The following is a 67,829-nucleotide window of genomic DNA, read 5'->3' on the forward strand; positions in this document are numbered from 1 at the left end:
TTTCTTTGTCCTATTCAACCGACTCCTCTTGCTGTTTGATCCCGTGTAAGATGTATGCCCTCTGTAGTGCCTGTTGGTGGAGTGTACATTAAAGACAAGTACAGTGTAACTTTCACCACACAATTTCTAATTACAATTCAAATGTCGATGTCTGGACTCTTTGCGATAGCCTGAAAGCCACCATATACAGCAAATGGTGGGGGAAGATTATGAGGCTATTTCCCGCAGAACTGTTCCTCATTAATCCAAAGAAGATGGATACGGATTGTTAAAATGCTAATGTGCAATAAAAATGTCCCAAATTACATTTTACAGAGGAAGTTCATAAGGTGTAGTGTTTGCCATCATCTGTCTGTGGAATACGGTTTTTTTTAAGCATTTCTCCCCACACACTAAGAAAGAGAGGCCTCAGCTGCACTGACATTCAGAGGGCAACAGTGGAGGCTCCTCAGAGGAGGAAGGGGTTGACCATCCTCCTCAGTGAATTTCATAAAAATGTAAATTGTAAAACATCTAAAAAAAAGTTATCCTTTTTAGATAAAACTATATTAAATATAATCACGTCACCAAATAACTGATTAAAACACATTATTTTGCAATGGTCTACATGGAAAAATGGCACCGGAAGAAATGGCAGCAGTTTTACAGGCGCCCAACCAAGTGCTATTATGTGGGGGTTTTTCGCGTTATTTGTAACTTATTTTGTACATAATATTTCTGCAACCATATCTTACGGCAAAAAAAGACATTCTGGATATCAGGACAGCGATCACTCACCTCGGATTAGACAAAGATTTTTTCTTCAACAAGCAAGATGCACAGGACATTCTGCAAACACCCGACAGGGCCAACATCCCCATTATTTGCAAGAGGAAGAAATGCAGGTACAGGGGACACAGAGCGGGATGACTTGTGAGGACCCGCAGAAGGTGAGTTGGAAAGCTACCTTTACCGTCAATATTACTCGCCAACGTGCAATCATTGGACAATAAATTAGACGAGGTACGATCACGAATTATCCCAGAAACCCTAGACCCACTCCAATTTGCATACCGCCCAAACAGATCCACAGATGATGCAATCTCTATTGCACTCCACACTGCCCTTTCTCACCTGGACAAAAGGAACACTTATGTGAGAATGCTATTCATTGACAACAGCTCATTCAACACCATAGTACCCTCAAAGCTCATCACTAAGCTAAGGGTCCTGGGACTAAACACCTCCCTCTGTAACTGGATCCTGGACCTCCTGACGGGCTGCCCCCAGGTGGTGAGGGTAGGTAGCAACACATCTGCCACGCTGATCCTCAACACTGGAGCCCCCCAGGGGTGCATGCTCAGTCCCCTCCTGTACTCCCTTTTCACCCACGATTGCATGGACAGGCACAACTCCAACACCATCATTAAGTTTGCAGATGACACAACAGCCTGATCAGCGACAACGACGAGGCAGCCTATAGGGAGGTCAGAGACCAGGCCGGGTGGTGCCAGAATAACAACCTATCCCTCAACTTAACCAAGACTAAGGAGATGATTGTGGACTACAGGAAAAAGAGGACCGAGTACGCCCCCATTCTCATTGACGGGGCTGTAGTGGAGCAGGTTGAGAGCTTCAAGTTCCTTGGTGTCCACATCACCAACAAACTAGAATGGTCCAAACACACCAAGACAGTTGTGAAGAGGGCACGACAAAGCCTATTCCCCCTCAGGAAACTAAAAAGATTTGGCCTGTGTCCTGAGATCCTCAAAAGGTTCTACAGTTGCAACATTGAGAACATCCTGACTGGTTGCATCACTACCTGGTACGGCAATTACTCGGCCTCCGACCACAAGGCACTACAGAGGGTAGTGTGTACGGCCCAGTACATCACTGGGGCTAAGCTGCAAGCCATCCAGGACCTCTACCCCAGGCGGTGTCAGAGGAAGGCCCTAAAAACTGTCAAAGACCCCAGCCACCCCAGTCATTGACTGTTCTCTCTACTACCGCATGGCAAGCTGTACCGGAGTGCCAAGTCTAGGACAAAAAGGCTTCTCAACAGTTTTCACCCCTAAGCCATAAGACTCCTGAACAGGTAATCAAATGGCTACCCGGACTATTTGCATCGTGTGTCCCCCCCCCCAACCCCTCTTTTATGCTGCTGCTACTCTCTGTTTATCATATATGCAGTCACTTTAACTATACATTCATATACATATGTACATACTACCTCAATTGGCCCGACCAACCAGTGCTCCCGCACATTAGCTAACCGGACAGTCTGCATTGTGTCCCGCTACCCATCAACCCCTCTTTACGCTACTGCTACTCTCTGTTCATCATATATGCATAGTCACTTGAACCATATCTACATGTACATACTACCTCAATCAGCCTGACTAACCGGTGTCTGTATGTAGCCTCGCTACTTTTAGAGCCTCACTACTGTATATAGCCTCGCTACTGTTTTTCACTGTCTTTTTACTGTTGTTTTTATTTATTTACTTATTCTTTACTTACTTTATTGTTCACCTAATACCTTTTTTGCACGATTGGTTAGAGCCTGTAAGTAAGCATTTCACTATAAGGTCTAAACCTGTTGTATTCAGAGCAAGTAACAAATAAACTTTGATTTGACATTAGCCTCAACAGCACTCTGTAGGGTAGCACCATGGTGTAGCCGGAGGACAGCTAGCTTCCGTCTGGGTACACTGACTTCAATACACAACCTAGGAGGCTCATGGTTCTCACCCCTTTCCATAGACTTACACAGTAATTATGACAATTTCCAGAGGATGTCCTCCAGCTTATCAAAGCTTTTGCAGCATGAACTGACATGTTGTCCACCCAATCAAAGAAGCTGAGAATTAATATAGTACTGAAAGCATAAGATACAGCTAGCTAGCACTACAATACAATGAGGTGAGTAATTGACTGAAACGGAGAGAAAGACAGTAGTTGAACAGTTTTGAACAAATTAATTTCTTCCAAAATGATGGAGAAGCAAGAGATTTCGTAATTTATTTTCGCTTTCAGTTTCACTTACTTAGCTAGCAAATGCAGCTAGATAGTTTAGCCTACTGAAACACCTGCTCAAACAGAGGGACACTATGTTAGCTAGCTGGCTATGACTTTCCAATACAACACTGGAACTCTTCCAAGTCAAGGTAAGCTTTTGGATTTCACTCATTTATTGTCACAGGGCCCGTCTGTGTAACTGCTTAATGACTGTACACTGTAACGTAACTGCATAATTGTAGCGGGTTTACTAAGGCATTTGTTGTATTAGCTATGCTGACTATGATGTTACTTTAACTAATACGGTGACAACGATGTCGGCTGTGTGTAGCGTTTATGGTTTCGCCTGGTCACATACAGCTGTTTGAAGTCCACAAACGAAGGAAAGAGAAGGAATACAACGTGGCTGTTATGAGAGTGTACTCTGTTGACACGTGATCAGGGCTGAATTCTTTCTGCCGATTCTGTTGAAAAACATTTCTTAAACGGACGCAAACGGAATAAAACGAGGATAAACATTCCTGAATTTGTCCAATAGAAACTCAGCTAGATGCAGGCAAGAGGGTACAATGCTATATTGAATGTCACTGTCTGTCACCTCAAATCTGTCTCTCGACCTGTGTGCACCTACATTGTAAACTTTAATTCATTGGCTAAGTTGTAGCAACCTCATGATGGCTATAGGGAAAAGTATCATGCGGTTGTCTAAACCTATCGCTGTTACATTGAACTGGGTGAATGGAATATGAATAAGAGTCATCCAATATGCTGTAATAGAAATAAGGCCAGGTTCATGAAAAAATAATTGTCCTCCCTCATCTTAAACGGGACTGACCGCCACTGGTGAGAATTGTCTCTACAGTGCCTTCAGAAAGCATTCACACAGCCTTTTCCACATTTTGTTGTGTTACAGCCCGAACAAAACATTTCTGAAATTTAGATTTTGTGGTCGCCGGCCTACACACAATACCCCATAATGTCAAAGAGTACAAATGAATAAAAAATGTAAAACTGACATGTCTTGAGTCTATAAGTATTCAACCCCTTTGTTATGTTGCCCGGAGAGGAAGGAAACCGCTCAGGGATTTCACCATGAGGCCAATGGTGACTTTTTAAATTAACTTTATGTCCTGAATATAAAGCGTTATGTTTCAGGCAAATCCAACACAACACTGATTACTACACTTCATATGTTCAAGCATGGTGGTGGCTGCATCATGTTATTGGCATACTTGCCATCTGCAAGGACAAGGGAGTTCTTTTTTTTTTTATAAAGAAAACTGAATAAAGCTAAGCACAGGCAAAACCCAAGAGGAACACCTGGTTCCGTCAGCTTTCCAACAGACACTGGAGATGCTTACCAAGATGACATTGAACGTTCTTAAGTGCCCTAGTATAGTGTTGACTTAAATTGGCTTGAAAATCTATGTCAAGAATTAAATGACTGTCTAGCAATGATGAACAACCAATTTGACAGAGCTTGAATAATTTTCAAAAGACGGATCTGCAAATATTGTGTTATCTAAGTATGCGAAACTCTTGAGATTTAGGGACAATTCAGGCTTAATCCAAAGATGTGGCCGGAGGCGCAGTATGGCTTGTGTGACGCAATTGCGGAGGCAAAATCAATACGGAGGGCTCCGTATAGCTCTGCATTTACATGATTGGTTGACAGTAGGTGAGAGCAGGAGGTCCTGTATAAACACAAACTCACTTCCTTGACAACAGCTCGGAGCTGCTCGGCGAAGCACAAGTATGAAATCCCTGATTCTGCAGAGTCCACATCACCATAAATTCTGCACGGCCAATGCAGATTGAACATGCAGCGTCTTTCACCCAGAAAGACTCACAGCTGTCATCGCTGGCAAAGGTCATTCTAATATGTATTGACTCAAAGGATTAATAAATACATATGTAGTGTTTTATTTTTCATATTTTTACACATTTTAATCCTACTTTGTAACACAACAAAATTTGGAAAAAGTCAAAGGGTGTGTATACTTTCAGAAGGCACTGGATATGAAGGTCTTGAGAAGTAACATCACTTGTCCAACTTGTTCAAGAAATGATTTGCTCATCTGTTGGATGAAGGAATGATGCTAACATGGACTAATTCATGCTTTCATACCGTCTTCAGGGAATACTGTGTCTGTTTAACGTAAATTGGGTATTAACTGAGCACTTTGTAGAATTTGTTTTTGAAACATCTTTGTCAATTCATAAATGCTATTGCAATAATAATCAAGGCTCAATATCATATTATTCATAATAATCAAATATTTATTTCAACTTATTCAGTACTGTACAATAAAATCTATTTACAGTGAACTCCCAGTTCAGTTACATGGCAGAGTAGAGGGGTGGACAGTCCCCCTTGGAAACCTGTTCCCACCTTTCAGTCTTGAAATAAGTTTTACAGGCATCATATACCCTACATAAACACCAAACTTTGGAACCTCTCTAAAAGGATGACAAAAATATATATTTGGGCCACATTTATCAATGTCCAAAAGGAAACCTCTCCATCATATTCTTTAGTTATAGCATTAGAGTCCACAAAAGTGTGCCATAAAAACATATAATTTATTATATCCTTTGATTTATTTAAATGATAGAGAGAAAGACCTCTGAATATTTCCCTTCAGGAGGTAATTTCATACCATTTTTGACACAGTCATTCTGCTGAGTGCAGTGGTAGGTTGCCCAGCTTTCTGCAAGGATCCTCACAATAGCACCCATGGAAATTCAATTCAAATTCATTTGTGCATGTAATAACACATTAAAGGTTTGCGTAATACCGATCTCGGTTCTCAAAATCTCTGTAGGCAAAATTGGCATCCTTCTTGTCATGTGGGATGCGGCCAAAGGGGGCGTGGTCATTGAAGCAGGTATCGAATACCTCGTCCACCACTTTCTCTGCCTCCTCTCGGCTCACCTTCCTAACAGCAAGGATGGAGCGCAAGGCACGTCCCCGAACACATTCCTGATAGGTAGTAGTGTATGGGTTAGGTAGGGAGTTCTTCATGTGAATATTGGCCATCATAAGCACTTCTTGTTAATCGCTAAGCACTGAAAAAGGCAGTGCTATACTTGCCATTACATTCAACTACAGTTTCAACTAAACCAGTTGTCAATTCAGACATACCAATTCACACGATGGGAAAATCATGTTATGCTATACCATGAAGGATACTAGTTGACTGAAATACATACAAGTAAGAATGTAATTGTGTATGCAGTGAATTGACATTATCGCCAGATATTACCTGATGGTGCTTCTTGAGGCCAAAGTTGAACCTGGATACTTCATTGTGGAAGGAGCAATCCCCACTGAGATTGGCTGCTCGAATCTGAAAAATAAGAGCATAACTTCCTTTAAAACACAATTAAAACTGAGCACAAACACAATGCCCATAACATGCACGTTTATCTCTTGGTCTCACCTCTGAGCAGGCCAAGTGCTTGAAGTTGTTAAACCAATCCACATGCGCCCGGCAGTGGTCAAAGGCATGGATGAGCTCATGTGTAACCACCCGGTTCATGTGGGACTGCTGGTGAATATTATTCTGACACAAAACAATCTAGAATTGAGAGGGGGGGGGGGTAAATGGTATCTTACAGATGTGATACAAAGTACACAGTGTAGCATGTGAACCTGTACACAAAGGTAATGGTTCTAGCTGTCTTACTTGTGATGATGTTGCATCAAAACCACCACTGACAGTCCCATCACAGTCTTCACAGGAGAAATGTCTATCTTTGTACACCGCACTGAAGAGACAGGATAATACTTCACAAAGGGGTGGCATAATGATGTCAAATGTACATTAGCATGAAAAAAAACCCTAACATTATAACGGCATGATATGGCTATTACATCACATGTCAAACTCATTCCACGGAGGGCCGAGTGTCTGTGGGTTTCCGCTCAACCCCTGTACTTGACTGATGAATTAAAGGTCAGTAATTAGTAAGGAACTCTCCTCACCTGATTGTGTTTTTCCTTTCATTTCAAATCTAGACAGACACTCGGCCCTCCATAGAATGAGTTTGACACCCGCGTTACATAGTGAGTACACAAAATATTAGGAACACCTGCTCTTTCCATTACAAATTGACCAAGTGAAAGCTATGATCCTTTTTTGATGTCACTTGTTAAATCCACATCAGTGTAGATCAGTGGTATTCAAAGTCGGGGTCGCGACCCCACTAGGGAACTGCAGTGTGGTCGCCAATTAAAAATTAATACATAAATAATGAATACAAATATTAAGAGGACAGATTATTGTATGGGACAATTTACAAACATTTTGGAGAGTAGATCATTTGAAAGATAACATTTTAGGTAAATGTATTTATTGGTTTCTCCACCATAAGCTGTCTTCTTAGAGAATTTGGCATTACGTCCAACTGGCCTCAGAACCGCAGACCATGTGTAACCACGCCAGCCCAGGACCTCCACATCCGGCATCTTCACCTGCGGGATCGTCAGAGACCAGCCACCTGAACAGCTGACAAAACTGGGGTTTTGCACAACCAAAGAATTTCTGCACAAACTGTCATAAACCATCTCAGGGAAACTCATCTGCCTGCAGATGGCAGACAGCGTGTATAGCGCCGTGTGGGCGAGCGGTTTGCTGATGTCAACGTTGTGAACAGAGTGCCCCATGGTGGTGATGGGGTTATGGTATGGGCAGGGATAAACTACGGACAACGAACCCAATTGCATTTTATCGATGGCAATTTGAATGCACAGAGATACCGTGACAAGATCCTGACACCCAATGTTATGCCATTTATCCGCTGCCATCACCTCATGTTTAAGCATGATAATGCATGGCCCCATGTCGCAAGGATCTGTACACAATTCCTGGAAGCTGAAAATGTCCCAGTTCTTCCATGGCCTGTATACTCACCAAAACATGACGCCCATTGAGCATGTTTGGATGCTCTGGATCGACGTGCACAACAGAGTGCTCCAGTTCTCGCAAATACCCAGCAACTTCGCACAGCCATTGAAGAGGAGTGGGACAACATACCACAATCTACAGCCTGATCAACTCTATGCAAAGGAGCTGCATGAGGAAAATGGTGGTCACACCAGATACTGACTAGTATTCTGAACCACGCCCCTACTTTTTTTAAATATATTTTTTATGTATCTGTGACCAACAGATGCATGCATATCTGTATTCCCAGTCATGTGAAATTTATAGATTAGGGCCTAATGAATGCATTGACTGTGTTCCTTAAATGAACTGTAACTCAGTAAAATCGTTACATGTTGTGTTTATACATTGCTCAAAAAAATAAAGGGAACACTAAAATAACACATCCTAGATCTGAATGAATGAAATATTCTTACTAAATACTTTTTTCTTTACATAGTTGAATGTGCTGACAACAAAATCACACAAATTATCAATGGAAATCAAATTTATCAACTCATGGAGTCTGTTTCTGACAGTTTGAGCAGACACATGCACATTTGTGGCCTGCTGGAGGTCATTTTGCAGGGCTCTGGCAGTGTTCCTCCTGCTCCTCCTTCCACAAAGGCGGAGGTAGCGGTCCTGCTGCTGGGTTGTTGCCCTCCTACGGCCTCCTCCACGTCTCCTGATGTACTGGCCTGTCTCCTGGTAGCGCCTCCATGCTCTGGACACTACGCTGACAGATACAGCAAACCTTCTTGCCACAGCTCGCATTGATGTGCCATCCTGGATGAGCTGCACTACCTAAGCCACTTGTGTGGGTTGTAGACTCCCGTCTCATGCTACCACTAGAGTGAAAGCACCGCCAGCATTCAAAAGTGACCAAAACATCATGCAGGAAGCATAGGAACTGAGAAGTGGTCTGTGGTCACCACCTGCAGAACCACTCCTTTATTGGGTGTGTCTTGCTAAATGCCTATCATTTCCACCTGTTGTCTATTCAATTTGCACAACAGCATGTGAAATTTATTGTCAATCAGTGTTGCTTCCTCAGTTTGATTTCACAGAAGTGTGATTGACTTGGAGTTACATTGTGTTGTTTAAGTGTTCCCTTTATTTTTTTGAGCAGTGTATTTTTGTTCAGTGTACAATAAATCAGTGTCATGGCAGCTATCGAAGCATTATGGCAGCTACACCCGAACAATGTGTTGTTTTGTTTTTTACAATGAATGACCTGCGCCGGGTGATACAAGGAGGGGACACAGCCCCAGGAATGGACGGGCTATGCTACGAGCAACTTAAACACCTGGATGATTTGGTACTGGAGGAGGTACTGGCATTAATGGATACAGTATGGGAAGAGGGGGCATTACCAGCAATGTGGAAACATGCCATAGTGGTGCCAATTGTAAAACCGGGAAAATAAGCATCACACCCGGGTTCATTCAGACCCATAGCATTGACCTCTGTACTATGTTAACTAATGGAAAGAATGGTCACAGACAGATTAGTACATATGTTTGAGAGTACATTTATGTTTTCCTCATACCAGAGCGGATTTAGGTTAGGACGTTGTGCTATGGACTCAGTGCTAGCACTGGACTGTGATATAAAGAAGGTGCTGGCCAACAAGGAGGGAGAGGTGGCGGTGTTTCTGGACATTGAAAAGGCATACGACATGCTCTGGTAAGTGGGACTGGTGCTGGAGCTGTATTCTGCTGGGGTGAGGGGTTGTTGTTAAATTGGATCCAGGATTTCTTGAAGAACCGGACCACACAGGTCAGAGTTGGTGGAGCTTATTCTGAGTTAGTGGGGATAGAGAAAGGGACACCGCAGGTAAGTGTAATTAGTCCAGTTTTGTTTAACATAAAATGGTGAATTTCATGTTCCAGGATGTTGGGCTTTTCCTGTTTTCCGATTATGGGGTGCTCTGGAAAAGAGGAAGGAATATCCTGTTTGGGGTCCAGAAGGTGTAAGCGGCTTTGGAAAAGGTGGTGGACTGGGTAGATAGGTGAGGATTTAGAATTTAAGCAGCAAAGACCCCGTTTGTAATTTTGGAATATAAAAGAAAGAAGGTGGTGCAAGGGTTTTAAATGTATGGTTCACCGCTGGAACGGGTCAAGACAAAATCCCTGGTTTGGTTGAAAGAGAATGACCTAGAGGATCCCTGTGGGGGGAAAAAAAGTTGAAAGGTGCGGTAAAGTTATGAATATAATATGGTGCCTGTCCAGGATATCTTGGGGAGCAGACAGACGCTCCATGCAAATGATTTACCAAGCAATGATCCGCTCAGTGCTGGACTATGGGAGCATGGAATTTGGTTTAGCGGGAGCTACAACACTACAGATGTTGGATGTGGTACAGGCAATTGCGCTGCGGTTGTGCTGTGGGGCATTTCAAACTACCTCGATCCCTGCATTGTTGATTGAAATGGGGGAGGTTGCAACAAGCTAAGCTGGCCATGCACTATAGGATGAAAGTGCAGGGGCATGTATCATCTCACCCTGCAAGGTGTCTGTTAGGAGAGGCATGGGAACGGGGAGGAGAGGGAACTGGAGTGAGAAGAGGTAGGCCAAGCTATGTGACCCAAGTGCAGGAATTGGGGGTGGAGTCGGGAATGGGAGGTCTGGAAGTGGGGGTCCCTGTCTGCTGGCCGTGTGTTCCTCTGTGGCTGTTCCCAGAGCCTGATGTTGACATGACCATTCTTGATGTAATTAGGGATAAGGCCTGTAGAGAGCCTTCTCTGGTGGTTGAGGCCCATCTGCCGTTGGCCTGGGGTCCCTACTTGCACATCTTCACAGATGGATCAAAGGATCCAGGCAGTGGGAGAGCAGAGTTTGGGATACATGTTCCCCGGTTTCGGATACATCAGGGGAGGCAGCTGTCTGATGGAGTTTGTCTTCTCTGCTGAAATGCTAGCACTATTGTAGGCATTGGGATGGGTGGAAGAAGTGGGGCATAAACTGTAATTTTGTGTTCAGACTCTGCAGCTATCCTGGTTGCACTGAGAGAAGGGAATTCAAAGGCACGCCCAGAAATTATAATAGAGCTGATGATGGCACTTTATAAAGTGGGACAGAAAGGGTGTAACGGTAGGTTTTCTGTGGGTCCCAACTCATGTTGTGGTAGGAGGAAATGAGGCAGCCAATATGGTGGCAAAGGCCGCTTTGAGGAGGGAGGAGGTAGATGTGGTGGTCCCATTAGGGGGGATGGAATGTAAGAGCATCATAGCAGAGGGGTTGACCCTGGAGTGGCAACGTGAGTGGGAGAGGAGCGGGGTAAGCAGTTTTTCTCTATCCAGAATTCTTTGAGGAAAGGCAGTAGGTATCTGGGGAGGGAAAGGAGGGATAGGGTTCTGTTGACAAGGCTGAGGCATTGTGGATTGGGAAGTGGGTTATTGTTAGTGGAGAAACACCAGATGGCAAGTGTGAGGAATGTGGGGAGGTATAGACTGTACTACTGTGAAGCATGTTCTGTTATAGCAGACAGTATGCTGAGGATAGGGTGATATTTTTCTGTGAGCTGACTGAGTTAGGTGTAACCACATTTTCGCTTGTAATTATTTTGGGCAGGCAGAGCAAAACAGCGGTTGTGGTTTCTTTATTCCACTGGCTTCTACCTAGGCTATTTAGATCATTGTGTTTTTCACACTCCAGCCTGAGAAAGGCAGCAATATGCATTACAGTGTCTAGTCTGCCAAAACTGATAGGAGGAAGAAAAATTATGGCAGCTGACAGCTGTGTTGAGTTGTGATTGATGATGATTGTGGCTGGCTGACACTTACCATCCTGAGCTTTTCATGGCTCCAAGGAGAAGCTTTGCATATGGACCTGAAAGGGAGATAGAATGAGATTAGGCCTAATCGGTCCTGCACCATGACAGCAATCAGGTCATTCAACAGTTAGCGTATAGCTAACTAGCTTACTCATGACAGTCTCTTTACTGTTCAACGATAGCTAGCTAAGCTTGCTAGAAACATGGCTATGACGTATATGACAAACGTAAACACGGCATCAATGGTTACACGGCCATCTAGCTAACTATTGCCATGCGATATATTTTGGAGGATGACAGACATATCAGCTTACTAGCCTGTTAGCTTACTTGTTTCCATTGCGAATTGTAGCATGACCTGACATTTGTGATTGAAAGTGAACAAGCTTTCTGCTATCGATCCCTTTTGGAACTTTCCCGAATTCCTCTCCGGGAATAGGTTATATCCATAGTCCTCTTCTTGCGGTTTATTTTGATCCATTACATGGAAAGTGTTTCTAAAATAGCCACTTTTGCTTCTAGGAACAAGCACAGTCTAGCTACGAGAGGTCATTCTTTGTTTTTCAAATCACGTGGTAAACCAGGCCGAGCTCAAATTAGTTTAATATTGGATATTCGTACTTCAATCTTCAAGAGCTCTTACACAGTGTGCCATGACTATGATATACTATATATATATATATATAGTATATCAGTATATATATATATATATGGAGAAAAACACACACCTTTTTTTATATCCACCCATGCCGATTCAGAATATACCATTTTCATAGTCACGGCATGCTTGGATCAATAGCTATTGACAAGAGAAAACAGAATATCCAGTATAAAACTAATTTTACCTTGTAAGCCAGAGGTGAACGATTCAATTAATATATGCAACAACATTGCTGCTAGCTAGTTAACAGAAAATACCTTCGCTTTTCCTAATATAATTACAAACAAGGTTTATTGATACACATTACTCCTTGCATTGGCAAGTGACATTGAGTGTGTGCACGTTCGGTATAGAAGAAAACGCAATGGCTGCTGGGAGATGTTGTCAAAGGGGGAGTCGGATGAAGTGAGACTGTCGATGGTGTTTGGAAGAGCGCGTTTATTTGAAATGGAAAAGCGCCGCGGTAACTTTTGATAAAGAAGAACATCAAGTTGAAGCAGCTGCTTTATAAGATGAGTGCTACATCCCGAAGAGTTCGTGCTGATTGTATGGAGCTGTGACATTCGGTTAAATGGCTTCCTTTGTGAAGGCAAAAACAATATTGTCATGAAACAGGCAGGGAGCAGGTCTCGAACCCTCGACCTTCTAGGCCGAAGTCCATCGTGCTATCGACTGTGCCGCAAAAGCACACTCGAGCGGCAGAGTCGATAACGCGCTTAAAAACCAAGGGTCGTTACAATATGTATGTCAGGAGAAGTGTAGTATAAGGAGATGTATACTTAGAGAAAGCATGAGTCTGTTAAAAATGGTGGGGAAAGGGAGATGGTTTGTTAAAGAAGAATGGTAGAAAGCGTAAGTTGAGGAGAAATGGAAGTGAATGAGGTTGAAGTATTGGATGTGTTAGGTGTGGGGAAGTTCTCGGAGCCGAGGCTTGCACCGAAGGTCAGGATAAAGATGAGTCTGACAGTAGGAGTGAAGTATTTGGAAAAAGGGGACCCTTTCCTTTTGGCTGATCCATTTGTTGTTTCAGGGTGGATGAAAACAGAGTTGGGTGCTGTGGAATCCGTGAAGGTAACCAGAAGTGGTCTTGTGATAATTATTTGTTTCTGCTGGTCAGAGGGAGAAGGCGCTCCGCGTTAAAACGAATTGGGGCAAGAAATGTAAATTGTTTTGCTCTCAAGAAAAGGGTGCCATTGAAAGGAGTGATTACTGGGGTAGCAGTAAAGGTTGACCAACTGAAGTGGAAGATTCCCGGTGTTTGTGACGCTCGTCGTTTGGTGTGACACATACAGGGCGGCGTGAGTGGTGAAACAGAAGAGTCATTGTCTGTTGTTTTGATGTTGAGTCTTTGCCCGACAAAGTGATGTTAGGATATATACAGTGGGACAAAGAAGTATTTAGTCAGCCACAAATTGTGCAAGTTCTCCCACTTAAAGATGAGAGGCCTGTAATTTATCATATGTACACTTCAACTAGGACAGACAAAATGAGAAAAAAAAAATCCAGAAAGTCACATTGTAGGATTTTTAATGAATTTATTTGCAAATTATGGTGGAAAATAAGTATTTGGTCAATAACAAGTTTCTCAATACTTTTATATACCCTTTGTTGGCAATGACAGAGGTCAAAAGTTTTCTGTAAGTCTTCACTAGGTTTTCACACACTGTTGCTGGTATTTTGGCCCATTCCTCCATGCAGATCTCCTCTAGAGCAGTGATGTTTTGGGGCTGTTGCTGGGCAACACGGACCTTCAACTCCCTCCAAAGATTTTCTATGGGGTTGAGATCTGGAGACTGGCTAGGCCACTCCAGGACCTTGAAATGCTTCTTACGAAGCCACTCCTTCGTTGCCCGGGCGGTGTGTTTGGGATCATTGTCATGCTGAAAGACCCAGCCACGTTTCATCTTCAATGCCCTTGCTGATGGAAGGAGGTTTTCACTCAAAATCTCACGATACATGGCCCCATTCATTCTTTCCTTTACACGGATCAGTCGTCCTGGTCCCTTTGCAGAAAAACAGCCCCAAAGCAGGATGTTTCCACCCCCATGCTTCACAGTAGGTATTGTGTTCTTTGGATGCAACTCAACATTATTTGTCCTCCAAACACAACGAGTTGAGTTTTTACCAAAAAGTTATATTTTGGTTTCATCTGACCATGTGACAGTCTCCCAATCTTCTTCTGGATCATCCAAATGCTCTCTAGCAAACTTCAGACGGGCCTGGACATGTACTGGCTTAAGCAGGGGGACACGTCTGGCACTGCAGGATTTGAGTCCCTGGCGGCGTAGTGTGTTACTGATGGTAGGCTTTGTTACTTTGGTCCCAGCTCTCTGCAGGTCATTTACTAGGTCCCCCCGTGTGGTTCTGCGATTTTTGCTCACTGTTCTTGTGATCATTTTGAACCCACTGGGTGAGATCTTGCATGGAGCCCCAGATCGAGGGAGATTATCAGTGGTCTTGTATGTCTTCCATGTCTTCCATTTCCTAATACCGTAATTTCTGGACTATTAAGCGCTACTGAATATAAGCCGCACCCACTGAATTTTTTTTTAAATATGTATTTTGTACATAAGCCGCACATGTCTATAAGCCGCAGGTGCCTGCCGGTACATTGAAACAAATTAACTTTACACAGCCTTTAAACGAAACACGGCTTGTAACAAAAATATTTTTAAAAAATAGCAGTAAACAGTTACCTACCAAGAAAGTCATTGGTCACTATCTTCCTCCTCCTGTGCACTGAAACCACTGAAGTCATCTCCTTCGGTGTCGGAGTTGAATAGCCTCAGAATTGCTTCATCCGATGTTGGATCGCCACCCTCTTCAACACGCAGCAGTCCAGCCTTTCGAAACCTGTTGATGATAGTGGATTTTTTGACAATGCTCCACGCTGTCAGCAGCTCTATTTCCTTTCCCAACAGCCAGATCGATCGCCTTCAACTTGAAAGCTGCATCATATGCATTTCTCTGTGTCTTTGCCATGATGAGGGTGACAAAATGACTACCGTAATCAGAATGATGGGAAGTTTGAGCGCGCTCGATTTACGTCACATTATGTGACGGTGCTCAGTTTTTTGGCGGCATGAATCTTGTGAAAGCGGGAAAAATCCATAAATTAGCTGCGTCATTGTATAAACCGCGAGGTTCAAAGCGTGGGAATATAGTAGCGGCTTATAGTCCGGAAATTACGGTAATTGCTCCCACAGTTGATTTCTTCAAACCAAGCTGCTTACCTATTGCAGATTAGGTCTTCCCAGCCTGGTGCAGGTCTACAATTTTGTTTCTGGTGTCCTTTGACAGCTCTTTGGTCTTGGCCATAGTAGAGTTTGGAGTGTGACTGTTTGAGGTTGTGGACAGGTGTCTTTTATATTGATAACAAGTTCAAACAGGTGACATTAATACAGGTAACGAGTGGAGGACAGAGGAGCCTCTTAAAGAAGAAGTTACAGGTCTGTGAGAGCCAGAAATCTTGCTTGTTTGTTATTGACCAAATACTTATTTTCCACCATAATTTGCAAATAAATTCATAAAAAATCCTACAATGTGATTTTCTGGATTGTTTTTTTCTCATTTTGTCTGTCATAGTTTAAGTTTACCTATGATGAAAATTACAGGCCTAATCTTTTTAAGTGGGAGAACTTGCACAATTGCTGATTGACTAAATACTTTTTTGCCCCACTGTAAGTTATCCTGTACTAGCTTCTGTTCCAAATACATTACGTTGTTACAGGTGTCAAGCTTGTGGGCATGTGGCAGCAGTGTGTAGGAGGGAGGTTCCTATGTGTGAGAAGTGTGCTGAAGGGCATGAGACAAAGGAATGTGTAGCATTGGGAAAAATAGTGGTATGTGTTAATTGTAAGGGTGCCCATGGGGCTGGGGATTAGAAATGTCCCATGCGAGAAAGACAGGTTTAGGTTTCCATATTTAGGGTAGTGGAAAAGTTGTCATAAGCTGAGGCAGTAAAGAAAGTAGAGGAAGATGGGTCAAGGGGGACAGATCCTGAGAGGAGTGGTGTGAGTAGTAGATCTGTACCAGTACAGATGGATAGGCCAACAAGTGATATATTTTTCAGTAAGATTAGATTTGTTTGCATATATAGCAATGGTTATCAACTGTACTGCAGGGATGGAATGTAAATTGAAGAAAATGGAGGTTGTGGTGGCAGCTGTAGAGAGGTATTTGGGTGTGCGAGACATCAGAAGAGTTACAGGGTGGTTTCCAATCCTTTCAGGTTTTTGGCCTGAGGAAGGACTAAATATGTGTGGTGGAGTGGTGTTTTTGTTTATATTTTTTTAAAGCACGGTATGAGTACTCCAGTCTAGTAGGTGGCAGTAATGTAACATTTATTGTATGCCAACCGCCGTTAAACCTCATCGACGAAGAAGTAGAAGACATGCTGTCATGGCGCCGAACACAAACAGAAAAAGACAGTATGGTGATAGTTTGTAGCTAATATTAAATGGTAGTAAGCCTCGTTTAAAATTCAACGGATAAATTACAATCAACTTGGGACGCAAGGGACAGGTACTCAAATATTATAATGTCATCAGCTCTTATTGGCAGGTCGAAACTCGTTAAACGCGTTGCGTTAGTTTAGGCCGCTAGCTAGTTACCATTTATAAATTGCTGCTTTTGCGAGATAGCCGTGACTCGCTAACTAGCACATTTCTCAACTGTAGCCAGCTACTTGGTGTTATAGTAGTTAGTTAACAGTAGCGTAACGTTACTAGCGCCATCGTTTTTGAGTAACGTCAAAGAACTGACTGTTAACTAAGTTAGTGTTTCTATTGAATATCTGTCCCCGTTGACTAGATAATCAGCTAGCTATCTAACATCTTAAATTAAAGTGATCCTATCTCCTGTTTTGTCAACCTAGTATATTCAATGTATTTGACAGGTAGGCATGTCTGAAAACAAAGCCATTGAACTCCAACTGCAAATGCGACAAAATGCAGAGGACCTGCATAACTTCATGAAAGATCTTGACAGCTGGGAAACTGACATAAAGAAGAAGGATGAACAACTAAGAAGTGGGAGTGTTGGCGAGTCTCAAGTATGTAACACTTGAAAATGTGTATGTTTTATGTTTAGCTATAGAGTTGAGATTGTGCTATGTTAGAAAGATCCTGACCTATGTATTCCTGCCTTAGAAAAGCCTCCCACCAGTGCGAAACAAGGACTACAAAAAGAAGAGAGAGAAAAAGAAGGCATCAGACAACAATGCAAAGACTGAAACAAAACAAGCACCCAGGATAAAGTCTTATGACTATCAGTCATGGGACAAATTTGATGTGGTAATGGATTAGGTGGATCTTGCCTGTTTCTCCTTTGATTTCAATAGTGAGTTTAAACTAAGTCTCTGGTTTTAAGCTGAATGGCAGCAGTGCACCCTGTTAAACAGTATGTACTGCTTGCTGTTACACTAAACATTTTTGGGATGTTTTTGTCTTCTGGTAGGACAAGGTTTTGGAGTCCATGGATAAAGAGGACAGCGCTGCTGAGTCCAATGACTCTGAATCTGAGGATTCTGGGGTTCCTGCTACTGACCAAGACACAGCTCTTGCTGAGAAGGAGAAAGTATGGCTTCACACTTATAGTATTGAAGTCAGACTCAGCAACACCAAACCTGACAGACATGCAGAAATATGAATTTGCGTGTGAATGTTGTCATTTTAAAATATTATTTATTATTATGATGACACAATGACCACCATTGAAGGGCATTTGTTTGCAGTATGCTGTGATTTCGATCCTAGACAATTACCCAAACAATATACCACCATCGGGTCCTCGTTAGCAACTATCACCAGTCATTGGTGGTAGTAGTTAATAATACTCTGTCAGTAGTCACCTGTAGTCAGTAGATGTTACTACTTTCTTGTATGTATAGATTGCTAAATCTTATATATGCTGTACTGAATTTGACAATTGTTTTTCAGGGTAATCAGCTGTTTAAAGAAGGGAAGTATGATGATGCCATTGAGTGTTACACCAGAGGCATGGGCGCAGACCCTTATAACCCCGTTCTGCCTACAAACCGAGCTGCCTGCTTCTTCAGACTCAAAAAGTAAGCAACATGTAAGGAAATAAGCAACATATGTAACATTTGAATTGACAACATTAATGTGTGAACCTATGTCTGTGTCAGGTTTGCTGTTGCAGAGTCTGACTGCAACTTGTCCATCGCTCTGGACAGTAACTACTTCAAAGCATTTGCACGAAGAGGAGCGGCTCGATTCGCCCAGCAACATTATGAATCTGCCCTAGAAGGTGAGGAATAATAGCACAACAAAACACGTTTTCAAATGGGTAGAATGCCAGCAGAGTTAGTTTTTATATGCTGTATTATCTTAGAATAATTGGTCACTTAAAACAATTTCTGCTTCCTTCCTCTACATAACTAGATTATGTAATGGTGCTCAAGCTGGATCCTGGGAACCTGGAGGCACAGAATGAAGTGATGAAATGCAAAGAGGTGAGACATTATCTGGTGTTGGATCTATTACTGTACCTCTGTATCCCCCTCCCTGATCCACTCTAACCTCTCCTCTATCGGTAGGTCATTGCTAAACTGGGTGGAAAGGCAGAAAGCCCAGAGGCTGCAGTGGTGACGCCACCTGTGGTGGACGTCAAGCAACAGCAGCTCATGGAGGAACAGCAGAGGAGACAGGAGGCGGTGGTGCAGAAAGACAGGGTAGAGCCACCAGCTACACTTATCTTTCAATGTTAGTATAGGCCCCTTACATATCAGGTACCAGTTTCCCAGACTCTGAGACACTGCAGCGCTGAAGACCTACCACAGGTGTACTACAGCATGCTATTTGCCTGTGTTTGAGTGCATTGCTTTCTAAATGGTTACCATTGCACTAAACCTTGACTCTTTCAGGGGAACGCATACTTCAAAGAGGGGAAGTATGAGGCTGCAGTAGAGTACTACACCAAGGGCATGGAAGCGGACAGCACCAATGTCCTCCTGCCTGCCAACCGGGCCATGGCTTACTTAAAGCTGCAGAGGTAAGCAGCAGGGAAGGCAGGATAAGCGAGTATTGGATAAGTATAAATTCTGTCAAAGCTGTGCATTGATTAAGCTTGATTCTCTCCCTAGATATAAAGAGGCTGAGGAGGACTGCAGTAAAGCTATAGCCCTGGATGGCACCTACTCAAAGGCCTTTGCCCGCAGAGGGACAGCTAGGGCTGCTCTGGGACTGCTAAAACAAGCTATAGAAGGTACAGTAGACAGGCATCCAAGAGGCTATATCTTATTAGTAGGTCACATGTCATTAGCAACCATTTTGTGTAGGCTAGGCATGTTTCTATGTAACTACCTTGAGCAGGTTGAATTCTTTATGTGAATGGTAGCAGTAGTCATGGAACTGTTTATTATGTCATGTTTTTTTTTAGATTTTGAGGAGGTCCTGAAGCTAGAACCAGGAAACAAGCAGGCATTTCATGAGATGAAGAAGATTGCAATTGTACGTATGTGGTTCCGTGCTCACTAAGGTTTTTGTGTTAATGTTCTTACACCTGTTGTCTTTGTTGACAAATCCTTGACATAGCATCTCTCTGCACTTGTGTAGGACATGGGCACCAGTGGTTTGCTGGCAACAGAGGAGCATGCACAGCGGAGAACAGTACTGCCAGTTAACAAACCACCTCACCTGCAGTCAACCGTGAGTCTCTCAGATAAAAACAGGAAAAATACTCTCGGTAGGTTGTTTCTGAACTTTGCTTGAAAGATTCACACAACAATGTTCCTATTGGATTTCTTTGTATCTCAGAAACCATTGAGGAGAGTGGACATTGAGGAGGTTGGTGGAAAGATCCTTGTCCAGAAGGAGCCCTCTGCTGTGTTCACTTCAACCACAGCCCCCTGTTTTAGGCCCCAGAAGACCACCTCCATCGCAGACACTGTGAGAGAGGGTCAGGGTGAGGCCTCACCTCCCTCTACCTCCCCCAGTGCTAAGATCCTGAAGATTGAAGAAATATCAAACATCCCCTCACATTCCCCTGTCAAGTAAGAGATCTTGTTTAATTGCTTAATCTCAAGCCAAATGGCTTGAGGATTTTGATACATGCTTTGAATATAACTTTTGTCACCAGTTAGGCTTTTGACAATAGCACCACTGAGGCTGTTTTCTTATTTCAGAGGGCCTGGGGGGGATGCTGTGAGAGCACAGACACAGAAGCACAGGGAGGCAACTGTCAGTGAACCAACAGAACCGCCTGCTACACCCTCAACTGAGGTCGTACCTCCTGCCCCCACCAACAGCTTCCAGCTAGAGGCAGACCTAAGGAAGATTGGAAATGGCCCTGAAGTTATCTACAAGTATTTGAAGGTGGGTGTGGAATTAAAATATGATGAAAAACGCAATATTACACATCCAAAAGAATAAAGACATTTCAAATGTCATATTATGTGCAAATGAAGTACAAAGGGGAAAATAAGCAATATGGGTTGTTACTGTCCTCTTTTTTTTTTTTTATGTAACCTTTTATTTATAGCCTATACAAAATGGTTGCTAATGACATGTGACCTACTAATAAGATATAGCCTATATTTGGATGCCTGTCTTGGGATGCCTGTCTTGTTGTGATCATCTATTCTTCAACAGAGACCTGATCTCTTGTTTGGGGTTCTATTTGTACACAAGCAAATCACCATACAATGAGATTTGTCTTTTCTGCTGAGAAAAACATGTAGATGCCACCAAGGACGGATGTTTATTTGTTGTGTGTCTGTGTTCTGTTTTAGCAAATCCAGCCTCAGGCGTACGCAAAGATCTTCCAGAGCTCTCTTGAGCCAGACATACTCAATCAGATTTTGAGGACGTTACAAAGCTTCTACATCAAGTAAGTACTGTGAAAATACCATGCTATTACGAATGTTATAGCTCATACAAGAAATGTGACTGTTGTCACATTGTCCTTATCAAAATGAAGGAAGGAAGAGCCACCTGTCATACTGGAGATCCTCAGGAATCTGGCCGGTGTGAGGCGGTTCGACATGGCTGTCATGTTCATGTCCATCCCCGAGAAGAAAGGTACCGATTTGGTTGTTGATCTGGCACAGTTTGTGATACATTATTTAACCCCAATGCAAAATGATTAACAGATATTGATAACTGCAAACGTTTTTGTTGTTGTTGTAGTTCTACAAGAATTGTTTGACTTTCTTCGTCAAGCTGGACTTGAGGACGTTTCAGTAGGAGCCCTGCAAAAGAAGTATGGAGTGTGACGTGAATGCAGAACCCTAAAAAATGGACATCGCCACGGAGAGCAAAATTGCTTTTTACTTCAGCAAGCAGTCGATTGAACAAGTTTTTCAATGCTCTAGTACATGTTGCTAATCCAAACATTGCTATATGTACGCAACAAGGATTCACTTAACTTTGGCTGCCATATTGGAAGGTCTGTAACATTTGATTTAATGCTATACTGCTTTTTTCTATAGCTCAAAACATGTATAAGTTTCATCCTCGTATGAGAACAGTAGTTACTATGCATGGCCAAAACAAGAATGTTCTATCTGACTGCGGCCCACAGAACCATAGGGTTAATAGTTCAAATATGCATCTGGCGCCAATACATTTGTTATTTTCAATTATTCTGTCCAGGACTGTACATCTCATGTTCAAGATGTTAATTGCAGTGAATGAGTGTGAATACCTAATAAATTGACAATCTTTATTGATGATCACTGAAAGTGCAGATACGGAGACGATACTTTTCAGCAAATAGCATTTTCACACGTTAACTGTAAAATATAGGTTTTGGTGTCCTCTACACATGGACTAAGGTTGGCACCAAAGTATAGACAATATGTGGAAAGTAAACCAATTACAGGAAGTCTGTCAAACTTCATTAACAAAGCACACATTTTCCAGACAGCAGCACAAGATAATAAAGAAACTGTTAGATTGCATGGTTATCCCACCGCCATTGAATGGAATTCTTCTCTTGACTTTTCTCAACATCCACACCAGTGAGAATCTTTGGGGGAAAAGGGAAGAAATGTTAATAGCTGGCTAAACTTTGTGACATGTCTACTACACATGATGTAGGGCTGGCACAATAATTGTATTAGCGTTTAACTAACAATAATGGAGAATAACCGTGAACAAAAAAAAATAGTGTCATAATTGTCTTAATACCTAGATTTTAGCATGGGTGGGATTCAACATTTTTCTGAAGGAATAGTTTACCCAACGGCAGTTTTTAATTTTTACATGAAGTGGGTGAAGTTTTACGGCTAGAACGGCACGGTGCTTCATTTCCAAAAGTTCCAAGGAGTCAACTATTAGTTATTGAGATGCGGGTTTCACCAAAGCTGTGTTGTATTCATTAGGTTTGTTGTAGCTAATTTTCAAACATGCATTAGGATACATTACAAGCTCAACATTTTTCTACTAAAATAACAATTGTGGCTGTAACTGGCCAGCTGCATGACAATTGTTACCCCAGATGCTGTCCCCAGTTGAACAGAGTAGTAGAAAGTGTTATAAGACCAACAATTAAATTGATGGATCAGAGTAGTTTGACCATACCTGTGACACTGAGTGTCTCATTGGCTGTTGCTGTCTTCCCGGTGATCGTGTTGTGTGCCTCGCAGCTGAAAGACTCAGTGGCCACGTAACGGTTGACGGTTATATCAACCACACTGCCGTGCATGGTCCGACCATACACACTCCAGGTGTAGCTGCAAGAGGGAGAGCACTGGGCAATACACTTGAAGCTGGCCTTGACCCCTACCTCTAGGGAACCTGGTCCTGAGATGGTCACGTTAGATGGTCCATCTGAAAGAAAGGTCAACATTAGACCTAAACTCAGCAGAAAAAGAAACGTCCTCTCACTGTCAACTGCGTTTATTTTCATCAAACTTAACATGTAAATATTTGTATGAACATAAGAATCAACAACTGAGACAAACTGAACATGAACTGACTAACAGACATGGAATAATGTGTCCCTGAACAAAGGGGGTCAAAATCAAAAGTAACAGCCAGTATCTGGTGTGGCAACCAGTTGCATTAAGTACTGCAGTGCATCTCCTCATGGACTGCACCAGATTTGCCCGTTCTTGCTGTGAGATGTTACCCCACTCTTCCACCAAGGCACCTGCAAGTTCCCTGACATTTCTGGGGGGAATGGCCAAAGCTCAGTCCGATGATGCTGTGACACCCCAGACCATGACGGACCCTCCACCTCCAAATCGATCCCGCTCCAGAGTACAGGCCTCGATGTAACGCTCATCCCTTCGACGATAAACGTGAATCCGACCATCACCCCTGGTGAGACAAAACCGCGACTTGTCAGTGAAGAGCACTTTTTGCCAGTACTGTCTGATCCAGCGATGGTGGGTTTGTGCCCATAGGTGACGTTGTTGCCGGTGATGTCTGGTGAGGACCTGCCTTACGACATGCCTACAAACCATCAGTCCAGCCTCTCTCAGCCTATTGCGGACAGTCTGAGCACCGATGGAGGGATTGTGCGTTCCTGGTATAACTCGGGCAGTTGTTGTTGCCATCCTTTACCTGTCCCGCAGATGTGAGGTTCAGATGTAACAACACCTGCACAGGATCGATACATGTGGACTGCCACTGTGAGGACGATCAGCTGTCCGTCCTGTCTCCCTGTAGAGCTGTCTTAGGCGTCTCACAGTACGGACTATGCAATTTATTCCCCTGGCCACATCTGCAGTCCTCATGCCTCCTTGCAGCATGCCTAAGACACGTTCATACAGATGAGCAGGGACCCTGGGCGTCTACCTTTTGGTGTTTTTCAGACAGTAGAAAGGCCTCTTTAGTGTCCTAAGTTTACATAACTGTAGCCTTAATTGCCTACCGTCCGTAAGCTGTTAGTGTCTTAACGACCATTCCACAGGTGCACGTTCATTAATTGTTTATGGTTCATTGAACAAGCATGGGAAACAGTGTTTAAACCCTTTACAATGAAGATCTGTGAAGTAATTTGGATTTTTCCGAATTATCTTTGAAAGACAGGGTCCTGAAAATAGTTTAGAATGGCTCATTTGTTCTGCACTACCTCTTTTCATGCTTCATACAACAGCGACAAGACCACTCATTTTCAAGGTCTGAACAGAAATATTTTTTTGATAATACAATCTAACTGCTGCTCACCAATTAACACAACTGAGGTATTGGCAGTGCTGTTGTCATTGGTCACTGAGTTGTAAGCCACACAGCTGAGGGGTCCTCCGTCCATGGTGGTCTCAGGTGTAAGGGAGAAGGAGGCATTCATCTCTGCCAGCCTCCCCTTGTATATCCAGGTGTAGGTACAGGTGGGGTAGCACAGGGCCGAACACTGAAGGGCTGTCTTTGATCCAGGCAGGAGATACAAGACTTTACCTACTGGGCCTTTGCCAGATTGGATGATAACAGCTTGAAGTGGTCCATCTGGAAAATGTCATGAAATATCTTTATGATTACCTTGTAAACACACACACACACACACACACACACACACACACACACACACACACACACACACACACACACACACACACATAGGGGTGGCAGGTAGCCTAGGGGTTAACAATTATGTTGTGCCCTTGAGCAAAGCACTTAACCCCTAATTGCTCCTGTAAACAGTTACTGGATCTCTTTTATGATCTTTCTTGAAATACTGGTGTATGGTGAGCAAAAATGGCTGTATAAATATAATTTATCTCTGCATATTCATACTCACAATTTACATTAAGTTGGTACCCAACCCCTTTGATGGCTGCTCCCCCCTGAGAAACGATGCATTGGTACAGCCCACCATCCGACTGCAGCAGAGGACTAAAAGACATAGTGATGTTGTTGGGGGAGAGACTGACCCTGCCAGACACAGCTATAGGGAGGCCATTTTTTAACCACAAAATGGAGGCTGGATTCTGAGAGCCCACACACTGCAGTGAGAAGGGCTGGTGTGCCAAGGGCTTGTCCTGGGACACCGGCTGTACAGAGATAGGATCTGGAAGACAGGGGAGTGGAAAAGAGGTGAGGAGGACAGAAGTTAAACAGAGAGATACCAAGTGAAATACTTTTGAGTTGGCTTTTACAAAATGGTGGGTTTCACCTTCAAACATCTGATTGTAAATATTGACTTGTGACAATTCTTTTGTCACAAAAACTCTGACTTACCAGTGACGCTCAGGATCTTGGTGCTAACAGCAGTGACCCCCGAGGCAACATTCTTGGCCTCACATGTCAGTGCCTCATTGTGCCTGTACTCATCAACAGTAACCACCAGTTTACTGCTAACCACGGGTTTATGGCCCTTATGGAAGATGGGCAACTGGATCTCGTCGCCATTGAAGATCTTTCCATTGAATGTCCAGGTAAAGTTACAGGAGGGGGTGCAGTCAACAAAGCACACAAAGTTGTAAGTGTCTCCTAATGTCACCGAGCTGGCACCCGTGATCGAAATATCCTCCGGTCCGCCTGGGAAGAGGTAGAAGTAAACACTTGATTGTGTGTTTAATTGTAAACTCTTAGAACCTTCTAAAAATACAGTTTACACAGAATATATGACTAACATAATAAAGTAATAATTATCCAATGTGACTTCAATGGACCACTCCAAAGTTGAAAAGAATGACAAATTCCACTCACGGGCCACATAAGGTGTAACATAGGTTGAGATGTAGAGGAGTGAGACAGTGTCCTGAGCCTCACAGATCAATTCCTCTGCAATCTCCCAGGAGTCAGGTGTGACGGAGATGGTTTGACCGTGTTTGGTGGTCACTGTGCTTTGTGCTTCAGAACTAATTGTCCAGGTGTAGGAGCAGGACGGGTAGCAATCAGCAGAGCAGGAAAAGTTGGACGTCACTCCACTGGACAGTGTATCAGGACCTGTGATCTTTATATTGGACGGTCCAGCTAGAAAATAAATCATTGTCGTGGGTTGAATTAGGTTGGAGAGTGTAGAACAGAGCTCCGCAAACTTTGCATGTGCATTACAGAGGCTCAAAAGCATAACATCTGTTGGCATAGTATGATTTCTAAATATTCGTTTAGATTGATAAAAACGGATTATAAGTAGCCTACCTGTCACGTTGACAGTTTTGCTGACCCGTACTGACTTCCCAGTGGTGGGGTTTGTAGCCATACAGATCAGGACCTGTGGAGGAACCTGCTCCTTCAGCTGGAGGTTGAGCTCTGGGCCCTGGGTAGTGAGCCCTCCTCTGGTCCAGGTGAAGGTGCAGGCTGGGAAGCAATTGGCTGAGCACTGGAAGCCATAGGGAACCTCCACCGTCACTGTGTTCACCCCATTGATCTCCACAGAGGATGGCCCATCTGACAGAACGGAAAACAAGCCCCTGGGTCATACACATAATGTGAAAAAAATTAAGACGAAGTGGATTTGAATGTTTTATTGTTGTTATAATGTTAGCGTAAGGATAAACAATTGGTGATGAATGCATATGGATTTTTGGCATATATTTATTTTGTATACTTCGAAATGATGCCAGAAACCTATTGTATCTTACATGGTGTGGTTTTCTCCGATGTCCTGCCCTGCTCTCTCTCACTGGCAAGTGTTCCTACAGAAACACAGAAAGAAAAAGAATCCCATGCCATCACAATGGTTCACTATACATGAACTATCTTAAAAAGCATTAATAACACATTTAAATGGCCTAGGCCCTAGATACACATTACATGCAGCCACTTCTCTGTTTAAAACATTTTGATTTTCATTACAAAACAATTTCTTATTGGCTACTTTGACAATTCAGAAAAAAATCCGAATTTGTTTTACAATAGAAATTGCATGAGCAAATGTCATTCCTGACTTGAAGAAGATTTGACCTCAACACTAACAGGTTCAGTTGAATGTGGTATCTTACCTGCCAGGCAGGTGAGCAGCAGAGGCAGACGAAATGTGCAGAGGAGAACCATGGTTCTGCTGCCGAGATCCTGGTGACTAAGTGGCTGAAATGTCCACACAACAGCTGTTCTACCCTTATACCTCAGAAAAAAAACTGTCTGACAATCTTATCAGGAACCAATTCAAAAACAAGACATTGTCCGACAGTGCCGGGAAAGCGCCGCTAGCGTTTGGACCTTTATGTGGGTAATCAGCTTGACGGCATTGTGTTCTGGTTAGGGCGTGCGCGCTAGTTCCTTGTGTTCGTAGGCGTTGCTCTACTGCGACTGAGCCTTTTGATACTGCCAAGTGACATGTCTCTGAGCGAGGGAGCGTTCACTTTGTTTTCTTCTCGTCCATTCAGACAGGTGAAGGTTACAGACAAAAGAAAGTGTGTAAATATGTTTTAATCTGTTCATCCTATTATGTCGAATAGCTCTGATGTAGATGCAGAGGTTGTTGGTGTAATAATCATATGGATAAAGGATACTTGTTTTTCCATTTAAAATGCATTCATTAACTTAACCAACTGAACTATGATTCAAGATGATAAAAGGGTTATGCATTAGAAAAGCTTGAAAAGATAGAGAGGGTGTGTGTGTAGGTGAGACCATTGCCTCTCTGGAACATTGATTGTTCTTATGTACCATAAAAGAAACTCCTGATACATAATCAGTGATAATCAAAAGCGGACTAATCGCACTCCGTGATCAAGTGTGTTTTAATATTTACTCGTGTTGATTACATTCAAGAGCAAAATGTAGATGTAGATGCAGGGTGGGTCCCTCATCTGTTGTGAAGTTAATGCTACTCATCAGTCAGACCACATGTGAACATAGCACTTCAACTAACAATACGGAACTATTTCACATTTCTAATATTTAATTCACTATGATGGTAATTGATCTAAAGTACTTGTTTCAGAACTTACTTGAGAGAAAATATTTTCAAAAACAGTTTGTCATGTAGTTTATTGCAGTAATGCAGTTTGTAGACAAATACTAGGAGTGTAAATGATTTGGGCAAACAAGATCTACATAAATGTTTTATTTTTTTTCCAAAGGCACAGACTTTGAAGTAATGTATTTTAAAGGGCGTGTTGAGCTGGACCTGCCCTGCCTTGAGCCTGTCCACCTCAACACGCCATTTAAAATACATTACTTGAAAGTCTGTGCCTTCCATGAAGATGGCATGCTTGCAGGTTTCAACTCCATCTCAAGTATGGAAACAGTTACACATTGCAAAAAAGACATGTTACTAAATTAATGTATATGTGTCTTTATTAAATATTTAATCCAAATAGGCTATACATGATACTTGCACAAACACACGTAGTGCTTTGATAGTGAAAGATTCAGCCAAGCCTTTCCACTTCACTTATCATCAGCAAATATCGTTAACATCCTGATATGAGAGGCACTGTTTGTTCTTTGTTCTTTACCAATAAACCACATGTTCCATCACTGTCTGTAATAATGATGACATGTTTTCAAATTATGTTTATGTTATGTTTATGATTATGTTGATATTACGGTGTAGAGTGAGAGTGTGAATGTGAACAGAAGCAGGTCTATAGTCTGTTCAGCCTGTGTGGCCATGGATTTTCCATCATCTGTAACACACACAAAAAATACATTACAAAAGGAACACCAAAAAGCCAACTGACATTTACTCCTGAGGTGCTGACCTGCTTCACCCTCTACGACCACTGTGATTATTATTTGAACTTGCTGGTGATCTATGAATGAACATCTTGAAGACCAATCTAGCCTTAATGGCCATGTACTCTTATAATCTCCACCCGGCACAGCCAGAAGAGGACTGGCCGCCCCTCAGAGCCTGGTTCCTCCCTAGGTTTCTTCCTAGGTTACTGCCTTTCGAGGGAGTTTTTCCTAGCCACCGTGCTTCTACATCTGTATTGCTTGTTGTTTGGGGTTTAAGGCTGGGTTTCTGTATAAACACTTTGTGACACTAATCCAGTAATCCAGACATAATGTCCATAAAAGGCATTGAATTATCACTCCATTCCAAAAACCACAAAGACCATGCACCACTAACTTCAGGTTAAGTGTCCTAAAAACAAACCAACAAACCCCCCACCCACCTAAAACCTGCAGTATCTTTGATACTGTAGAGGACCTCCCAGAGTCATCATTCCTTGCGGTGCATGTGAGGTTTAGGGACTCTTCCCATTGGCGAGCTGTGAAGAACAGCTCGTTGCCTTGTCCAATCTGCCCGTCGATACTCATTCTGTAGCTACAGGAAGGAGAGCACTGGGCGGTACAGTCAAAACTGCATGGCACGCCCACAGTCACAAAGTCTGGTCCCACAATGGTTAGTTCCAAGGGACCATCTGAAAAATACAGTGCATAATCAGGTAATGTCGGCCTACCGGAATAATGCAGGGGCTTACCTGGGCCAAAGCCCCTGGGCCCAAGCCTCTATGGGGTTCGAGAGGACCCCCCAAAAAATCCTACCAGGGGCCTATTAAAACAAAACACCAGGGCCTATGATTTCTTAATCCGGCCCTGGATGTGGAGATGGACAACTGCATTACACTAACAACAAGAGGGAAACTACAATTGTTAGAGGAAGCTCTAAATCTCCCAAAAACCTACATGTCACAGGTATTGTCCTTGTTGCCATGTCATAGAGCCCAGACACACTGTTGATGGCCTTGCAGTTCAGGGTAACAGAGGTGGCCAATTCTTCGGGAGTTACAGTAATCTCGTTCCCCTGTCCCCCGAGCCATCGGCCATTTATCCCCCATGTATAGTTGCAGGACTGACGGCAGTCGGCGTAACACTGGAAGCTTTGTGGGGCCCCTTGGGTCATCAAGTCAGGGCCTGTGATCGATACGTTGGTTGGTCCAGCTAATTGGAGGAACACATACACATTTAGATAATAGTCTAGACCCTACGACCAATGTGAAAAACATGAGCAAATTAATTTAATCTAGCACTAATCCAGTAATCCAAACATCATGCCCGTAAATTATAAAGCATTGAATTATCACTCCATTCCAAAAACCACAAAGACCATGCACCACTAACTTCAGGTTAAGTGTCATAAAAACAAACCAACAAACCCCCACCCACCTAAAACCTGCAGTATCTTAGATACTGTAGAGGACCTCCCAGAGTCATCATTCCTTGCGATGCATGTGAGGTTTAGGGACTCTTCCCATTGGCGAGCTGTGAAGAACAGCTCGTTGCCTTGTCCAATCTGCCCGTCGATACTCATTCTGTAGCTACAGGAAGGAGAGCACTGGGCGGCACAGTCAAAACTGCATGGCACGCCCACAGTCACAAAGTCTGGTCCCACAATGGTTAGTTCCAAGGGACCACCTGAAAAATACAGTGCATAATCAGGTAATTTAGGCCTACCGGAATAATGCAGGGGCTTACCTGGGCCGAAGCCCCTGGGCCCAAGCCTCTATGGGGTTCGAGAGGACCCCCCAAAAAATCCTACCAGGGGCCTATTAAAACAAAACACCAGGGCCTATGATTTCTTAATCCGGCCCTGGATGTGGAGATGGACAACTGCATTACACTAACAACAAGAGGGAAACTACAATTGTTAGAGGAAGCTCTAAATCTCCCAAAAACCTACATGTCACAGGTATTGTCCTTGTTGCCATGTCATAGAGCCCAGACACACTGTTGATGGCCTTGCAGTTCAGGGTAACAGAGGTGGCCAATTCTTCGGGAGTTACAGTAATCTCGTTCCCCTGTCCCCCGAGCCATCGGCCATTTATCCCCCATGTGTAGTTGCAGGACTGACGGCAGTCGGCGTTACACTGGAAACTTTGAGGGGCCCCTGGGGTCATCAGGGCAGGGCCTGTGATTGATACGTTGGTTGGTCCAGCTAATTGGAGGAACACATACACATTTAGATAATAGTCTAGACCCTAAGACCAATGTGAAAAACATGAGCAAATTAATTTAATCTAGCACTAATCCAGTAATCCAAACATCATGCCCGTAAATTATAAAGCATTGAATTATCACTCCATTCCAAAAACCACAAAGACCATGCACCACTAACTTCAGGATGTGTCATAAAAACAAACCAACAAACCCCCCACCCACCTAAAACCTGCAGTATCTTAGATACTGTAGAGGACCTCCCAGAGTCATCATTCCTTGCGGTGCATGTGAGGTTTAGGGACTCTTCCCATTGGCGAGCTGTGAAGAACAGCTCGTTCCCCTGTCCAATCTGCCCGTCGATACTCATTCTGTAGCTACAGGAAGGAGAGCACTGGGCGGTACAGTCAAAACTGCATGGCACGCCCACAGTCACAAAGTCTGGTCCCAAAATGGTTAGTTCCAAGGGACCACCTGAAAATTACAGTGCACAATCAGGTAATTTAGGCCTACCAGATTTTCGGCACACAGGGTGCAAATGTACTTGTAATAGGGATAAATTACTACAACGATAATAAAATAAAAAGTCATGGCATTTCAAATTGACCCCTCATTTCTGTACAGTAGTTAGCTGCTAGCTGCTAGCACCACCGCCCTACCACAGGTACAATCCAGAGGACCCAACATTCCAGATAATGATGTTGCCATACTGTAATGCGTTGACTAGTATGTGTCTGTGGTTTACTCACCGGTACTGTCCTTCCCTCCATCAGTGGTCACAGCTGATCCTGGAAGTTCATTAAAACAGCCGCACAGTCTATCATCAAGACGTTATAATGTATATGTAACACTAAAACTATCATTATGCTTAGACCCAAATATGTTAGCCAATTGTCCAAACAAAAGTTTAACCTCAGCAGACACTGAACATATACACAGTTATAGAGCTTAACAGGCAATGTCAAGAACATGTAGACCTACTGACTGATGTCAAACCCGAGTTTGGCATCCTCAAAAATACATGATCTCAAAACAATGTTGTTTGTTCACATCATATTACCTGCCAGGTACACTAGCAGCAGAAGCAGATTGAGCAGGGTGTGTGTATCCTTCATTGTCTCGCAGCGATGGAGTGAATGGAATGGACACCAGGAAATATGGGACTGTTACAGAGTCAAGTAGTAGAGTGAGAAGGTAAACAAACACATCTTATCAGAGAGAACAGACTGAGAGCAAACCTGCCCTGCCTTGAGCCTGTCCACTTCAACACGCCATTTAAAATACATTATTTCTGTAGTGACCATTAAATAGGGCGCAACAGAACTGGCAGCTTTTACTGTGAACTAACATGTAGAGGGCAATGTACCGATTTATAAAATAAGTGGTCTCCAACTCTCCTTCCCTGGTCCTTGGGAGCTGAAGTCAATTCATTCACTATTTGTAATAGACATCCAATTGGAGGAAAGATTAGAGACCATATGTGTAATACATGAGTGTATGACGAATATAGGAGTGTCGAGAACTTGGTTTCAGGGCGTGGCTTGTACCAGAATCTGTCAGTGAAAGTCAAATACAGTGCAATGATGTCATACTTTTGGTTCTTTTAATGTAATTGCATTTAACCTCACACAGTTGTGTATACAATAGACTTTGACTTGGTTGTGTCAACAGTGTCAGAAACTCTGGTTTGAACCTAATTTCGCATAAACATTTCACACAACCATTTCTTGCAGTTGTATTCCATCATCCATGTAATGCTTTTCACATTGTAGAGCCCATCACAAGTTATACTAGTTGTCTAGTTGGAAGTGGACTCTGGATACAATAACCCTGAATCCTTGGAGCTCCACAGTATTCAAAAAAGGTAAATGTCAACGTGTCTTCATGCATCTACACTCTATGTCAACATATTTCATCACTAGACTCCTTTATTTTGTGTGTTTAAAACCATTATATATTTTTTACAAAAATGTCATTTTAATCCCAGTGCTAATGTTTTTGGGTATCTGTACTTTACTTTACTATTTATATTTTGGACAACTTTTACTTTTAGTCCACTACATTTCCAAGTAAAATGATGTACTTTTTACTCCATTCATTTTCTCTGACACCCCAAAGTACTCGTTACATTTTGAATGCTAAGCCAGACAGGGAACTGGTCCAATTCATGCACTTATCAAGAGAAAATCCCTGGTCATCCCTAAAACAAGAAGATCCTGCAGCCTGGTTTGCTTAATGTAAGGAATTTGAAATTATTTATACTTTTACTTTTGATACTAAAGGATATTTTAGCAAATACATTTACTTTCGATGCTTAAGCATATTAAAACCAGATGTTTAAGTAGTATTTTCCTGGGATACTTTCACTTTTTCTATTAACGTAACTTTACTTTTCCTCAAGTATGAAAATTGAGTACTTTTTCCACCACTGTCCTTGAGGGAAATTTGTTCAGCGTAAGGAAAGACGCCTACATACAAAGTTTCAAGTCTCTAAGTCAAACGGCTGGTGGATATGAGGGTTTAAGTGGGACCACTTTTAACAACACCACCTATAGGCCAACATAGCTCTTGTGTGTCAAATTAGACAAGTTACCAATCTATGCTTGAGATATTTGAATAAAATCTAGGAATAACAATAGATAGCTTCACTGTGAACCCCTAATAAGGAAACTATTAATAATTGGGTGTGTGACATCACTCTGAGCTCTTACCAAAATACAGGACATAATAGTTTCTCTTACACTGGATTTGAACCAGTAGTAACCACTTACTTCAATTACATTTAACTCAGAATTAAAAGACTAATCCAACATTGTTGCTGAGCAGGTCTTGCTAGTGTCTGGGGGAATCATCTAACCCAAGGTCTTCAACCTTTTCATGCCCAGGGACCAGGCAAACCGGCGACCAAGGGAACCCCATCATCTGTTAGCAAAAAAGTGTTTTATTGTAAACCAGCTCAACTAGCTAGAAAATGCTAAATGCTAATTTGCGACACTAGCTCATTAGCTAGACTGCTTCTCGACTCGGGAACTCATGGGGGCTTCAGAAGCCAGCGGGTTAGATCAGGGGTATTCATCCTGGGTTGCTGCATCAGTGTCTGCGAAAATAGAAAGGTATGTTATTATTTCAATGTTTTTATGAACATCGATAGAATAAACAAATTTGGATTTACATACCTACAGTAGAAAAGAGGAGAATATCTAATTTCTAATGATTTTTTATTTTACTTTATTTCTGAACAAATTACACTAATTGGAGCTAATTAAACTCACTGGAGTATAGTGTATATTTACAAAAATATATATTTATGGGGGATTGGAAAGGATGCAGACAATTACATTGATGGACGCTTTCATATTTTACTAAACAATTTTTTGTTCTGTACTTTGTCTTTCAGCAGAAAGACCAGAGTGAACACTTTGTGAGAGATTTCTGGCGTGATGAAGGACAGCACTGTGACAGGGGTAGACCAATGAATTTTATATACAGTAAATTCCATTCATTCCTATGGAGGACTGCTCCTACTGGGGAGTGCCAATATGGCCGACCGATGTCTTCATAGCCTCTCAATGGTCAATACATAGCATCAGCAATCCAGGGTTTATAGAAATCATTGGGGTCAACATCCCACAGCTGGTTGGACCAGAGGATGGTACAGTGAGGTACAGTGCTGGTGGAAAGCAGTGGTGTAAAGTACTTAAGTAAAAAATACTTCAAAGTACTACTTAAGTAGTTTTGGGGGGTATCTGTACTTTACTATTCATATTTTGACAACTTTGACTTTACTACATTCCTAATGAAAATTATGCTCTTTTAACTCCATACATTTTCCCTGACACCCAAAAGCCCTCGTTACATTTTCAATGCTTAGCAAGACAGAAAATGGTCAAATTCGCACCCTTATCAAGAGACCATCCCTGGTCATCCCTACTGCCTCTGATCTGGCGGACTCACTAAACACAAATGCTTTGTTTTTAAATTATGTCCGAGTGTTGGAGTGTGACCCTGGCTATCCAATAAAAAAAATGAAAATTGTGCCGTTTGGTTTGCTTAATATAAGGATTTTTTTATTATTAGTACTTTTACCTTTGATGCTTAAGTATATTTTATCAACTACATTTACTTTTGATACTGAAGTATATTTAAACTTTTAGTCAAGTAGTATTTTACTGGGTGACTTTCACTTGAGTCATTTTCTATTAAGGCTGTAAAGGTTTTCCTCCTCTTCCTCTGAAGAGGAGAGGCGAGAAGGATCAGAGGACCAATATGCGGCGTGGTAAGTGTCCATGGTTCTTTTAATAAGAAATACTCAGCATGAACACAACTGATACAAAAACAATAAACGTGAAACGAACACCCACAAACAAACAGTGAAACCCAGGCTACCTAAGTATGATTCCCAATCAGAGACAACTAATGACACCTGCCTCTGATTGAGAACCATACTAGGCCGAAACATAGAAATCCCAAAATCATAGAAAATCAAACATAGACTGCCCACCCCAACTCACGCCCTGACCATACTAAAAAATGACAAAACAAAGGAAATAAAGGTCAGAACGTGACAAAGGTATCTTTACTTTTACTCAAGTATAAGAATGAGTACTTTTTCCACCACTTTTTCCACCCTTTTTCCACCACATGATTGGCAACAACTGACTCCATACTTCAGGCCGATGCCACAGACCAAGCAGGACCAGTCATTTTCATTGTCATTGCATTGTATGAGCTTATTCATATCAAATTAACTTCACTTTTTCAACGTTTTGTTGTGTTACAAAGTGGGATTAAAATTGATTTAACTGTACTTTTTTGTCAACGATCTACACAAAATGCTCTATAATGTCAAAGTTGGAAAAAAATGGTAAAATATGAAAATAAAACACACATATTTTGATTAGATAAGTATTCAATACAATATAATCACCTTTGGCAGCGATTACAGCTGTGAGTCTTTCTGGGTAAATCTCTAAGAGCTTTCCACACCTGGACTGTGCAACAAAATTCTTCAAGCTCTGTCAAATTTGTTGTTGATCATTGCTAGACAACCCTTTTTAGGTCTTGCCATAGATTTTCAAGCAGATTTAACTCAGGAATATTCCATGTCCTCTTGGTAAGCAACTCTTGTTTAGATTTGTTTTAGGTTATTGTCTTGCTGAAAGGTGAATTCATCTCCCAGTGTCTGGTGGAAAGCAGACTGAACCAGGTTTTCCCTCTAGGATTTTGCCTGTGCTTAGCTCCATTCCGTGACTTTATTTAGCTGCAAAAACTCCACAGTTCTTGACGATTACATGCATACCCATAACATGATGCAGCCACCACTATGTTTGAAAATATGGAGAGTGGTACTCAGTAATGTGCTGTATTGGATTTGACCTGACGCAGATCCGTTTCGGATCGAAACGTTGTCAATAAAGCTGTGAATTGGGAGCTTCAACAGTGTGTGTGCCGTCTTATTCATTACTTGTATTGGATTTGCCCCAACATAAGACGTTGTATTCAGGACAAAAAAGTGAATTGCAGTATTACTGTAGTATTCCAGTATTCCTGTTTCAAACAGGATGCATGTTTTGGAATATTTTTTATTTTGTACAGGCATCCTTCTTTTCACTCTTTCTTTCCATCCTCAGTTTTTTCCTATCACAGATATTCAACTCTGTAACTGTTTTAACGTCACCATTGGCCTCATGGTGAAATCTCTGAGTGGTTTCCCTCCTCTCCATCAACTGAGTTAGAAAGGTCACATGTATCTTTGTAGTGACTGGGTGTATTGATACACCATCCAAAGTGTAATCAATAACTTCACCATGCTCAAAAGGGATATTCAATGCCTGCTTTTTTATTCATTTATACCCATCTACCAATAGGTTGCCCTTCTTTGGCGTTGGAAAACCTTTGTGGTCTTTGTGGTTGAATCTTTGTTTGAAATGCTCTCCTGAGGGACCTTACAGATAATTGTATTTGTGAGGTAGTCATTCTAAAAGTCATGTTAAACACTATTGTGACTTGGTACGCACATGTTTACTCCTGAACTTATTTAGGCTTGCCATAACAAAGGGTTTGAATACTTATTGACTCAAGACTTATAATATTTTCATTTTTAAATAATTAGTTTAAAAAAAATACAAATAATAATAATTCCACATTGACATTATTGGGTAGTGTTTAGGCCAGTGACAAAACAATGGAAATGTATCAAATTTAAAATTCTGACTCACACAACAAAATGTGGAAAAAGTCAAGGGGTGTGAATACTTTCTGAAGGCACTGTAGCGGGTATGCAAGGTTATAATGTCTTGTCTATTTTCAGTCTGTTTTCCTGTTTTACAGCTTTAATGCTTTGGAGCCTGGTGTTGTTGTCAGCAAGGAGTGTTCGTACTCAATCGAGACCCGGTTTCAGCTGCTGTCCAATGCTGACGCTTCCTCCCAGAGATGGTCTGCTTGTACGAACACAACCTGGACATAGCTTGACAAGCATATTGTTTTGAGAGATCTTTTTTTTGTCATTGTCTGTCACACGCACAAAAACATTCCAAAAGGAACACAAAAAAAACATGATATTAGGTCAAATAATGTTTATGACAGCATCATAAAGACCATATACATCAGTTAAAGATTTAGTCTCCTAAAATTAAGATAGTGGCTAAAATGTGTGATCATGAGATTCCACTCGTACGGTCTTGGTGACCACCTCAAAATTAGTTGAGAACGTATTCTGAGCGTGGCACATAATCTTCTCTGGCTTCACATGTTGCTCGACCGTCATCTCCAGCTCACTGCCATGGACAGTGTGACCATCAATGGTCCAGTGGTAGTCACAAGCGGGAGAGCATTTGGCAATGCACTGAAACATGGACTTGAAGCCGACTGCAACAGATTCTGGGCCTATGATGTGGACCTCTGATGGACCAGCTGGTAGGAGACAAAATTTAAAGGAAGAAACTGGTTCAAATATCACTTCCACCAAAGCCCCAACATCCCTCTTGAATCATCAAATATACACTGTATACTTTGTAAGGGAACGTGTGTATATTGATAGATGAAGCTATTGATGTGGAGATGGACAATTGCGTTACACTAACAACAAGAGGGAAACTACAATTGTTAGAGGAAGCTCTAAATCTTCCAAAAACCTACATGTCACAGGTATTTTCCTGGTTGCCATGGCATAGAGCCCAGACACACTGTTGATGGCCTTGCAGTTCAGGGTAACAGAGGTGGCCAACTCTTCGGGAGTTACGGTAATCTCGCTCCCCTGTCCCCCGAGCCATCGGCCCTTTATCTTCCAGGTGTACTTGCAGGAGGGACGGCAGTCGGCGTTACACTGGAAGCTTTGAGGGGCCCCTGGGGTCATCAGGGCAGGGCCTGTGATCGATACGTTGGTTGGTCCAGCTAAAAGGAGGAACACATACACATTTAGATAATAGTCTAGATCCTACAACCAATGTGAATAACGTGAGCAAAATAATTTCATCTAGTACTAATCATGTAATCCAGACATCTTGTCAGTAAATTACAACACATTGAATTATCGATCCATTCCTAATATCAGGTGAAGTGGCATAAAAACCAACAAACCACCTACCCACCTAAAACCTGGAGTATCTTTGATACTGTAGAGGACCTCCCAGAGTCATCATTCCTTGCAGTGCATGTAAGGTTTAGGGACTCCTCCCATTGGCGAGCTGTGAACAACAGCTTGTTGCCCTGCCAAATCTGCCCGTAGATACTCATTCTGTAGCTGCAGGAGGGAGAGCACTGGGCGGCACAGTCAAAGCTGCGTGGCACGCCCACTTTAACAAAGTCAGGTCCCACTATGGTTAGTTCCAAGGGACCATCTGAAAATTACAGTGCACAATCAGGTAATGTAGGCCTCCCGGTTTTAGAATGAAGGATTTTTTTGAAACAGGGAGTAAATGTATTCTTGTAACAGTTATAAATTACTTAAACGATAATCCAACAAAAGGCCTTCACTTCTGTAGTTAGCTGATAGGTGATAGTACTACCCTACCACCACAGTCATTATTCAAAGTACCCAACATTCCCATCAATGCAGCGATGTGTTCCATACTGTAATAATTTGGCTTGGCTATTATGCGATGTGGTTTACTTACTGGTACTGCCACTCCCTCCATCTGTGGTCAAAGCTGATCCTGGAAGTTCATAAAAACAGCCACAGTCTATCATCAACACATTATATTGTTTTTCACCATTTTCACCCAAACAAAAGCTGGACCTCTGTGGACATTGAAGGTATATATATAGTTACAAAGCTTAACAGGAAGTGTCCAGACCTACTGACTAATATCAAACCAACTTTTGCATCCTCAAAAAGAAATCAATTATCATAAAACAATGTTGTTATGTATTTTTAAAATCATATTACCTGCTAGGTACACTAGCAGCAGAAGCAGATTGAGCAGGGTGTGCGTATCCTTCATTGTCTCGCAGCGATGGAGTGAATGGAATGGACACCAGGAAATATGGGACTGTTACAGAGTCAAGTAGTAGAGTGAGAAGGTAAACAAACACATCTTATCAGAGAGAACAGACTGAGAGCAAACCTGCCCTGCCTTGAGCCTGTCCACTTCAACACGCCATTTAAAATACATTATTTCTGTAGTGACCATTAAATAGGGCGCGACAGAACTGGCAGCTTTTACTGTGAACTAACATGTAGAGGGCAATGTACCGATTTATAAAATAAGTGGTCTCCAACTCTCCTTCCCTGGTCCTTGGGAGCTGAAGTCAATTCATTCACCATTTGTAATAGACAGAACCAATTGGAGGAAAGATTAGAGACCATATATTTAGTACATGAGTGTGACAAATATAGGAGTGTCATGAACTTGGTTTCAGGGCATGGCTTTTACCAGAATCTCTTATCGAAAGTCAAATAGAGTGCAATGATGTCATACCTTTTGTTATTTTAATGCAATTACATTTGACCCCAAAAAGTATTTTACTTTAGCTTTAGGAAGCAGACTGAACCACTAGGATTTTCCTCTCGGATTTTGCCTGTGCTTGGGTCAATTCCGTTCCTTTTTCATCCGTAACGATTACAAGCATACCTATAACATGATGCAGCCACCAGTGGTACTCTGTAATTGTATTGGATTTGCCCCAACCCTAACACTTTGTATTCAGGACCAAAAGTTAATTGCTATGCCACATTTATTGCAGTTTTGGAATATTTGTATTCTGTACAGGCTTCCTTCTTTTCACTCTATCAATTAGGTTAGTTTTGTGGAGTGACTATAATGTTGTTGATTCATCCTTAGCGTTCTCCTATCACAGCCACTAAACTCTATAACTGTTTTAAAGTCACCATTGGGCTCATGGTGAAATCCCTGAGCGTCCTTCCTCTCCAGCAACTAGGTTAGGAAGGATGCCTGTATCTTTGTAGTGACTGGGTGTATTGATACACCATCCAAAATATAATCAAGGGTATATTCAAATCTACTAAGGGATGTGAATACTTATGTAAATTAGATATTTCTGTTTTTCCTTTTTTTATAGATTTTTGTTATTTTTTTAAACATAATTCCACTATGGGATATTGTGTGTAGTTTGGTGAGAAAAAATATATATGAATACATTTTGAAGTCTAACACAGTCTGTAACACAACAAAATGTGGAATAATGAGACCGTTGGTGTCATGGATTCCCCCAGTACTGCTGCTCATTCTGTTCACCAGCTCCGGAGTTCTACGTCACTGGCCTTCTAGGTGTCACTGAACTGGATTATCACCACCAACCCTGGACTGTCTTGTCTCATTACGCACACCTGGTTCCCATTCCCCCTGATTAGTATGTGCATATATGTGCCCTCTGTTATATTAAAGGTCAGAGCGTGACAGTACCCCCCCCCCCCCCCGCCCCAAAGGTGCGGACCATGGAGACCATCGCTGGAGACCCCGGGCTGGGGACCCTCGCTGGAGGCTCCGGGACTGGGGATCGTCGCTGGAGGCATCGGACTGTGGCCCGTCGCTGGAGGCGTCGACCTCTGGCCCGTCGCTGGAGGCTCCGGGACTGTGGCCCGTCGCTGGAGGCATCGGACTTCGGCCCGTCGCTGGAGGCATCGGACTTCGGCCCGTCGCTGGAGGCATCGGACTTCGGCCCGTCGCTTGAGGTTCCTGACTGTGGCCCGTCGTTGGAGGTTCCTGACTGTGGCCCGTCGTTGGAGGTTCCGGACTGTGGCCCGTCGTTGGAGGTTCCGGACTGTGGCCCGTCGTTGGAGGTTCCGGACTGTGGCCCGTCGTTGGAGGTTCCGGACTGTGGCCCGTCGTTGGAGGTTCCGGACTGTGGCCCGTCGTTGGAGGTTCCGGACTGTGGCCCGTCGTTGGAGGTTCCGGACTGTGGCCCGTCGTTGGAGGTTCCGGACTGTGGCCCGTCGTTGGAGGTTCCGGACTGTGGCCCGTCGTTGGAGGTTCCGGACTGTGGCCCGTCGTTGGAGGTTCCGGACTGTGGCCCGTCGTTGGAGGTTCCGGACTGTGAAACGTCGCCGGAAGCTCTGGATTGGGTACTGTCGCCGGAAGCTCTGGACTGGGTACTGTCGCCGGAAGCTCTGGACTGCAGAGGCGCACTGGATACCTGGTGTGTGGTGCCGGCACTGGTGGTACCGGGCTGAAGACACACACCTCAGGGCGAGTGGAGGAGGAACAGGACGTACTGGACTGTGTAGGCGCACTGGAGATCTGGAGCGTAGAGCTGGCACAATGCGTCCTGGGTGGATGCTCACTTGAGCCCGGCAAGTGCGCGGCGCTAGCACAGGACGCACTGGGATGTGCAGACGCACCGGAGACACAGTACGCAGAGCCGGCGCAGGATATCCTGGTCCAAGGAGGTGTACTGGAGACCAGGAGCGCTGAGCCGGCACCATCCATCCTGGCTGGATGCCCATTCTAGCCCGGCAAATGCGAGGAGCTGGAATAGAGCACACCGGGCTGTGAATGCGAACTGGAGACACCATGCGCATTTCTGCATAACACTAACACGGTGCCTGACCAGTCACATGCTCCCCACGGTAAGCACAAGGAGTTGGCTCAGGTCTCCAACCTGACTCAGCCAATCTCCTCGTGTGACCCCCTTAAAACATTTCTTGGGGCTGCCTCTCGTTCTTACCTCGTTTGTATTTCTCCTCGTAATATCACCGTTCCGCTTTCGCTGCCTCTATTTCTTCCTTCAGACTGCGATACTCCCCCGCCTGCATCCAGGGTCTTGCTCCATCCAGAATCTCTTCCCATGTCCATTCCTCCTGAACACGATGCTTGGTCCTTTTGTAGTGGGTTCTTCTGTCACGTTCGTCATACGAATGAGACCAAGGCGCAGCGTGGTAAGCGTACATTCTTCTCTATTATCAGAACGAAAACTGAACAAACAAACAAAATAACAAAACGGACCGTGAAGCTAATATTAGTGCAGACAGGCAACTAAACATAGAATAAGAACCCACAAACACAAAAGGGAAATGGCTACCTAAATATGATCCCCAATCAGAGACAACGATAATCAGCTGCCTCTGATTGGGAACCATATCAGGCCACCCTAGACATACAAAAACCCTAGACAATACAAAACTAGCATACCCACCGTGTTCACACCCTGACCTAACCAAAATATAAAGAAAACAGAGATATTAAAGGTCAGAGCATGACACCTACAGTATGTCCACTGGTCTTTATTCAGTTTTTGGTGCTATGTATATTTTTGTGCACTTGTTATTTTTTTAACCTTTATTTAACTAGGCAAGTCAGTTAAGAACAAATTCTTATTTACAATGATGGCCTACCCCGGCCAAACCCAGACGACGCTGGGCCAATTGTGCGCCACCCTATGGGACTCCCAATCACAGCCGGATGTGATGCAGCCTGGATTTCAAGCAGGGACGGCTGTGACACCTCTTGCACTTAGATGCAGTGCCTTAGACCACTGCGCCACTCAGGTTTCATCCCGTTAATTATATTTGAGGTTTACACCTCTCTCTTTTGATTTGGGTCAAGAATGTAAAAACCCTATTACATATTCCTGCGCCTGTCTCCCATCCTTATGCAACGTGACACTTGGCACCGGTGGCTTTGTAGATGAATGCCTCAACCCAGTAGTGTACTTCAGTTGACCCAGGGTGTAACATGGAGGTCAAAGGTACAAATCCTAAGAACACCACAGAGGTAAAAACTCCATCTGAAAAGGGACAGAAAATATATCCATATTAATGCTGGTTAATTGACTATTTTCTCCCTTCATTCAAAATCTATTTTGGCAGTTAAGTACTGGAGAGTGGCAAAATCTGTCTTTGCAGTAACATGAGGGCACTGATCTTGTTGGTAGTTGATCAGGATTGTCATACATTTGTAACTGAGGATAATAGTGGAAATGAGTAAAGAAGGTAGTGTTTCTTAGGCCTCATCTGACTTATTACAATGTAAATTGTTCCTCAGCCTTGCTCAAATTGAAATTTGTGTTCCTAAGAAATTCACTAAATGCCTGAATCTGAATGTGATTATTTTAAATACTGAAAAAGAAGAGGTCCACCTCCTGTCCTCGTGGTGGTTACTGTGGTAACTGAAACAAAACAATATCAGATGGTATAAGTCAGCAAACATCACTATGAAACAAAAGATATGGCCGATACTGATTAAGCATCTCTTCAGCACAACAGTTACAATTTGGGGCAAAATAATGTTTTCCATAACACATGAAAAACACATATTTCCTACCAGTCTCCCCTTTTACCTTAACAACTACTGAGATTGGGAAGGACATAAACGGTGCATCAAAGTCATTATCCCACCCTGCAACTCTATATCCTGCTGAGAAAGACCAATTTGTTTGCACCAGAGCTCTGTTCCAAAACTCACACTATCACACTACTTAGAATGCATGTCAAATGAATTTGTTTCTTCTAAGTGGTCTAGTATGGACATTGGAACATAACCATTGGGAATGTTATCCATACACTACAGTAAATGGATCGAGATGACTGCTCTTACCTGTCATAAGGATGAGAAGCGGAGAGATGTGAAGCCTGATGAAGGGATTCTCTACGTTTGGCCCTCTGCAGGGAATGTTGTCTCCTCAGACAAGTGATGGTATTTTCTACCCTTACACTAGGTAATAATCACATATGTGATTAAATCTACTTACCCAATCATCTGACAGATCAGATATCTCTGGTAAAAGGCAAGACGGCATTGCTACATACCTGTGACAACATTTTGAAGAATGCGAAGTAGCATCTGTTGCATAATAAACATTGAATGAGCCATCTTATCAAGCCAGTCATTTACCACACAAAGTGGCTCACTTTTTGTTGTTGTTGATTCCGTCTATGCAAACTTTCTGAAGCCATTCTACATGACTCTAATAAACATTAAATGTACAATGATAAAATAATATACCCAGTGCACATACAGTATCTTTATTGTCAATTGAAAATATGAACTATGAAATCGAATGTTTTCTGTCACCTCAAAAACAATCGAACAATATTTCAGGGTGCATTCTATATGATCTGCATATTCAAATAGCACTTAATGTAAGATAATACAGCTGAAGTCGGAAGTCTACATACACTTAGGTTGGAGTCATTAAAACTCATTTTCAACCACTCCACAAATTTCTTGTTAGCAAACTATAGTTTTTGGCATGTCGGTTAGGACATCTACTTTATGCATGACACAAGTAATTTTTCCAACAATTGTTTACAGAAAGATTATTTCACTTATAATTCACTGTATCACAATTCCAATCTATCAGAAGGTCACATACACTAAGTTGACTGTGCCTTTAAACAGCTTGGAAATTTCCAGAAAATTATGTCATGGCTTTAAAAGCTTCTGTTAGGCTAATTGACATAATTGACATAATTTGAGTCGATTGAAGGTGTACCTGTGGATGTATTTCAAGGCCTACCTTCAAACTCAGTGCCTCTTTGATTGACATCAAAATCAAAAGAAATCAGCTAAGACCTCAGAAAACAATTGTAGACCTCCACAAGTCTGGTTCATCCTTGGGAGCAATTTCCAAATGCCTGAAGGTACCACATTCATCTGTACAAACATTAGTACGCAAGTATAAACACCATGGGACCACGCAGCTGTCATACCACTCAGGAGGAGACGCGTTCTGACTCCTAGAGATGAACGTACTTTGGTGCAAAAAGTGCAAATCAATCGCAGAACAACAGCAAAGGATCCTGTAAAGATGCTGGAGGAAACAGGTACAAAAGTATCTATATCAACAGTAAAACGAGTCCTATATCGACATAACCTAAAAGGCCGCTCAGCAAGGAAGAAGCCACTGCTCCAAAACCACCACAAAAAAGCAAGACTACGGTTTGCAACTGCACATGGGGACAAAGATCCTACTTTTTTGAGAAATGTCCTCTGGTCTGATGAAACAAAAATATAACTGTTTGGCCATAATGACCATCATTATGTTTGGAGGGAAAAGGAGGCTTGCAAGCCGAAGAACACCATCCCAACCGTGAAGTATGGGGGTGGCAGCATCATGTTGTGAGAGTGCTTTGCCGCAATAGGGACTGGTGCACTTCACAAAATAGATGGCATCACGAGGAAGGAAAGTTCAGTGGATATATTGAAGCAACATCTCAAGACATCAGTCAGGAAGTTAAAGCTTGGTCGCAAATGGTTCTTCCAAATGGACAATGACTCCAAGCATACTTCCAAAGTTGTGGCAAAATGGCTTCAGGACAACAAAGTCAAGGTATTGGAGTTGCCATCACAAAGCCCTGACCTCAATCCTATAGAAAATGTGTGGGCAGCACTGAAAACCTGTGTGCGAGCAAGGAGGCCTACAAACCTGACTCAGTTACACCAGCTCTGTCAGGAGGAATGGGCCACAATTCACCCAACTTATTGTGGGAAGCTTGTGGAAGGCTACCCAAAACGTTTGACCCAAGTTAAACAATATAAAGGCAATGCTACCAAATACTAATTAAGTGTAAACTTCTGCCCACTGGGAATGTGATGAAAAAAGAACATCTGAAATAAATCATTATCTCTACTATTATTCTGACATTTCACATTCTTCAAATAAAGTGGTGATCCTAACTGACCTAAAACAGGGAATTTTTACTAGGATTAAATGTTAGGAATCATGAAAAACTGTGTTTAAATGTATTTGGCTAAGGTGTATGTAAACTTCCGACATCAACTGTATATCTAGTGGTCAATGAATTACATTGCATAAGATAAACATTATTTGTTAAATATCACAGAGCTATATTGTTTGTGTCTTAACAAACCAATCATTCCAGTTTGGATTAAAACGTCTGTTTAGCATACTGATCGGCTGGCTTTGGTATCATGCGGAGAATCGCTCAGATAGAAGCTGCTAGAATGTGCCCTTGAGCGATATTCCAGGGTGCATTCCCAGAACATGCGCAGATCAGCTGGCAGGCATATTCACAGTCATTTTCAACCTCTCCTTGTCCCAATCTGTAATCCTTAAAATGACTACCATCATTCCTGTTCCCAAGAAATCTAAGGCTTCATGCCACAATGACTACCGCCCTGTAGCACTCACATCTGTAATCATGAAGCGCTTTGAAACGCTGAATATGGCACACATCAACTCCATCATCCCACATACCCTAGACCCACTCTAATTTGCATACCGCCCTAATAGGTCCATAGACGACGCAATGTCAATTGAACTCCACACAGCCCTCACCCATCTAGATAAGAGGAATAGCTATGCGAGAATGCTGTTCATTGACTACATCTTAGCGTTCAACATCATTGTCCCATCCAAACTCGTCACTAAGCTTAGGACCCTGGGACTGAACACCTCCCTCTGCAGCTGGATCCTCAACTTCGTGATGGGCTGACCCCAGTTGGTGAGGGTAGGCAATGTCACCGCTGCCATGCTGACATTCAACACAGGGACCCCGCAGGGGTGCATGCTTATTCCCCAACCTGTGCTTCCTGTTCACTCGCGACTGCGTTGCCACGCACGTCTCCAACACCATCATTAAGTTTGCTGACAACACAACGGTTGTAGGCCTGATCACCGGCAACAACGAGACAGACTACACGGAGAAGGTCAGAAACCTGGCAGTGTGGTGCCGGGACAACAACCTCTCCCTCAACGTCAGTAAGCCTAAGTACTGTTGGACTTGCAGTTGATAGTCTGTTGATGGTTTGAGCCGCTATAGATCCTCTATAGGGGACTATCTAAATAAAGTGTGACCCAATGTTTTAGTAATTATTGTCTGAGATAACCATTTGCCGTCCATTACAGTACTGTATAGAGTTTATATCTTGACCAGAAACAAGCATAATCAGTCATTTAAATGTTAGTGCAGTGAAATGAAACACAATAATTAGATGCAAGTATCTTTAATCATGAATTTCTTTCAAGATTATCAAAAGGCAACAACGGATAAAATAATCTGATTGTAGGTAGAATCAGTTATAGATTCAGCATGACCTTTCAGCCCAGTATTGGTATTTCCAGCGAAGATCTCTGAAAGTACACAAGACAAACTGACACTCTGTTCTTGTTAGTTTCGTTATCAATTCATCCTTTGCCGATATACTTGGAATCTGCTACATTAGCCTACAATACCAAATGAATAATCATACTCACTCATGCTTGTTTTCATGGACGCTTTCAACTGCAATGAGGTAGGAATTTGGTGGGACATTAAAAGTGAAGGCCTCATCAAACCAGTTTACGTAGTTGGTCCACTGGCAGGAATCAGTACAGAAGTTGCTGGCTCCTCAGCAGGTGAACTTCCATCTGTACAATGGTGAAAATGAGGTTTGAATTATGATAGATTTTTTTTGTATTGACCTTGCAATTCACATTATATCAGGGTTGTTCCACAAAAACAGTTCCTCCGTCAACCCTGGGTCCCTTCTGTGTCATGTCATACCATTTAATCCCCGAATGTCTCCAAGTGTCAACATCATTGTAAAGCCCTGGTTAAAGTCATTTCCTGAAGATTACTATTTATTTAATTGTGATTAATGATTCATTTACATCTGTGCCTCATTTTAAGGTCAACCATGTTACATGAACTGAACTTTTATTTTTCAAAAGATACATTGAACATCTAATAGTCAAATCATGGAATAAAAGCAGGTGAGCTGGTTCTACTCTTTTTGGCCCTTTTCTGGTGTTTTGTAGTGGAAAACTGAGTGGGTTGAGAATAACACATCAACCCTGTTACCTAAAGATAGACAGGCTAGAATGTTTTAACAATTCATGTTTTTTTGTGAAGCCTGCATTCAAATGCCACTCCCTAAAAGTTTCCATTCCCCCTGTCACAAGGGGATTTATGGCTGATTTAAGAAGAAATGATCGTTCCTGTTACTTCATTTGGCATTTAACAAGCCCTTACTTTCATCATTTTTTAAAATTGAACCTCTTGGAATGGGAAAACTTGTTTTTTTATGAAGTTGAACACGTGCTCTTCATGACAGTATGTACAAATGAAGTGAAATTAAATGTTTGTTTTGACTAAGTTACACTTCTCAAAAGGCACTGAATTGGTGGAACGAACCAGTAGCAACATCTTGAAGCTTCTCCGTCCATATTGTGCATAGCCAAAACAGAAAAGGAATACCCCCAAACCAAAAAAATATCCTAATCTGGATGTTTAGTGATGCTGACATGGATGAACAACATATGAAGATCTTTAATGATCTGTTCTCTTTTTAATCATGTTTATGTTCTGCATTACAATTTCAATGCCAATTTTTTGTATTGCAAACCGCTAAAGTGCACCATTAAGGCACATGTAGGTGTTTGTGTACATAAAAAAAAACATTTATGATGAGGTCATACATTTCAATATACAAATCAAATCACATGTTGAGTTATGAACACTGTTTCAACCAACCCATGTAATAACACCAACCCATGTAATAACACCAACCAATGTAATAACACCAACCCATGTAATAACACCAACCCATGTAATAACACCAACCAATGTAATAACACCAACCCATGTAATAACACCAACCAATGTAATAACACCAACCCATGTAATAACACCAACCCATGTAATAACACCAACCAATGTAATAACACCAACCCATGTAATAACACCAACCCATGTAATAACACCAACCAATGTAATAACACCAACCCATGTAATAACACCAACCAATGTAATAACACCAACCCATGTAATAACACCAACCCATGTAATAACACCAACCCATGTAATAACACCAACCCATGTAATAACACCAACCCATGTAATAACACCAACCCATGTAATAACACCAACCCAGGACTCTCCTACAGCTCAGCTGCCATTGACAGAAAAAGGGAATGTACCTTCAAAAGCAATGGCTTTATCTCACGTTCTGTTCTCATGCCTGTTCTCATGATAGCTGTTCATCCCTGTGATGACCTGGTGGCTTGGGCATTGGTAGTTGAAAGGTTTGTCGAAGTCATTTACGTGGGAAGATGTGAAGCAGTTAGTTGCTGAGTCCAACCTGGCTTTGCACCCAAAGTCCCAGAGACGGTCTTCATGTTTGTTGTGATGCTCACTAAAATTGAATAAATACATTACAATGCACAAATGAATAGTTACATGTATACGAAAACAAACATGTATTCAGGTTGAAGGTTTTATTGTCGCCCAACAAATTTTGTCCGGAATTCAATTGCAATGACCTAAATCCAAAATACAGACTTAAACCAGTGTTTAATTTCTTCTGTTGATATTCAACAGCTTGACAGGGTTTGGGTGAGGGTTAACTCAGGACTGCAGCAGCAGAAAACACACTTTGATTTGGAAATCTGTGCTTGTGAGTCAGTGCAGACTTCAGATGTAAAAAGATGAGGTTTTGCAGAAGATTGGTTGTAAGGCCTGCAAGGAATCACCTCACTATGCGAGAGATGGATTGTCCTGAGGGGCAATTAGCTGTTCTGCCAGCAGAGGTCTGCAACACACAAATAAGGGCACAATAAAAACTGAATTGATTACTGGAGTAATCAGCACCTCCTTCTTTTTTAAATATTAAGTCAACATTTTGAGTTACTCTGCTACATATATGCTCAGGCTTTAATCCTCAACCTCACATGTCACATAAGACGTGTGGATAAAGACGTTGACTCTCTTTATGGCTCATGGCTTGTGAGGGGCCCAAACGAAAATCAGCAAGGTTGATGCTCCATTTATAGACAGACAAGATCTCTGTCCTTGCTGGTGCTTAGGCCACATTCATGGGTAATCTCAGGGTTTGAGCAGGTGTATTGCAGTCTAAAAATATTGCAGTCAATTTATGTTATACTGAACAAACGTATAAACGCAACATGCAACAATTTCAACATTTTTCCTGAGTTACAATTCATATAAGGAAATCAGCCAATTTAAATAAATCCATTAGGCCCTAATCTATGAATTTCACATCATTGGGCGGGGGCGAAGCAAATCAGAATTGGTTTTTCCGCACAAAAGGGCTTTATTACAGACAGAAATACTCCGCAGTTTCATCAGCTGTCTGGGTGGCTGGTCTCAGACTATCTGGCAGGTGAAGAAGCCGGATGTGGAGGTCAGGGGCTGACGTGGTTACACGTGGTCTGCGGTTGTGAGGCCGGTTGGACGTACTGCTAAATTCTCTAAAACGACGTTGGAGGTGGCTTATGGTAGAGCAATTAACATAACATTATCTGGCAACAGCACTGGCAGACATTCCTGCAGTCAGCATGCCAATTGCACTCTCCCTCAAAACTTGAGACATCTGTGGCATTGTGTTGTGTGACAAAACTGCATATTTTAAAATGGCCTTTTATTGTCCTAAGCACAAGGTGCATTTGTGTAATGATCATGCTGTTTCATCATTTATAGCCAGCAGCATACCACCCTGCATACCACTGCTTGCTTGCTTCTGAAACTAAGCAGGGTTGGTCCTGGTCACTCCCTGGATGGGAGACCAGATGCAGCTGGAAGTGGTGTTGGAGGGCCAGTAGGAGGCTGTTACAGTAGTTCCACAATTACACAAGATTGACAATATCTTTGAAAATGTTTATTTGGCAGAAAATCTTTTTATAATCAATAAACTACATTCTGTACATTGCATTCGCATTACATCTATCTATACAATACAATAATCATTGACAGGTATGGGTGTACTCTCAGAGTGATGTCTCTTTGGGGTCCTTGGTCTCTGTTGCTGCAGGCCTGAAGGACAGGATCTCTGTGAATGTGTGACCTGTAGGAGATATTATCACAAGAAATGACTAATTAGTTACTCTGTAGACTCTATAGCTTTTTCTTCCTCTTTCTTTCTCTCAAGCTAAATGTGTTATCACACATCCATCTTCCTCATCTCTTCCTTGTCATCTTTCTCTCCCTTTATCATGTGGAATGAGAAAAGGAATGCTTTTCCTTAAATCCTCTTCCTAGGGAAAGGGATACCTAGTCAGTTGCACAACTGAATGCATTCAACCGAAATGCATCTTCTCCATTTAACCCAACCCGTCTTAATTAGAGCGTTGCAGGGGGCTGCCTTAATCGACTTCCATGTCATTGGCACCCAGGGAGCAGTTGTTGCCTTGCACAAGGGCAGAATTGCATAATTTCCTAACTAGCCAGCTTGGGGATTCAAACCAGCAACCTTTCAGTTACATGCCCAACGGTTTTAACGTCTAGGCTACCTGCCACACCATCCTCAATCTCTGCCCGTATCTCTCTCTCTCCCTTCCTGCTCCCAAGCTCCCCCTAAATCTCTCTCCCCCCCCTCTCTTCCCTCCCCGTGCTCTCTATCTCTTTCTTCAGCCTCCCTCCATCCATCCATCTCTCACGTTTCCACTGTTCCAGGGGCAGGTCTGTGTTGTCCATGGAGTGATCGTAGGACTGGGCCTCAGTCTCCTCCTCTGGTTCTCTGAACTCGCTGAAAAAGGGCATGGCCAGCGCCTCCGACGCACTCACCCGCCTCTCAGGGTCCAGCAACAGCATGCGCTCCAGCACACACACCGCTGCCACACACAGAGGAACACATTGCCTTTAGTGGTGTTATGGTCAGAAGGACACTCCTGACAATAGTTAGAAACAGTAGCTGTTTTGTAAACCACTGTTTATGATCCTTTAGTAATAGACGACTGTCAGCTCACCGTCTGAGCTAGCTTTGGAAAAAATAAAGTGCAAATCTTTCTTTGGTACTTTGGGAAGGCTCCGTATGTAGTTTTTGGCCTGTTGGAAGAGGAGCAGATTTACATGGGAGTGTATATGGTATTCTGTTGGTATGTATGCCAGTAGGCTGTGTTTGCTTTGAATGTGTACCATCTCAATGTACAGTTGAAGTCGGCCGTTTACATACACTTAGGTTGGATTCATTAAAACTCATTTTTAAACCACTTCACAAATTTCTTGTTAACAAACTATAGTTTTGGCAAGTCGTTTAGGACATCTACTTTGTTCATGACACAAGTCATTTTTCCAACAATTGTTTCCAGACAGATTATTTCACTGTATCACAATTCCAGTCGGTCAGAAGTTTACATACACTAAGTTGACTGTGCCTTTAAACAGCTTGGAAAATTCCAGAAAATTAGGTTATGGCTTTAGAAGTGAAGTGATAGGCTAATTGACATAATTTCAGTCAATTGGAGGTGCACCTGTGGATGCATTTCAAGGCCTACCTTCAAACTCAGTGCCTCTTTGCTTGACATCATAGATGGCATCATGAGGATGGAAAATTATGTGGATATATTGAAGTAACATCTCAAGACATCAGTCAGGAAGTTAAAGCTTGGTCGCAAATGGGTCTTCCAAATGGACAATAGCCCCAAGTATACTACCAAAGTTGTGGCAAAATGGCTTAAGGACAATAAAGTCAAGATATTGGAGTGGTCATCACAAAACCCTGACGTCAATCCCATAGAAAATTTGTGGGCAGAACTGAAAAAGCATGTGCTAGCAAGGAGTCCTGCAAACCTGACTCAGTTACACCAGCTCTGTCAGGAGGAATGGGCCAAAATTCACCCAACTTATTGAGGGAAGCTTGTGAAAGGCTATCTGAAACGTTTGGCCCAAGATAACCAATTTAAAGGCAATGCTACCAAATACTAATTGAGTATATATAAACTTCTGACACACTGGAAATGTGATGAAATAAAGAACATCTGAAATAAATCATTCTCTCTACTATTATACTGACATTTTATATTCTTAAAATAAAGTGGTGTTCCCAACTGACATAAGGCAGGGTATTTTTTACTAGGATTAAATGTCAGGAATTGTGAAAAACTGAGTTTAAATGTATTTGGCTAAGGTGTATGTAAACGTCCGACTTCAACTGTATTTTGAGTGCCCACATGACTTACATCTTGGCTTTGTAGCTTCGTAACAAAGTCTGCAGTGGGTGTACCAGTAATCTTCATGATCTCTTTCAGTTGGTCCAGGTCTGTGCTCACCCAGGGGTCAAGTGTCATAGCTCATGTGGTACAGGAAGTCACATTCACATGCTGCTCATACTATATATGCTTAGCCATATATAGTCTGACTAGTCGATAATTATGACTAATGCACCCGCTGACTTGCCTGGCAGGATCATTATAAGTACAAAGACTAGTGTCTCTCTCTCTGCAGTAGGTGTGTGGGGTGAAGACAGAGAGTAATAAACACTGAAAAAGGATACGGTCATTTCCTTTGAACAGCGGCTTCCCCAGCAGCATCTCCGCCATGATGCAGCCCACCGACCAGATATCCACTGATGATCGAGGAGGACAGACATATATAGGATTGAATGGTCTTTCAGTGCCACATTGCTACCAAACTGCTACCATACCAGTGAGTTCAGTTACAAAGATATTGTACACAAATTGTACAAAGAGATAGATCTCCATAGGACCTCATACTTTAGGATATTTTCTGTATACAATAGCATGATTAATCATGGCGACAACACTGTTTTTGACATTAGAAAGTACTGCCATCATGTGGACAAAGAAGGCAGCCACGAATAAGTGTATGAGAGAGACTCACCAGTCTGGGTATAGTGCATCCAATTGAGGATTACCTCGGGGGCTCTGTACCAGCGAGTGACGACGTACCCAGTCATCTCTGTGTCCGTCTGCCGAGCCAGCCCGAAGTCAAGGATCTGAGACAGACAGAGAGAGAGAATTGGTTTGGCTACACTGGATTGTCCCTTTCATGACAATAAAGCACAGGTTGGTGGCACCTTAATTTGGGATGACGGGCTCGTGGTACTAGAATGGTATCAAATCCATGGTTTCCAGGTGTTTGCCATTCTATTTGCTCCGTTCCAGCCATTAGTATGAGCTGTCCCCCCCTCAGCAGCCTCCATTGCAATAAAGTGATTTTCAGTTAAATCGAGAGAGAGTGAGACTGAACAGGGAGAGCACAGTGCTTATCACAGGTCTGGTAGCAATACGTATATGTAGTACCTTCAGCTCACAGTCACAGTCGGTTGTAGGCCTGATCACCGGCAACAACGAGACAGACTACACGGAGAAGGTCAGAAACCTGGCAGTGTGGTGCCGGGACAACAACCTCTCCCTCAACGTCAGTAAGCCTAAGTACTGTTGGACTTGCAGTTGATAGTCTGTTGATGGTTTGAGCCGCTATAGATCCTCTATAGGGGACTATCTAAATAAAGTGTGACCCAATGTTTTAGTAATTATTGTCTGAGATAACCATTTGCCGTCCATTACAGTACTGTATAGAGTTTATATCTTGACCAGAAACAAGCATAATCAGTCATTTAAATGTTAGTGCAGTGAAATGAAACACAATAATTAGATGCAAGTATCTTTAATCAGGAATTTCTTTCAAGATTATCAAAAGGCAACAACGGAAAAAATAATCTGATTGTAGGTAGAATCAGTTATAGATTCAGCATGACCTTTCAGCCCAGTATTGGTATTTCCAGCGAAGATCTCTGAAAGTACACAAGACAAACTGACATTCTGTTCTTGTTAGTTTCGTTATCAATTCATCCTTTGCCGATATACTTGGAATCTGCTACATTAGCCTACAATACCAAATGAATAATCATACTCACTCATGCTTGTTTTCATGGACGCTTTCAACTGCAATGAGGTAGGAATTTGGTGGGACATTAAAAGTGAAGGCCTCATCAAACCAGTTTACGTAGTTGGTCCACTGGCAGGAATCAGTACAGAAGTTGCTGGCTCCTCAGCAGGTGAACTTCCATCTGTACAATGGTGAAAATGAGGTTTGAATTATGATAGATTTTTTTTGTATTGACCTTGCAATTCACATTATATTAGGGTTGTTCCACAAAAACAGTTCCTCCGTCAACCCTGGGTCCCTTCTGTGTCATTTCATACCATTTAATCCCTGAATGTCTCCAAGTGTCAACATCATTGTAAAGCCCTGGTTATTTTTGTTTGATTTGACAAAGTCATTTCCTGAAGATTACTATTTATTTCATTGTGATTAATGATTCATTTACATCTGTGCCTCATTTTAAGGTCAACCATGTTACATGAACTGAACTTTTATTTTTCAAAAGATACATTGAACATCTAATAGTCAAATCATGGAATAAAAGCAGGTGAGCTGGTTCTACTCTTTTTGGCCCTTTTCTGGTGTTTTGTAGTGGAAAACTGAGTGGGTTGAGAATAACACATCAACCCTGTTACCTAAAGATAGACAGGCTAGAATGTTTTAACAATTCATGTTTTTTTGTGAAGCCTGCATTCAAATGCCACTCCCTAAAAGTTTCCATTCCCCCTGTCACAAGGGGATTTATGGCTGATTTAAGAAGAAATGATCAGCCCTGTTACTTCATTTGGCATTTAACAAGCCCTTACTTTCATCATTTTTTAAAATTGAACCTCTTGGAATGGGAAAACTTGTTTTTTTATGAAGTTGAACACGTGCTCTTCATGACAGTATGTACAAATGAAGTGAAATTAAATGTTTGTTTTGACTAAGTTACACTTCTCAAAAGGCACTGAATTGGTGGAACGAACCAGTAGCAACATCTTGAAGCTACTCCGTCCATATTGTGCATAGCCAAAACAGAAAAGGAATAACCCCAAACCAAAAAAATATCCTAATCTGGATGTTTAGTGATGCTGACATGGATGAACAACATATGAAGATCTTTAATGATCTGTTCTCTTTTTAATCATGTTTATGTTCTGCATTACAATTTCAATGCCAATTTTTTGTATTGCAAACCGCTAAAGTGCACCATTAAGGCACATGTAGGTGTTTGTGTACATAAAAAAAAAAACATTTATGATGAGGTCATACATTTCAATATACAAATCAAATCACATGTTGAGTTATGAACACTGTTTCAACCAACCCATGTAATAACACCAACCCATGTAATAACACCAACCAATGTAATAACACCAACCCATGTAATGACACCAACCAATGTAATAACACCAACCCATGTAATAACACCAACCCATGTAATAACACCAACCCATGTAATAACACCAACCCATGTAATAACACCAACCCATGTAATAACACCAAACCATGTAATAACACCAACCCATGTAATAACACCAACCCAGGACTCTCCTACAGCTCAGCTGCCATTGACAGAAAAAGGGAATGTACCTTCAAAAGCAATGGCTTTATCTCACGTTCTGTTCTCATGCCTGTTCTCATGATAGCTGTTCATCCCTGTGATGACCTGGTGGCTTGGGCATTGGTACTGCAGTTGAAAGGTTTGTCGAAGTCATTTACGTGGGAAGATGTGAAGCAGTTAGTTGCTGAGTCCAACCTGGCTTTGCACCCAAAGTCCCAGAGACGGTCTTCATGTTTGTTGTGATGCTCACTAAAATTGAATAAATACATTATAATGCACAAATGAATAGTTACATGTATACGAAAACAAACATGTATTCAGGTTGAAGGTTTTATTGTCGCCCAACAAATTTTGTCCGGAATTCAATTGCAATGACCTAAATCCAAAATACAGACTTAAACCAGAGTTGAATATCTTCTGTTGATATTCATCAGCTTGACAGGGTTTGGGTGAGGGTTAACTCAGCACTGCAGCAGCAGAAAACACACTTTGATTTGGAAATCTGTGCTTGTGAGTCAGTGCAGACTTCAGATGTAAAAAGATTAGGTTTTGCAGAAGATTGGTTGTAAGGCCTGCAAGGAATCACCTCACTATGCGAGAGATGGATTGTCCCGAGGGGCAATTAGCTGTTCTGCCAGCAGAGGTCTGCAACACACAAATAAGGGCACAATAAAAACTGAATTGATTACTGGAGTAATCAGCACCTCCTTTTTTAAAAAATATTAAGTCAACATTTTGAGTTACTCCACATATACTCCGTTACTGCTACATATATGCTCAGGCTTTAATCCTCAACCTCACATGTCACATAAGACGTGTGGATAAAGACGTTGACTCTCTTTATGGCTTCTCAGAGGCTTGTGAGGGGCCCAAACGAAAATCAGCAAGGTTGATGCTCCATTTATAGACAGACAAGATCTCTGTCCTTGCTGGTACTTAGGCCACATTCATGGGTAATCTCAGGGTTTGAGCAGGTGTATTGCAGTCTAAAAATATTGCAGTCAATTTATGTTATACTGAACAAACGTATAAACGCAACATGCAACAATTTCAACATTTTTCCTGAGTTACAATTCATATAAGGAAATCAGCCAATTTAAATAAATCCATTAGGCCCTAATCTATGAATTTCACATCATTGGGCGGGGGCGAAGCAAATCAGAATTGTTTTTTCCGCACAAAAGGGCTTTATTACAGACAGAAATACTCCGCAGTTTCATCAGCTGTCTGGGTGGCTGGTCTCAGACTATCTGGCAGGTGAAGAAGCCGGATGTGGAGGTCAGGGGCTGACGTGGTTACACGTGGTCTGCGGTTGTGAGGCCGGTTGGACGTACTGCTAAATTCTCTAAAACGACGTTGGAGGTGGCTTATGGTAGATAAATTAACATAACATTATCTGGCAACAGCACTGGCAGACATTCCTGCAGTCAGCATGCCAATTGCACTCTCCCTCAAAACTTGAGACATCTGTGGCATTGTGTTGTGTGACAAAACTGCATATTTTAAAATGGCCTTTTATTGTCCTAAGCACAAGGTGCATTTGTGTAATGATCATGCTGTTTCATCATTTATAGCCAGCAGCATACCACCCTGCATACCACTGCTTGCTTGCTTCTGAAACTAAGCAGGGTTGGTCCTGGTCACTCCCTGGATGGGAGACCAGATGCAGCTGGAAGTGGTGTTGGAGGGCCAGTAGGAGGCTGTTACAGTAGTTCCACAATTACACAAGATTGACAATATCTTTGAAAATGTTTATTTGGCAGAAAATCTTTTTATAATCAATAAACTACATTCTGTACATTGCATTCGCATTACATCTATCTATACAATACAATAATCATTGACAGGTATGGGTGTACTCTCAGAGTGATGTCTCTTTGGGGTCCTTGGTCTCTGTTGCTGCAGGCCTGAAGGACAGGATCTCTGTGAATGTGTGACCTGTAGGAGATATTATCACAAGAAATGACTAATTAGTTACTCTGTAGACTCTATAGCTTTTTCTTCCTCTTTCTTTCTCTCAAGCTAAATGTGTTATCACACATCCATCTTCCTCATCTCTTCCTTGTCATCTTTCTCTCCCTTTATCATGTGGAATGAGAAAAGGAATGCTTTTCCTTAAATCCTCTTCCTAGGGAAAGGGATACCTAGTCAGTTGCACAACGGAATGCATTCAACCGAAATGCATCTTCTCCATTTAACCCAACCCGTCTTAATTAGAGCGTTGCAGGGGGCTGCCTTAATCGACTTCCATGTCATTGGCACCCAGGGAGCAGTTGTTGCCTTGCACAAGGGCAGAATTGCATAATTTCCTAACTAGCCAGCTTGGGGATTCAAACCAGCAACCTTTCAGTTACATGCCCAACGGTTTTAACGTCTAGGCTACCTGCCACACCATCCTCAATCTCTGCCCGTATCTCTCTCTCTCCCTTCCTGCTCCCAAGCTCCCCCTAAATCTCTCTCCCCCCCTCTCTTCCCTCCCCGTGCTCTCTATCTCTTTCTTCAGCCTCCCTCCATCCATCCATCTCTCACGTTTCCACTGTTCCAGGGGCAGGTCTGTGTTGTCCATGGAGTGATCGTAGGACTGGGCCTCAGTCTCCTCCTCTGGTTCTCTGAACTCGCTGAAAAAGGGCATGGCCAGCGCCTCCGATGCACTCACCCGCCTCTCAGGGTCCAGCAACAGCATGCGCTCCAGCACACACACCGCTGCCACACACAGAGGAACACATTGCCTTTAGTGGTGTTATGGTCAGAAGGACACTCCTGACAATAGTTAGAAACAGTAGCTGTTTTGTAAACCACTGTTTATGATCCTTTAGTAATAGACGACTGTCAGCTCACCGTCTGAGCTAGCTTTGGAAAAAATAAAGTGCAAATCTTTCTTTGGTACTTTGGGAAGGCTCCGTATGTAGTTTTTGGCCTGTTGGAAGAGGAGCAGATTTACATGGGAGTGTATATGGTATTCTGTTGGTATGTATGCCAGTAGGCTGTGTTTGCTTTGAATGTGTACCATCTCAATGTACAGTTGAAGTCGGCCGTTTACATACACTTAGGTTGGATTCATTAAAACTAATTTTTAAACCACTTCACAAATTTCTTGTTAACAAACTATAGTTTTGGCAAGTCGTTTAGGACATCTACTTTGTTCATGACACAAGTCATTTTTCCAACAATTGTTTCCAGACAGATTATTTCACTGTATCACAATTCCAGTCGGTCAGAAGTTTACATACACTAAGTTGACTGTGCCTTTAAACAGCTTGGAAAATTCCAGAAAATGAGGTTATGGCTTTAGAAGTGAAGTGATAGGCTAATTGACATAATTTCAGTCAATTGGAGGTGCACCTGTGGATGCATTTCAAGGCCTACCTTCAAACTCAGTGCCTCTTTGCTTGACATCATAGATGGCATCATGAGGATGGAAAAGTATGTGGATATATTGAAGTAACATCTCAAGACATCAGTCAGGAAGTTAAAGCTTGGTCGCAAATGGGTCTTCCAAATGGACAATAGCCCCAAGTATACTACCAAAGTTGTGGCAAAATGGCTTAAGGACAATAAAGTCAAGATATTGGAGTGGTCATCACAAAACCCTGATGTCAATCCCATAGAAAATTTGTGGGCAGAACTGAAAAAGCATGTGCTAGCAAGGAGTCCTGCAAACCTGACTCAGTTACACCAGCTCTGTCAGGAGGAATGGGCCAAAATTCACCCAACTTATTGAGGGAAGCTTGTGGAAGGCTATCTGAAACGTTTGGCCCAAGATAACCAATTTAAAGGCAATGCTACCAAATACTAATTGAGTATATATAAACTTCTGACACACTGGAAATGTGATGAAATAAAGAACATCTGAAATAAATCATTCTCTCTACTATTATACTGACATTTTATATTCTTAAAATAAAGTGGTGTTCCCAACTGACATAAGACAGGGTATTTTTTACTAGGATTAAATGTCAGGAATTGTGAAAAACTGAGTTTAAATGTATTTGGCTAAGGTGTATGTAAACGTCCGACTTCAACTGTATATTTTGAGTGCCCACATGACTTACATCTTGGCTTTGTAGCTTTGTAACAAAGTCTGCAGTGGGTGTACCAGTAATCTTCATGATCTCTTTCAGTTGGTCCAGGTCTGTGCTCACCCAGGGGTCAAGTGTCATAGCTCATGTGGTACAGGAAGTCACATTCACATGCTGCTCATACTATATATGCTTAGCCATATATAGTCTGACTAGTCGATAATTATGACTAATGCACCCGCTGACTTGCCTGGCAGGATCATTATAAGTACAAAGACTAGTGTCTCTCTCTCTGCAGTAGGTGTGTGGGGTGAAGACAGAGAGTAATAAACACTGAAAAAGGATACGGTCATTTCCTTTGAACAGCGGCTTCCCCAGCAGCATCTCCGCCATGATGCAGCCCACCGACCAGATATCCACTGATGATCGTGGAGGACAGACATATATAGGATTGAATGGTCTTTCAGTACCACATTGCTACCAAACTGCTACCATACCAGTGAGTTCAGTTACAATGATATTGTACACAAATTGTACAAAGAGATAGATCTCCATAGGACCTCATACTTTAGGATATTTTCTGTATACAATAGCATGATTAATCATGGCGACAACACTGTTTTTGACATTAGAATGTACTGCCATCATGTGGACAAAGAAGGCAGCCACGAATAAGTGTATGAGAGAGACTCACCAGTCTGGGTATAGTGCATCCAATTGAGGATTACCTCGGGGGCTCTGTACCAGCGAGTGACGACGTACCCAGTCATCTCTGTGTCCGTCTGCCGAGCCAGCCCGAAGTCAAGGATCTGAGACAGACAGAGAGAGAATTGGTTTGGCTACACTGGATTGTCCCTTTCATGACAATAAAGCACAGGTTGGTGGCACCTTAATTTGGGATGACGGGCTCGTGGTACTAGAATGGTATCAAATCCATGGTTTCCAGGTGTTTGCCATTCTATTTGCTCCGTTCCAGCCATTAGTATGAGCTGTCCCCCCCTCAGCAGCCTCCATTGCAATAAAGTGATTTTCAGTTAAATCAAGAGAGAGTGAGACTGAACAGTGCTTATCACAGGTCTGGTAGCAATACGTATATGTAGTACCTTCAGCTCACAGTCTTCGTTGACAGACAAATTTCCAGGTTTGAGATCCTGTTGGTATTTAGAAAAATTACATTATCATGCTGCCAGATAGACGCAAACACACGCAAGCACACACACAAAGAGCTTATGAGATGGAAAATGGCATGAATAGCAGAGGGCGTGAAAAAGAGCAAGGGCCCCAACCCCAATGCACATAGTTGAAAGGTCAAGGGTTACACACCCTGTGGATGATCCCTGCAGAGTGGATATACTGTGGGGAGACACGAAAGACCATGAAAGGAGAAAGTCATAAAATTAGAAAAAGAGGTTGTTATTCAAGTATATTCTGGGAAACATTTAAACCTTCTGTATAAACCGCCTTAACTTTGTATCATATTTGAATGTTGGCGATAAAATTAGCATTTCTAAGTATATATTTTTTTTGTGTGCATGTGTATGTATGCAACTCTAACCTTGAGTCCTTTCAGGATTTGATAGACAAGGAATTGCACCCTGTCCTGTGACAATCTCTCCATCTTCATCAGTTTCCCCAGATCAGTACCCATGAATGGCATTACCAGGTAACTGAGAATGACAGGGGAAAAGGGAAAAAAAATACTTTATGATGAACAAAAACATTCAATATATGAACAGGAAGGATATTGGACAAAGAGGTACTTACAAGTCATGAAACCTGTCCAATGAGATCTCAGAAGTGAACACATCCAGCAGTCCAATCACCTAATCCAAGCCAATCCAAGAATAACAGAAAATAAATAGAACAGCTCAATTGTAGATTAACTGGAGAATTTTTTTGTGCGCATCATGTAGCTCAATTACATTATCAGGAAATTATTCCCACTTGAAGTTACACACATACACTTGTGATATGGGGTGTCTCTCTGTCATTCTAGTGTGAGCCACTGACTAAAGTAGATGTTGCTATGAGGCAATTTTTCCACAACATGGATTGGCTTCCTTCTCAGACTTTCCTTATTAATCTCGACCTCCTCCCTGTATACCCAGTAGACCGCTGAAAGCAGTGGTCACCAAGTACAACCCTGGCCCAGGAGAGCTACAACTGGTACGTGTTAAAAAATATATATTTTTTTTTATTTAACTAAGCAAGTCAGTTAAGAACAAATTATTATTTACAATGACAGCCTATGGGGGAACAGTGGGTTAACTGCCTTGTTCAGGGGCAGAACAACCGATTTTTACCTTGGGGATTGAATCCAGAAACCTTTCAGTTACTGGCCCAACGCTCTACCCGCTAGGCTACCTGCCGCCCCAAGTTGAATGCCCGATTCAACTTCTCAAATCAAGACTCAGAACCTGTGCCTGCTTCAAACGAACAGCTCTATAATCTTGATATGATGTGTTTCTATTTCATATTATGGGTTGTGATGTGACAATTACAATGTGATATTTCTGACTACTCTGCTACTGACTAATTGCCAATCATAAGGAACACCTGTGTTTGTCTCACTGTGTGCAAAAAAATAAACTGTCACTGCTCTCTGCACGCAGCCTAGGCCATAAGGATTTGAACAGTTTGCTGTGGTTAAAAGTGCATTCTAAATGCAGTACTGTAGAGTTGCGCCATTTCCTTTTTAGACACTGCCTAATTAGCAGCGTGAAACAGACACATTTTCTATTTATGTTCATTAACCACAAGGTGCATATTTGAGGAAAGACCCTCACATTTTCGTGCTTCATGTGCTTGAGGAGCCGGAGCTCTCTGTAGGCCCTCTTGGCGAAGAGCTTTGACTGGAAGGGTCTGTGGAGCTTCTTGATGGCCACCCTCACCCCAGTCCTGCGGTCCTGGGCGGAGCTGCAGCAAGACATGTAGGTACAGGGGAGAAGACATTTTAGCAATGTAGGCCATTGGTGGTAGCCTACTGAAGAAGGACCCAACTCTTATGTTTGATTAAATGCTTGATTCATTATTTAAAATAATTCACTTCCAAATATCATGTTTTATAATCGAGTGGTTAGGCCAACTACAATGACATTCTTGGGTATTTCTGGAATTCAAGTAGAAACATTTGGTAGGCATATCCCAAGAAACATTGCGCAAAGACCCAGAACAGATGTAGCCTTGTAGGCCGATGCACTTAAATCTTCTCTTGCTCACTAAAATCCAACAGACAATGAGGCCAACGGGGGTTCTTTGTTATGCTTTTCCCGACTTCACAAAACCCCAAAATCCCTACCGTTTAAGCTATGCTTAGGAATGAAACATAAACCGCATAATATAACAGTTAAGTATTCACTATTCATCAAATAGCACCGATGTTTGTTGATGACTTAATTCGGACACAATCCAGCGCGTCACTGCACAAAACTTCCTTTTGATATAACCACATGAAGAATGAATGAGATGAACAGTTCCTAAAAAAAAAAAGCGATGGTTATTTTAGGAACGAGTCACGTCTTGTTGTGGCTTGGTTTGTATTGCCAAACTCCAAATTCGACATTTACGAAGAGTAGCCTACCCATGTTTGATGATTCAACTCGTATAAAACTCACCATACTGTCCCATAGGCGCCAGTCCCCACCTGCTTTAGCTCGCGGTAACGCTCTGGAACCTCCCATGCCGTTTTGTTTACCTCCTGACGGTAAAATCCTGTCCGCGTGCGAACCGACATATCCAATTCGATATGGGGGTCAATGTATCCCCAGCTAAATCTTAATTCAGGGATAATGACCCGTTGTTGTGCACGAGACACTTCGTTCACTTGCTCTCGTGTAGCAGCCACCACCTACCTACACACTCTCTATCACTCAGCAAATGCGCAATGCGTTCTGTTGCCCGACAGTGGTCTCCAGTGACACGACTAAATAACCGTAACCAGTGACTGGTCTCACTCGTTTTTTATACCTCAATGGTATCGCTGGTGAACGCTGGTGGTGGCATGACCTCTCTGGCTTTTGTCGGGAAAAAGGTAAACACTAGAGTCGCCCTGTGCTATTATTGGGTGTGTCTTTGTCCAGACTCATTTTTACATTTTAGTAATTTAGCAGATGCTCTTCATCCAGATTAAGGTTAAGAGCCTTGCTCCATTGCACATTGGCATATTTTTTTCACATAGTCGACTCAGGGATTCGAACCAGCAACACTCTTAACAGCTAGGCAACCTGCCGCCCTGGCTCCTTATTGTCTTACAATCAAGTCACAAGGAATGTTGCCAAAATTCTGTCTGTTGTCATGAGATAGCAAAGAGAGCTAGCCTAGCCTAAAAATAGGGCTGAAAGTTATTTTAGTATTTTCCTGGCCTCCCTCGGTTACACATCCTTTCTGCTTTGATGCTGTTTTTATGCAGTCTCAAAAGTAAAAATGTACATGTAGGCCACACACACACACAATTATATAAGTCCATGACACACACAGTAAGATAACTGGTGATGAATTGAGCGTTTATTGATGACAAGAGGAAGAAGAGGATGCATGCGTCGTCATGATGATCAGAAGGGTGGTCTCTTATAATACTGTTTCTGTTCTGTGGCTGAGAGATTATGACATAGTTCGATGCCTGCAAGCATGTTTGTTGGAAACATACAAGAATGGAACTTGAAGGCAAATTGACACACACACACAAAAAGACCATGTATACTTAAGACTTGGAACCCATAAAGCACTGGAAAGCTACTGTGTGTGTGGGCTGGGAGTATTGATGGAACTTTGGCCATGTGGAGGAGGAATGAGTAGGCCGTAACTCTGGAGTAAAGTGGTCTTTCATAATGCCACAACATGCTATGCCCATGACAGATTCTCACCACTGACATAGTGCTGCATACCGGCCGATAGGCTGCGTGATACTTGGGAAACATAAAGGAGTGTAACTTCAATAGACTTAATCATTTTTGGGAGAAAACAAGACTGGATTGATGCACGCATTCATGACGTTACCAAGACAGGGAATCGATCGATTTGATTTATTCTGAATATGTGTAACCAAATGTTTACTTGTTCATGCTGCATAATGGTGTTATAACTGTTGTAATAGAGTTGAGTTGGTTGACATCAACTGTCATGAGTTGTCATGGCATTATGACACAGAGTTGACATTCGGTTATTGATTGGAAATGCATACGGCAGAAATTGTACAGTTCAAATTCATGCCACCATAGAATGAAAATACACTTTTTTTAAAAAAACATACAGTTTTGTATACATTCATCTTTTTTTGCAGTTCTATTTAAATCCAACAAGTTTCCAAAATCAACAATTGTACATGACACATACAGGACCGTAAATAGTCAAACATCAACCGAGAAAGAGTATTTCAGATTATCTCTACTGTAATTGAGGCATTGTGTATATGATTGTTGTTGTAGTTCTTGGGCTAGTATATGTTGCAATTCCAGGAAAATTGAATTATTTTATTCCCCTGTAATTCGTTCACATCTGTACGCCCCTTTAAAACATGCTGAATATTAGACCTCTGAAACTACAACATTCAGACCTGTAAATCCAATTTAAACTGCATGCATCTGGGAGTCACTGTGGGTAATGGTATCTGTGGGAGTCACTGTGGGTAATGGTATCTGCTGAATGTTCAGATGTAAACTTCAGCTATAGGTTTGGGTTTCTCTACAGAGCCAGGGACTAGTAAAACCTGTTGGACTAGAGCCAGTGGAATCTGAAATGGGTGATACTAGCAACAAATGCATAGCCTACATACAGGTAACTGCCAAAATAATGGAAAGACTTGAGTTAATAAGAGATACAAATCTTATTGAAAGCAGGTGCTTCCACACAGGTGTGGTTTCTGAGTTAATTTGTTAAAATCCCAACATGTTTAGTGTCACGCCCTGACCTTAGAGATCCTTTTTATTCTCTATTTTGGTTAGGTCAGGGTGTGACTAGGGTGGGAAGTCTATGTGTTCTCTTTCTTTGTTGGTTGGGTATGGTTCCCAATCAGAGGCAGCTGTCTATCGTTGTCTCTGATTGGGGATCATACTTAGGCAGCCTGTTTTCCACCTGAGTTTGTGGGATCTTGTTTTTGTACTATTGCTTTCCAGCCCTACAGAACTGTGCGTTTCGTTTTTGTATTTGCTGTTTTTTCGGTGTCATCAATTAAAGAAAGATTTACGCCTACCACGCTGCACCTTGGTCTAATCCATCTCTAAACGAACGTGACATTTAGGGTCATGTATAAAAATTCTGGGCTGGCCATTATTTTGGCCACCATGGCTATGCCCCCATAGGATAACAATGCCCCCATCGACAGGGCACGAATGGTCACTGAATGGTTTGATGTGTATGAAAACGATGTAAACCATATGCCATGGCCGTCTCAGTCCCCAGATCTAAACCCAACTGAACACTTACGGGAGATTCTGGAGCGGCGCCTGAGACAGCGAAATGCGTGAAATTCTTGACAACAATTCACTAGAACCCTCTGTCATTACAATGACATAACAGGTGTTAAAAGCAGACTTAAACTGACATCCATTATGAGTGCTTATAAAATGTCTTTATGACAAAGACTTCCAGTGACCTGTAGCCAATGCCTATTTATCAGTTGGACCCTTGGGTAGGTTTGAAAACCCTAGTGCTACTTTCTCTCTCTGCCTCTCTTCAACAGACTGTAAACATATACCTATCAAAACATGCTCCCTGTAATCGTCGTAATGTGCGTATTCTCATCCCTATCAGTTCAACCAGACCTCCCCTCTCCCTGCTCCCCTTTTACAAAACTCATGACAGGCAGTCAAATAGCCAGTCACAGTGAGCAAGGGGAGGGGTGTCATGCCTTTAGGGGACACAGCGTTGTCTCTGATTGGCCCACAGTCTCTCTTTCTTTCGGATCCTCCCGCCTCCACAACGCCGGCAGACAGACGGAGACAAGACGGCGGTCCTTCCTCAGCTGACGGGACAGACCGAGCAGAAGGAGGCAAGGTTTGTCTTTCACTGTTCCACCTGTAGACTGCTCGTTTCGCTGACAGGCGCTTTGATTCCATTCATCTCCTCGAACACCAGCTCTGTATAGGGGGAGAGAGAGTGAGAGCGAAAGAGAAAGAAGATGAGGTGAAGAAAGAGGGATGAACAAAAGGTGAGGAGCAAGAGAGAACGTTTAGTTCTGGTCAAGA

General features: G+C 42.3%; 9 protein-coding genes across 19 annotated transcripts in view; 1 reads left to right on the forward strand and 8 right to left on the reverse strand.

The window, feature by feature from the left end:
• Window positions 1-5,256: 5,256 nt before the first annotated feature.
• LOC110500083 (mitochondrial inner membrane protease ATP23 homolog) lies at window positions 5,257-12,288 on the reverse strand. Of its 4 annotated transcripts, none has more exons than XM_021577236.3 (6): window positions 12,030-12,288; window positions 11,710-11,755; window positions 6,687-6,768; window positions 6,441-6,563; window positions 6,264-6,347; window positions 5,257-5,980 (listed from the first exon to the last, which is right to left on the reverse strand). In XM_021577236.3, exons 1-6 carry the CDS (start codon window positions 12,178-12,180, stop codon window positions 5,777-5,779), a joined length of 690 nt encoding a protein of 229 aa, XP_021432911.1. In that variant the 5' UTR covers window positions 12,181-12,288; the 3' UTR covers window positions 5,257-5,776. The 4 variants fall into 4 exon arrangements, with proteins under 4 accessions (XP_021432911.1, XP_021432910.1, XP_021432912.3 ...); XM_021577235.3 differs by having other exon boundaries at window positions 6,441-6,578; XM_021577237.3 differs by having other exon boundaries at window positions 6,264-6,370; window positions 6,441-6,578.
• A 265-nt stretch (window positions 12,289-12,553) lies between these two features.
• rpap3 (RNA polymerase II associated protein 3) lies at window positions 12,554-22,282 on the forward strand. Of its 6 annotated transcripts, none has more exons than XM_021577240.3 (17): window positions 12,554-12,906; window positions 17,258-17,413; window positions 17,511-17,654; window positions 17,818-17,937; window positions 18,300-18,427; window positions 18,509-18,630; window positions 18,765-18,835; window positions 18,920-19,054; window positions 19,247-19,374; window positions 19,466-19,587; window positions 19,762-19,832; window positions 19,938-20,030; window positions 20,139-20,374; window positions 20,507-20,696; window positions 21,113-21,210; window positions 21,301-21,401; window positions 21,510-22,282. In XM_021577240.3, the coding sequence occupies exons 2-17, from the start codon at window positions 17,264-17,266 to the stop codon at window positions 21,593-21,595; spliced, it is 1,995 nt and encodes a 664-aa protein (XP_021432915.3). In that variant the 5' UTR covers window positions 12,554-12,906; window positions 17,258-17,263; the 3' UTR covers window positions 21,596-22,282. The 6 variants fall into 6 exon arrangements, with proteins under 6 accessions (XP_021432915.3, XP_090070098.1, XP_090070099.1 ...); XM_090213972.1 differs by having other exon boundaries at window positions 12,574-12,906; window positions 17,511-17,700; XM_090213973.1 differs by having other exon boundaries at window positions 12,750-12,906; window positions 17,511-17,704.
• On the reverse strand, window positions 22,031-27,857 carry LOC110500085 (cell adhesion molecule CEACAM5). The gene is made up of 9 exons (XM_021577243.3): window positions 27,215-27,857; window positions 26,855-26,908; window positions 26,412-26,660; window positions 25,977-26,243; window positions 25,506-25,805; window positions 25,066-25,335; window positions 24,498-24,773; window positions 22,905-23,153; window positions 22,031-22,350 (listed from the first exon to the last, which is right to left on the reverse strand). Exons 1-9 carry the CDS (start codon window positions 27,264-27,266, stop codon window positions 22,328-22,330), a joined length of 1,740 nt encoding a protein of 579 aa, XP_021432918.3. The 5' UTR covers window positions 27,267-27,857; the 3' UTR covers window positions 22,031-22,327.
• Window positions 27,858-28,496: 639 nt separating this feature from the next.
• Window positions 28,497-32,584, reverse strand: LOC110500086 (uncharacterized). Its single transcript, XM_090213975.1, has 8 exons — window positions 32,161-32,584; window positions 31,850-31,888; window positions 31,326-31,574; window positions 30,847-31,101; window positions 30,333-30,581; window positions 29,853-30,107; window positions 29,339-29,587; window positions 28,497-28,846 (listed from the first exon to the last, which is right to left on the reverse strand). Exons 1-8 carry the CDS (start codon window positions 32,213-32,215, stop codon window positions 28,752-28,754), a joined length of 1,446 nt encoding a protein of 481 aa, XP_090070101.1. The 5' UTR covers window positions 32,216-32,584; the 3' UTR covers window positions 28,497-28,751.
• A 4,777-nt stretch (window positions 32,585-37,361) lies between these two features.
• On the reverse strand, window positions 37,362-39,877 carry LOC110500087 (uncharacterized). Its single transcript, XM_090213979.1, has 6 exons — window positions 39,487-39,877; window positions 39,215-39,253; window positions 38,690-38,938; window positions 38,238-38,492; window positions 37,756-38,012; window positions 37,362-37,603 (listed from the first exon to the last, which is right to left on the reverse strand). The coding sequence occupies exons 1-6, from the start codon at window positions 39,539-39,541 to the stop codon at window positions 37,460-37,462; spliced, it is 999 nt and encodes a 332-aa protein (XP_090070105.1). The 5' UTR covers window positions 39,542-39,877; the 3' UTR covers window positions 37,362-37,459.
• A 6,964-nt stretch (window positions 39,878-46,841) lies between these two features.
• LOC149972999 (millepora cytotoxin-1-like) lies at window positions 46,842-50,314 on the reverse strand. The gene is made up of 5 exons (XM_090214994.1): window positions 50,309-50,314; window positions 49,971-50,029; window positions 49,445-49,633; window positions 47,715-47,840; window positions 46,842-46,992 (listed from the first exon to the last, which is right to left on the reverse strand). Exons 1-5 carry the CDS (start codon window positions 50,312-50,314, stop codon window positions 46,842-46,844), a joined length of 531 nt encoding a protein of 176 aa, XP_090071120.1.
• Window positions 50,315-51,101: 787 nt separating this feature from the next.
• Window positions 51,102-54,220, reverse strand: LOC149973000 (mitogen-activated protein kinase 12-like). Its single transcript, XM_090213977.1, has 6 exons — window positions 54,076-54,220; window positions 53,729-53,800; window positions 53,415-53,494; window positions 52,203-52,281; window positions 51,894-52,067; window positions 51,102-51,301 (listed from the first exon to the last, which is right to left on the reverse strand). Exons 1-6 carry the CDS (start codon window positions 54,149-54,151, stop codon window positions 51,225-51,227), a joined length of 558 nt encoding a protein of 185 aa, XP_090070103.1. The 5' UTR covers window positions 54,152-54,220; the 3' UTR covers window positions 51,102-51,224.
• A 4,139-nt stretch (window positions 54,221-58,359) lies between these two features.
• Window positions 58,360-64,718, reverse strand: LOC110500090 (mitogen-activated protein kinase 12). 2 transcript variants are annotated; one of them, XM_021577250.3, is made up of 12 exons: window positions 64,263-64,718; window positions 63,435-63,564; window positions 62,413-62,471; window positions 62,204-62,315; window positions 61,972-62,001; window positions 61,752-61,799; window positions 61,343-61,457; window positions 60,996-61,067; window positions 60,682-60,761; window positions 59,468-59,546; window positions 59,159-59,332; window positions 58,360-58,567 (listed from the first exon to the last, which is right to left on the reverse strand). In XM_021577250.3, exons 1-12 carry the CDS (start codon window positions 64,379-64,381, stop codon window positions 58,491-58,493), a joined length of 1,095 nt encoding a protein of 364 aa, XP_021432925.1. In that variant the 5' UTR covers window positions 64,382-64,718; the 3' UTR covers window positions 58,360-58,490. The 2 variants fall into 2 exon arrangements, with proteins under 2 accessions (XP_021432925.1, XP_021432927.1); XM_021577252.3 differs by lacking the exon at window positions 61,972-62,001 and having other exon boundaries at window positions 64,263-64,715.
• Window positions 64,719-65,133: 415 nt separating this feature from the next.
• Window positions 65,134-67,829, reverse strand: part of LOC110500091 (mitogen-activated protein kinase 11) — a 15,414-nt gene continuing 12,718 nt past the window's right edge. For both annotated transcript variants that reach the window (XM_021577254.3, XM_090213976.1), the window contains one exon: window positions 65,134-67,721. In XM_021577254.3, the coding sequence (XP_021432929.1) occupies window positions 67,648-67,721 (74 nt within the window). In that variant the 3' untranslated portion in view covers window positions 65,134-67,647. The remainder of the gene's footprint in view (window positions 67,722-67,829) is intronic.

Source organism: Oncorhynchus mykiss, chromosome 21 (assembly GCF_057628025.1).
Source record: "Oncorhynchus mykiss isolate SJ-2025 chromosome 21, ASM5762802v1, whole genome shotgun sequence".
In the NCBI taxonomy this organism is placed as follows: domain Eukaryota; kingdom Metazoa; phylum Chordata; class Actinopteri; order Salmoniformes; family Salmonidae; genus Oncorhynchus; species Oncorhynchus mykiss.

What these genes read in the sequence shown, in the direction of transcription:
- LOC110500083 (XM_021577235.3), bottom strand. Translation starts at nt 12,180, where the DNA reads ATGGATCAAAATAAACCGCAAGAAGAGGACTATGGATATAACCTATTC. An exon ending in ACAATTCGCAATGGAAACAA is followed by an intron (nt 11,756 to 12,029) that starts GTAAGCTAACAG and finishes TCTCCCTTTCAG; the next exon opens with GTCCATATGCAAAGCTTCTC. An exon ending in TTGATGCAACATCATCACAA is followed by an intron (nt 6,579 to 6,686) that starts GTAAGACAGCTA and finishes TCTCAATTCTAG; the next exon opens with ATTGTTTTGTGTCAGAATAA.
- rpap3 (XM_021577240.3), top strand. Translation starts at nt 17,264, where the DNA reads ATGTCTGAAAACAAAGCCATTGAACTCCAACTGCAAATGCGACAAAAT. An exon ending in GGAGTGTTGGCGAGTCTCAA is followed by an intron (nt 17,414 to 17,510) that starts GTATGTAACACT and finishes TTCCTGCCTTAG; the next exon opens with AAAAGCCTCCCACCAGTGCG. An exon ending in CCCTCACATTCCCCTGTCAA is followed by an intron (nt 20,375 to 20,506) that starts GTAAGAGATCTT and finishes TTCTTATTTCAG; the next exon opens with AGGGCCTGGGGGGGATGCTG.
- LOC110500085 (XM_021577243.3), bottom strand. Translation starts at nt 27,266, where the DNA reads ATGGTTCTCCTCTGCACATTTCGTCTGCCTCTGCTGCTCACCTGCCTG. An exon ending in CAAAACTGTCAACGTGACAG is followed by an intron (nt 26,244 to 26,411) that starts GTAGGCTACTTA and finishes TTTATTTTCTAG; the next exon opens with CTGGACCGTCCAATATAAAG. An exon ending in CAAGATCCTGAGCGTCACTG is followed by an intron (nt 25,336 to 25,505) that starts GTAAGTCAGAGT and finishes CCTGTCTTCCAG; the next exon opens with ATCCTATCTCTGTACAGCCG.
- LOC110500086 (XM_090213975.1), bottom strand. Translation starts at nt 32,215, where the DNA reads ATGAAGGATACACACACCCTGCTCAATCTGCTTCTGCTGCTAGTGTAC. An exon ending in TAAGATACTGCAGGTTTTAG is followed by an intron (nt 31,102 to 31,325) that starts GTGGGTGGGGGG and finishes TCCTCCAATTAG; the next exon opens with CTGGACCAACCAACGTATCA. An exon ending in AAAGATACTGCAGGTTTTAG is followed by an intron (nt 28,847 to 29,338) that starts GTGGGTGGGGGG and finishes TGTGTGTTACAG; the next exon opens with ATGATGGAAAATCCATGGCC.
- LOC110500087 (XM_090213979.1), bottom strand. Translation starts at nt 39,541, where the DNA reads ATGAAGGATACGCACACCCTGCTCAATCTGCTTCTGCTGCTAGTGTAC. An exon ending in GCTGCTAGTGTACCTAGCAG is followed by an intron (nt 39,254 to 39,486) that starts GTAATATGATTT and finishes ATGAACTTCCAG; the next exon opens with GATCAGCTTTGACCACAGAT. An exon ending in AAAGATACTCCAGGTTTTAG is followed by an intron (nt 38,493 to 38,689) that starts GTGGGTAGGTGG and finishes TCCTCCTTTTAG; the next exon opens with CTGGACCAACCAACGTATCG.
- LOC149972999 (XM_090214994.1), bottom strand. An exon ending in TCCATCTCTCGCATAGTGAG is followed by an intron (nt 49,634 to 49,970) that starts GTGATTCCTTGC and finishes ATTCAATTTTAG; the next exon opens with TGAGCATCACAACAAACATG. An exon ending in GTCCATGAAAACAAGCATGA is followed by an intron (nt 46,993 to 47,714) that starts GTGAGTATGATT and finishes GTTGAATGTCAG; the next exon opens with CATGGCAGCGGTGACATTGC.
- LOC149973000 (XM_090213977.1), bottom strand. Translation starts at nt 54,151, where the DNA reads ATGACTGGGTACGTCGTCACTCGCTGGTACAGAGCCCCCGAGGTAATC. An exon ending in GATGCACTATACCCAGACTG is followed by an intron (nt 53,801 to 54,075) that starts GTGAGTCTCTCT and finishes CTCGATCATCAG; the next exon opens with TGGATATCTGGTCGGTGGGC. An exon ending in TTCCAAAGCTAGCTCAGACG is followed by an intron (nt 52,068 to 52,202) that starts GTGAGCTGACAG and finishes TGTGTGTGGCAG; the next exon opens with CGGTGTGTGTGCTGGAGCGC.
- LOC110500090 (XM_021577250.3), bottom strand. Translation starts at nt 64,381, where the DNA reads ATGTCGGTTCGCACGCGGACAGGATTTTACCGTCAGGAGGTAAACAAA. An exon ending in AGCACATGAAGCACGAAAAT is followed by an intron (nt 62,472 to 63,434) that starts GTGAGGGTCTTT and finishes GGCTTGGATTAG; the next exon opens with GTGATTGGACTGCTGGATGT. An exon ending in GATGCACTATACCCAGACTG is followed by an intron (nt 61,068 to 61,342) that starts GTGAGTCTCTCT and finishes CACGATCATCAG; the next exon opens with TGGATATCTGGTCGGTGGGC.